This window comes from Bidens hawaiensis, unplaced genomic scaffold, assembly GCF_021521415.1.
Source record: "Bidens hawaiensis isolate Kalapana, Puna unplaced genomic scaffold, B.hawaiensis_p1.1 tig00028781_1, whole genome shotgun sequence".
Taxonomy (NCBI): Eukaryota; Viridiplantae; Streptophyta; class Magnoliopsida; order Asterales; family Asteraceae; genus Bidens; species Bidens hawaiensis.
In genome coordinates, this window is record NW_027505133.1 from 85,848 (window position 1) to 157,936 (window position 72,089).

Sequence of the window (72,089 nt, forward strand, 5' to 3'; positions counted from 1 at the left end):
TACCAAACGATCTTAAAAAAATCCCAAATTTCTCCTGGATGTCCCCTGCCATCCACATAGTCCCCTGTAATATTTCCAGAACCAAAATCTTCTTTTACATGCCATTTTCACTAAAACCGAGCTAGAAAACCCTAGAACTCGTTTAACCGTAAAGCCTACTTAGACTTCTCCAACTGACCTCAAATTTTGTGTGTGACTTATACATGATATAAAAAGCTTATCTGCAATTTTCCAGAATTTTTCATGATATTTCACTATTTTTCACCATTTTTGGTCAAAACCGAGCATTAAATTCACCAAATATTCATCCTTTATCCAAAAATTACCAAAAATTCACGGAACTCATATTTTCATGTGTAGAACATCCCTGTGACCCAACTCTAAACCATCAACAATCTGTCCCAAAACACATACACCGAACATAACCGAATATACCTTTCGTTTTCCGCCACTACAAGCTACAAACTCGTCTTTCCGCCTTATCTACCACTAAATACAGAACCTACAAACAACATACCACAATACCAAGAAAGTTACACTCACGATCAAGCCATTTCTTTCATGGTTTCGGTTATGATTCCAAAAACAAAGATTTAACCGTAAAAATTCGTTTTTGATTCGTTTAACTCCTTTCTTGGACCAAGATCCCTTGTATAACCCGTATACATCACTTGATCATGCAAGAATCGGTTTTCATCTTTGAAACCTCATTTTCTTACAAACCAACTCAAGAAAAGAAGATGGAAACGTGATTAACTCGATTCTTTACCTTGTTTTCTTGCTAAAAACTCTCGGTTTTGGATCATGATCTTGAGAGGATTCATGGATTGTTGAATGCTTGTTTGGAAAAAAGAAAATAAAGGATAAGGGGTTCCCCCCCCCCCATCCGATCGGAATTATGTGGGGGTGGGGTGGGACCCACCTCTTCATTCTTGGCCACTCATTTGGATATCGGATATCCGGATAATGTTTTGGATAATCTGGTTCAGTTCGTTTTACGGTTAAATGTTTAATTCGGCTTAAAACGAGGCTAAAACGGTTGTTTTTCGGCTTAAAAATGAAATTTATATAAAACCGATTTAAAAACTTTAAAAACTTAAACCATGACTTTTATTAACTTAAAACATTATATCATTAATTATCGCCCATCTTTTTCGGCTTGATCGATCATCTCTTGCTCGGTTTGGTATTAAAGGTTTCGTTTAACACACCGGCGTACTATTAAATCGAAATCCTTTTTCTGTGCTTTAATCCACTTATCCCGAAGCTTTAATACTTCGTAACATCACTAAATATCATATATCTCGTCTATAATTGAACCATCGATTCGTTTGGGTTTCAATAACTATCGATCGATTAATCGCATATTCAATACGATGAATTATATATTCACGTACAATCAGTACAGTGAACCATGTATTCTCGTATAATTACCATGGTAACTCATGTACCCGACATAAAATATGACGTAACTATCGTCTACCGGTTAGGGTATCCCTGGTTTCGTCGGAATCGTTACAATGTCCTCGCCCTCCTCCACGTCTACGGCCTCCACGAGTGGACTCACGATCTCTCTACCGACTACTTAAGGATTCAGACCTATGAAACATAAGCTTACCTTGGGTTTCAGTATGTATGTCTTCTTCCCGAATCCGCTCCTCTTATGCTTTAAAACGTCCAACCACGTCTTCAAACCCAACAGTTTTGAGATCCAAAGTTTGTTCAAGGGATGCAACAATTTGAATAAACTTACTTCGGGATAAACTTGAAAGGAACTTCTTGACCATCTTAGTTTCCTCGATCATCTCTCCTAAACTCGCTGCCTCCGACGCCATACACGAGAGTTTCGCCACAAACTCATCAATGGTCTCCGTCTCTTTCATCCTCATACCATCAAACTCATTCATGAGAGTTTGCAATCTTGCCTCCTTAACCCGATCAACCCCCAGATTACGCGTCTTAATCGCGTTCCAAATCTCCTTGACCAACTCAAGATTACCCACTTGCATGATTGTTGTTTCCGGGATCGATTGATAAATCAACGCAATCGCGATCGATGTTGTTTTTATCATCATTGGTTGCACCCGGGTCAATGGTATCCCACACCTTATGCACGTTAAAAAGTACCTTCATTCGAGTAGCCCATACCGTGTAATTGGTAGAGATAAGCATGGGACTTTGGAACGTATTCGGGTTCCTACTCCCGCTTACACCGCTCGTCTTCACTGCTTCTTATCATCCATCGTTCTTCATCAAACTCTAACCGCAAAAACAATTAATTTGTTGAACCAAGAAAAAATATTAAAAACCAACCTATATGATTATACTTTTCTTCTTGAGGTCTACGAAAGCAGCAACAAAACAAACCTCTTTATAATTTTTTCTCCAAACACTTGGCTTCCAATGAAAATAATAATCACCTGTTGACTTTCTTTTTTCTCTTTTCTTTTTATTTCTTAGCAAACCGATCACAATCTTCTTAATAGGTCGTCTTCACCGATCCAACAGCGCTCCTTCACACGGTCACCGTCTACCGATCTCGATCTTCCGGCTCTGATGCCAATTCAAAAACGAATTAATGACGGAAACACAAACGAGCACCCGATATTTAGGTTAACCTCTCGTATTATTATAATCAAGAAACTAGCATAAAACTTAATTACAATAAGCTATCTCACTAATACAATAACCCTAACATGGCTATGTATTTATAGGGTGACCATAATTTGGCCAACAAGTAATTACCAAATATAAAGCTCAATTGCAACCTCATAAACCCATTACAACATTAATGAATTTCATAGGTACAACCCAGTGACCAGTACGTGACGGGCCTAGTAATATAGAAATTACCAACATAGAGCTCATTTAGCTTGACATGTTTTGAGATCTTAACAAATCGCTCTCAAATAGTTTACTAGCGACTCTGCTCGATTACATCACCGTATAAAAGTAATAAAATATTATTGAGAAATAGTTAAAAGTAATAAAATGTAAGCATTATCAAAATAAAATTTAATTAAAAACTTCTAAATTATCATTAAAGCCGTAAAGATTCTTTCTAGTATTTGGACTTAATACTGGGAATTTATCATCACATACATTTATAAACTTTATATGAACTGGTCAGCCACAAGTTAGTTCATTTATATTCTCAACTTGGTCAGCCACTAGTTAGTTCATTTATATTCTCAACTTGTTGTATTCAAAGTTCAAACCCATTCCCATGCATTAACATAGTAGACTTTGTCTGACTACAAGTTTTAGTTTATTTTTGTAATAATCAAGTTGTTTGTGGGACGAATCAAATCATCTTGTATATCGAGCTACGTGCATATATTTAAAGTTACACTGTTCAGTGTCTATTAAATATCAAAACCTTTCTCTTCGATCAGCAAGTTTTCATGCACGTACGGACCCGCTTACTGGGTCATCATCATGTTGATATTAAAGAATGTTTACTACGTAGGAGTGGTCTCCTAAGAATACTCAGGGCTTTGCATATATTATAAATACCTCACAAGCATGCTATTCAGATACACACATCTTTTCTGTACTCTCTTGTATTTGATCTAAACACCAATAATTGTAATCATTTTGAAATTCTTTGATATCAACAAAACAAAAATGGCTTTCCCAAACTCTTTCGAACACCTTAGAATTCGGCTCCAAGATATCGTATTGGCCACCAACAACTTTGATAAAAGTAATATCATCGGTAAAGGTGGATTCGGGAGTGTCTATAAGGGAGAACTCTACCACTCTGGTAGGCGGGTTATGGTTGCGATCAAGCGTTTTGATCCAAAATCTGGACAAGGCGCAGAGGAATTTTGGAAGGAGATCACAATGCTTTCTCACTACAAACATAAAAACATTCTCTCTTTGTTAGGCTTTTATTATAAGGCTGGTGGTGAGAGTATCCTTGTCTACGAGTATCAACCTAACAAAAGCCTCGACAAGCATCTTAGTAAATCTTCTCTCTCATGGATCAACCGCCTTAACATATGCATTGGAGCGGCTCGTGGTCTTAAGCATCTTCACAAACCTAGTTTGGCCACACAACATCGCGATATTAAGAGCTCCAACATTTTGTTAGATATGGAATGGAATGCCAAAATATCAGATTTTGGTCTTTCAACATATTTACCTACTGCCACTCTTTTTATTCCGCCATGTGGCACGAGTGGGTATATTGATCCTGGTTATATGGAAACTGGATTCTTGACAAATGATGCTGATGTCTACTCATTTGGGGTGGTGTTGTTTGAGGTGTTGTGTGGAAGGCTGGTTGAGAATGACCATTGTCCACTTCTATTAGAAAATGCTAAAAGATGCTACAATGAAAGACAGATGCATACAATTGTTCTTGATTGTTTACGATAGCAAATATCACATGATTCTTTGGACAAGTTCGTTGCGGTCGCATATAAATGCCTACAAGAAGATCACACTAAACGTCCTTCTGCAGCTGAGATTGTTATAGAACTTAGAAAAGCACTCGTATGTCAAGTAAGTTTTACATAATTGTTAATACAGATCATATTTTATCTTTGTTTCTTATATTTTTAGGGCATGTTTGGCTAAATTTATGGAGAGCTCCTTATAACTTATGGAGGGGTAAAAAGACAAAAATGCCCCTCCATAACTCACTATAAGTTACATATAAGTTACTTATATGTAACTTATAGTGAGTTATGGAGGGGCATTTTTGTCTTTTTACCCCTCCATAAGTCATAAGGAGCTCTCCATAAGCTTAGCCAAACATGCCCTTAGTTGCTGACAATTGGTATATCTACTTAGGCAGCTGATAATAGTCTGAAGGAGTGGCGGTTAAATTCTGAAGCATTATCCCCTCTAGTAAAAAACACTAGGATTTACGACTGGTTTAGCGTGTTTAACGACGAAGTCGAGCATAGTTATTGCATGTGGAATATGATTCATTGATCACAAAGCCCCATCTCAGTTGCACAAGGAAGCTTAGTGAAGCTGTTTTCTTAACTATAATGTTTGGATGGGTGTTACCGTTTACACCAATTAGTGTTAATAGGGTGGCTTTATTACCCTCCTTTTTTTACTTCTTTTGTTTAACTTTTCTTTTTATCTGTATATTATTTTATTAATGCATGGCTTGTAACATTTGAAATCTAATATCGATCTAAGGTAAAATATTTTGTTGAATTTCTATATCGCTTTTGTTTTTCGCTCTCAAAGTTTACTTCAAATTTGTATTATCGTAGGTGAGAATTTTATATGCATTGACATGCAATATACAAGATATGAAGAACTTGGTATTTATTAACCATACAATAAGTTCTCACTTATAAGTTTGAATAACAAGTCAAATCATAATTTTTAGATAATATTTCATAGTTATTAGTTTCCTTTTATTGTGTATATTCATTCCCTAAATTATGGGATTACATCTTGTATAAATGTATGACTGTAATATGTGAAAAGTAATTCGGTTGATTATCCTTTTAATATAGTATCAGCCAAGAAACAAAAATAACCCTAATATTCCACTACCACAATACCGTCGTCGCCGCCCATGTCATCCTTTTCATCTCCGGCATTGCTTAACCATCTTCTTTCACCATAACAATGGCTACTGAAGGTTCAGTACAGTCATCTCAAATTTGTGCAATACCTCTTACCAACCCATCATCTCTTACTCTTGTTTCATTCCCACCATCCTTGAAGCTTACTGAAACAAACTACCTGAGTTGGAAAACTCAGGTTGAAGCCTTTTTACATGGGTTGGATTTATTTAAATACATCGATGGTAGTCTCACTGCCCCGCAACCATCCACCGACAAAGGCGGACAACCGACTCCCAATCCTGACTATCAAGTATGGTTTAGACAAGATCGCCTCTTGTTCGGTGCTCTAGTCGGGAGTTTATCTCCGAGTATTGTCTCGCTTATTACCAATGCCAAAACCTTCCTCGACGCATGGAAAATTCTTTCCGATACATATGCCTCCACCTCTCGTGGCCATATCAAACAACTCAAATACCATCTCAAACAAACTTCAAAGGGCCCGAACCAAACCGTCTCTGATTTTATGCAATCCGTAAAGGTCACTGTAGATGAACTATCTGCTCTCGGAAAACCACCCAACCCCGAAGATATAACCGATGTTGTCTTACACGGCCTTGACCCCATCGCCTACAAATCTGTTATCGATTCCGTTCATGCTAGAGACACCCTTATTTCCTTTCATGAACTTCACGAGAAGCTTATTAACCATGAATTAGCACATGCCCAACAATCATCTCCCACCTCCAACCTTCACCAACCCACCACCACCTTTGTTGCAAATACTCGCCCCACACATAAACATTGGAAAAATCGCCAACCATCTCCAAATGCCGATCTCCTGCCTACTCCTCAAACACCTTTGGCCTCCCCCCGATCCACCACTAACAATCGCCCATTCTTGGGAAAATGCCAACTTTGCTTCACTAAAGGTCATTCCCTTACATCATGCTTTGCCTTCAAGAAGATGTATCCACAAATTGGGCTACCTTCTTTACCAAAAGGGCCACATCACACATCCCCGCAGGCACATTTGATGCAAGTTCCAAGCATCAATACAAATGACAATTGTCCATGGCTTTGTGATAGTGGTGCTTCTCATCACATTACAAATGATCTCAATGCTTTGTCGCTCCATGCTCCATATGATGGTACCCAAGAACTCGCCATTGGTGATGGTTCGTCTCTTAATATTACTCATGTTGGCTCTTTAACACTTCATTTTGATACCGTTTCGTTAGTTTTACATAATGTCTTATGTGTTACATCTATATCTCGCAACATCATATCCATTTCTCATTTATGTCTTGACAACAATATACTAATCCAATTTTTTTTCTCTTGATTTTGTCATCAAGGATTGCCACTCCCAACTTCCTCTCCTCCAAGGAAAAGCTAAACATTGGATATACGAGCTCCGCCCGAAATCACCACCTCACGTTTTTTATGTTAAGAAAATAAGTCTTCTTTGTGGCATCGCCGGCATGGACACCCGCACTCTCAAACAACGTCTATCTTCAATTATTTCATCTATTTCTTATTTTGATGACTCGTGTAATTCTTGTTGCATTAACAAAAGTCATAAACTCTCGTTTCATATTTCATCAATTATTTCCAATGCACCATTACAAATTTTATTTTCGGATGTGTGGTCTTCTCCCGTTATTTCTTATGATGGTTACAATATTATATTATCTTTGTTGATCACTACACCAAATACACTTGGATTTATCCTATTTAAAAAAAATATGATTCGCTTAATGTATTCATTAGCTTCCAATGTCTTGTCAAAAATTATTTTCAATGTAAAATAAAACAATTATTTTCTGATAATGAAGGTGAATACATCAAACTTGCTTCTCATCTTGCATCTTGTGGCATCTCTCATCTTACCTCTCCTCCACACACTCCTGAACATAATGGCTCTGCCGAACGACGACATCGTCACATAGTCGAAACGAGCCTCACTCTTTTATCCCATGCCAAAGTGCCTCTCAAATTTTGGCCTTTTGCGGTCACTACCGCCACATACCTAATAAATCGTCTCCCTACCTCAACTCTCAAAAATTATTCTCTTTATTTTCGCTTATTTCATAAATTACCAAACTATGATAAACTTCGTAGTTTCGGTTGCCTTTCCTACCCTTGGCTCCGTCCATATTCCTCCAACAAACTTCAACCTAAATCTAAACCATGTATCTTTGTTGGATATTCATCGACCCAAAGTGCTTACTATCTCCTAGATCCTCAAACAAATAAAATTTATACTTCTCGCCATGTTCACTTTGTGGAAACTCATTTTCCTTATGAAGTTCTATCTCAATCCTCAACTCCTCCACCACCTAATCCGTACGAATGGCTTCCACTCTCTGTTCACATGCATCCAATTACACCATCTCACACACCTTCTATACATTCCCCACAAAACCAAACTTCTCTTACACCTTTAAACACCCATATTGATCCACAAACTGATTCCCATATTGAGGGCTCCACCCCCACCACAACAAACCAATCAGGGGTCAACCTATTAAATCCCAATTCACCAAACAACAATTCTTATGGCTTAAACCTACAAAATTCACCAACTAACACTCCTTCTGGAAAAATAAGTCAACCTGCCCAAAAATCCAAACCTCACCAGTCCAGCCGAGTCCCACTCATCATCTGATCCTAACACACCCATTGAACATCTCGTCTCCCCTACCCACACTCGCATTCGCAAACCGAACCCTAAATATCACACGAAAATTTTTCTTCTTTATAATGCATCTTCTTCTCACCCTATTGAACCTACAACAGTTACTCAAGCCCTCAAAATCCCGCTTTGGCGCAAGGCTATGCAAGATGAGTTTGACGCCCTACAACGTAATGGCACTTGGTCTCTTGTTCCACCAGAATCTGCACCCAACCTTGTTGGTTGCAAATGGGTTTTTCGAACCAAATTCAAACCCAGTGGTGAAGTTGACCGTCTAAAGGTTCGTTTAGTAGCAAAAGTCTTTCACCAACGTCCCGGTCTCGATTATCTTGAGACCTTTAGCCCGGTTATTAAACCCGCAACCCTTCGTCTCATTCTTTCTCTATCCATTTCCCAAAATTGGTGTCTCCGTCAACTTGACATCAATAACGCTTTCCTTCAAGGCACATTAACCGAAGATGTTTTCATGTCTCAACCACCTGGTTTTGCTGATCCCTCTTTTCCTCATCATGTTTGTAAATTAAACAGGGCTATATATGGCCTTCGTCAAGCATCTCGCGCATGGTATGATGAACTAAAATCATATCTTCTTTCGGTTGACTTTTAACCAACTATTTATGATCCTTCTCTTTTATTAATCACCATACTAAATCTCTTATCTATCTTCTTGTCTATGTTGATGACATAACTGTCACCAGCCCGAACACCTCTTTTATCAATTGTTTCATCAATTCCTTTGCTGCTCGTTTTACTCTAAAAGACCTTGGAACTCTCTTATACTTTATAGGTGTTGAAGTCCTTGCCCACAAAAACGGTATTTTCTATCCCAAACTAAATACATCCTTGATTTGTTGAATCGAGCTAACATGAGTGATTGTAAGCCGGCTACCACCCCAATGTCGTTCTTGGACCATCTTTCCCCCACCGATGGATCACCTCTTCCATCGCCCACCCAATATCGTGCCTTTGTTGGAGCTCTCCAATACCTATCCCTCACTAGACCCCACGTGGCATTTACGGTCAACAAGCTTTCTCAATTTATGCATTCTCCCACCAACATCCACTGGGCCGCCCTCAAGTGTTTGCTTCGGTACCTTCACGGTACTATTTATCATGATCTAATGTTTAAAAACAATTCTCCTCTACATCTTCATGCCTTTGCTGATGCTGACATGGCAAGTGACAGGTCTACCTACCGAAGTACCACTGGCTATATTTTTTATTTAGGTTCCAATCCGGTTTCTTGGAGCTCAAAACGCCAACCAACCTTGGCAAGGTCCTCAACCGAAGCAGAATTTCGGGCTGTTGCATCCACCACAACATAAATACAATGGCTAATATCTTTATTATCAGAACTTGGCTACAAGTCCATAGTTACACCGACCATATACTGTGATAATTTGAGTGTCACAGACTATTCGGCTAACCCGGTATTTCATTCACGCATGAAGCACCTTGCTCTTGATTTTCACTTTGTACGAGAAAAGGTTCAACAAAAGACGATACGAGTCACTCACATATCTAGTGATGAACAACTTGCTGATGCTCTTACTAAGCCATTGCTAAAACCACGGTTCCAATATCTTCTATCCAAGATTGGACTAGTCTCTCGATTGTCCATCTTGCGGGGAAATATTAACAATACAATAAGTTCCCGCTCAGAAGTTTGAATAACAAGTCAAATCATTATTTTTAGATAATATTTCATAGTTATTAGTTTCCTTTATTGTGTATATTCATTCCCCAAATTATGGGATTACATCTTGTATAAATGTATGATTGTAATATGTGAAAAGTAATTCGGTTGATTATCCTATTAATAGTATTGCCATCAATAGCTTGCTAGTTGCTAATGGAAACAAAGTTGAATAAAGAGCTAGTATACTCTTACTCGGACAAGCTAGACAAAGCAAAACATAAACTGATTTGATACGTTTATGTGTGGCCGAATATGGATTTTCACATTATACTTTGAACATCATCATCATCATTACATATGAAAGGCAAGTGGTCAACAAGCTACGCCACTAATCCTTTTTAAATTACAAAACTGAGTATTTTAAAACTAGTAGAAAACACCCAGAATTAATGCATGGCTAAATATGGATTTAACCAGAATTACAAAACCAAGTATTTTAAAAGAGATGTGATCCTCATAGACCACCCCCACATGTCTATACGGCTCGTATAGGCCTATACGGCCTTATAGGGTACGAATGACTGACAAGGGGACAAAAAAACAGCTTTTACAGCCTATACGACCGTATATACCTATACGAGTCGTATAGGCATTAAATGGCTCGTATTGCTCCCTGACAAACCATAAAACCTATACGGTCATATAGGACTATACGACCGTATAGAAAACATTTGCAGAAAAATTCAGGTTGCCTTTTGACCACTATTAATTGCTTCCGGGAAACGACTATACGAGCCGTATATTGAAATACAACCTGTATAGACAGATTTTCGGTGGTGCTATACAGCACATGAAAGGGTCAAAAAGAAGAATGTTTAAAATTGCTAAAAAAATATAATGCAAGTCAGATAATATATTAAAAAACATTCAAAAAAATGTCTATACGGCCGTATAGGCCTATACGAGGCACTATAAATGATGGCCGACAACATCTGACGTAAACTGACATGATTCAGGTGCTATACGACCGTATAGCCCTATAAGAGCCGTATAGGGAAAAAATGGTGTGTGAGGATCATAGGTTGTGTGGGAGGATCCTAAGGTGGTGGTGTTTTTTCACAAAAGAGCTTTCTGGCCTCTTTTGTCTGCGCCGCACAGACCACGCGCATACATTGAGGTTTGCAGACTGTTTGTTTTCTGGAAGACAATTCATTAAAAAAATTTTGAGCGCCTTTGTCCTCAAGCAGATATGAACCATTCACTTCTCACCTTTTCTACACATCTTCACCAACATCAGGTCACAATATTATCTCCACATCTTTCACCTCCAAACCCTAGCCTCCTTCTCTCCAACCTTCTTCCCGTCACCCCCCTTTCCCCACCTCCGGCCGTCGCACCCCACTCCACCTTCGGCTGCCGCATCCCACTCCCAACTGTGACCACCGCCATATGCGGATCCAAGCCCTTTCAAACAAAGGCGGAACTACAGGGGAGTCAGGAGGATCCGTTGACTCTCCGGCGACTCTCCAGCTACCGGATTTTCATTACTTTTTTTTAATATATACCTCCTAAGTAGCAGTATTCTTTTATGTGTGACCCCTCATAATCACCAGCTGCTGATGTGAAGAGAAAATGATCAGAATTTTTCCGGCGGCTTCCATGGCGTTATGGAGCGGTCGATGGCAGCTTTTTGTGAGAATAAAGAACAAATGAAGAAGAAGAAGAAGAAACAGTATTTAAAAGTTTAAAACTAAGCTCAATTCTCGATTAATAAAAAAGTCAAATACATATATAAAACTGTACTAATATTATCAAATTAATTAGTGAGAAGTCACATCTCAAATAAAGATGTGTTAATTTAGGTTTTGGTTTTACTGTTGATTAATCTTTAGGTTTAGTATGGTTTAGAAATTCGTGTTATATTTTAGCAGTCTGCAGACGTTATAAAACAAACAGTCTTTTTCTTGCAGACTGTAGAGGTTTGGTCTATCTCTTCTGCTACAGATGTCTACAGATGTGGTCTGCAGACAGCAGACATTTTACCTTTTAAAAAACAAACAGCACCTAAGCCTTTTAAAAACTAGTAGAAAACACCCATAGTTAAATGAACACACCTGCAAAGCAAAACATAAATCGCATATGATACATCTTAATGTGTGGCTAAATATGGATTTTCAAAGTTTACTTGATCATCATCACATATTAATGAAAGGCATGGTTAGATTATAATAGGAAGTTTGATTTTTGTAATAATGTTAAGAAATAATCCAGTGCATTGATTTTTGACAAGGATGGTTGAGATTAGTTTGGGAAAGAAATCTGTAAAATAAGGAGAATGACATAAAGGGAATAACACAATTTTTAACTTTTTATCTTCACATGCGAGTCACATGTTAATTTTCCCCATCAATTTAAAACGCTCATAACCTATTTATACATTAGAAAACAATCATCATAATAACGAGAGTTTGTTTATCTTTAATATAAGAACTATATTATTATAAAAGATTAGGCTATAATAAGAAGTATGGTTTTTGTAGAAACGATAAGAAATAATCTATTCTATTTATTTTCAACATGGATGGTTGAGATTAGGTTATGGTTGAAGTCAAGTGTCACATAAGGGGAATAACATAATACGGATAACACATTTGTTGATTTTCTCTCCCACACGCAAAAAAATATGTCAATTTCTCAATCATTTTAAAACATTCATATTTATACGACATTTTCAAAAATCACCATAATACCGGTGTTTATTATATAGAAAAATAAAAATGAATTTGTAGGTTTTTTTACAAATTGTGTTTTACAATAATTGTATTTTACAAAATTGTGTTTTTCATTGTACGTGTTTTTTACATTGTGTATTTTCATAGTGTTTTCCATTGTTCTTTTTTTTTGGAAACTATATTCCGGCGAAAGTTTTCAACAAAATTCCCGATTACTTTCCGACCAAAAACTTCCGATGACTTTTCTGGCAAAAATTCTGACGACTTTCCGGCAAAAATGTCCGGCGACTTTTCTGGTGAAATTTCCAGCGGAATTTTCCGGCAACTTTAGGGCGAGGTGGCGGCGGTGGAGTGGTCGTGGTTGTGGAAGATGAGTGAAGATGTAAGTGAGTTTTTGAGATTAAGTTAAGTGGGTTTTTGAGATTAAAATAGAGGACCAAAATGCCCTATTTTCTAAGAAAAATAAAACTTTTTATTTGAACTCAATCCTTGTTATAAAATACTTAAATGAAAATAGTGTGTTTTTTTTAACACAATGTGTTATTGGTCATGATCATTGTGTTTATAAATTGTGTTTAACATAGTATTTTTTTTTAATCATTGTGTTTTAACAAAAAAAGTGTTTTTTCATTACTAAAATTGTGTTTTTATGTGAAAAAATATAAATTGTGTATTAGCGAAATATGTTTCGGTAGTGTTTTCTTTTTAGATAAGAAAAGGCAACTGTATTTTTGGGTTTTCATTTTTTAACTAGGGTCGGCTAAATCATTCGTCGCTCGAACTCGCTCGCCGCTCGCTCAGAAATTGCTCGGAAAATGCTCGCTCTTTTTTTCACTCGATTGAAACGAGCCACTCTGCTCGGTTCGATTTGCAAACGAGCCAAGCAACGAGCAAAGGTCTGCTCGGTTCGGTTCGACTCGAATATTTTTAATTCATTTTATATATAATTATATATGAACAAATATATAAATATATAGATAAAACACATAAATATAAGCTTACAATTATTTTTACCCCTTAAAATTTTCATATTACATCAATTTTATATTTTTAATTATTCGCTTCAAGTTTTTACAATACTAGAAGTTTTGATTACATGATCATTATATCTCACTTCAAACTGATTTATAACAAAAATTTACAATCTATTACACGTTTGTCTAAAAAACTATTAATTTATTTATAATATATATTAGAGTTCATTAAAGTGTCATTTTCGTCTTTGTGGTTTGGCAAATAATGCGAATTTAGTCCAAAAAGTTTATTATTTGCATATGGACCCTCCATGTTTCCCATCTTGCCAATTACATCCAAATCACTAACCTCGTTATATTTAATAGTTAAGCCAGGGGTATAAATGTCTTTTCACTCTTTCTTTATTATAATATTTATCAGTGAACTGCGATTTTCGTCTCTATGGTTTGTCCAAATATGCGACTTGAGTCCAGAAGTTTCAAATTTGCAATTTTTGTCTCTATGATTTTATTACATTTGCAATTAAACCCGAATTCACTAATCTCGTTAAGACTGGTCGTTAAACCTATTAGTGTGCTCTTCACGTGAGGGGTAATTTTGTGCTTTTTTTCTTTTTTTACAAATACACCCAGCCCCTCACATGAGGGGGCTTGCGAATTAGGACTGTGGTTTATTTTGAGAGAAAAACAACATAATTGGTCATCATGTGAAGGGCACGCGGATGGATTAACGAACAAACTTAATGAGGTTGATAAATTCGGGTTTAATTGCAAGTAAAATGAAACTACTAGGACGAAAACTGCAAACTTGAAATTATTGAACTAAAACCGTAAATTTAGACAAACCACAGGGACGAAAACCGCAATTCACTGAAATAAGTACTATAATAAATATAATAAAGAAAGAGTGAAAAGACATGTCCACCCCCAACTTAACGATTAAATTTAACGGGGTTAGTGATTTGGATGTAATTGGCAAGAATTGGGAAACGCGGAGGGTCTATATGCAAAGAATAAACTTTTTGGACTAAATTCGCATTATTTGTCAAGCCACAAGGACGAAAATGACATTTACTCAATATATTATTTACAACCCTCAAATTTGTTTCTTATTGAAAGTTTTAAAGTGAAAAGAAATAAATAATGCTCGAAATCGTTCGATGTTCGATCGAAAAATGCTCGATTCGAATTTGGCTTGTTTCGGTTTTCGCTAGGTTTGAATTTCACCGTTCGGTTCGGTTCGGTTCGGTTCGGTTCGGTTGTAAACGAGCCAAGCAACGGGCAAGCATTCGATCGGTTCGGCTCGGCTCGGCTCGTGAACAACCCTAGTTTTAACCACTATTGTATTATAACTAGAATTGGGTTTTAACTTATAACTCCTATCAGGGCCGGCCTTTAGGGAGGGCGGGGTGGTCTACAGCCCCCGGCCCGACACCCCGTTAGGCCCAAATATATATATATTTTTTTAATTATATGTATTTTTATGAAAACCAATATGTATATTTAATGTTTAAACTCAATTACAGAATAACTAGTTTTGCTTAGTGGAAAAGAGGTTTGACTACCAACCAAAAAGTTGTGGGTTTTGGTCTCATTTAAGACATGTTTAAGTCTATTTTTATACAAATTTTTTTATACAACCCAAATCATAACCAATTATACCTATTTAAAAGTTAAATTGTTTAAAGCCAACAAAATACTTATTTTACTTTTGGCCCAAAATATTTTTTGCCTTCTCGAAGCCGGGCCTAACTCCTATTCATTTCGGTGTCTCCGCGTTAATGCGTACCAAGCATCTTTATGTACATAACAAGTATTATGTAAAAAAAGGAATAAAGAAAAGAAAACGAAGCATAAATTCATAATTTGAGATCTAGCTCCCACCTAGAAAAAATAGGAACTCGCAATATGCAAAAGTACAAAAATCGAACAGGTATGCAAAGCTCCCCATATTCCGGAGAAGCTCCGTCGTAATCGACACAAAGCTCCCCATATTTCGTACACAGACGTAGTCGATGACGACTGATAGTAGAGACATCGCGTATCCGATTCGAATGTGAAATCGAAAGTTTCAGATCTGAAATCGGTAACCGAGCTGGTGTCGACTAGAACAAATGATAACTGGAACAAGTTTTATATTTGAACAAAATGCCCTCTTTCTTAGCTTTATTACAAAATCTAATCTTCTTATTTGAACCTAGCCCATGAGAGGCAAGTGGACAACAATCTACACCGCTAACTATTTTTTAAATTACAAACCAGGTATTTTAAAAACTAGTAGAAAATACCCGAAAATTAATAAAATCAGAACACGGGCTACAAGTGCAGATTCATGAGTCATGGCCCATATGCAACAAACATAATGGTGTCGATGAGTATAAATGTATAATTAAATTCCACATTAGTGCTCTGACTTCGTATTTGTTTTTTTCTTTTTAGCTTAAAACGCCTGAATCACTAATCGCCTTAATCGTGATTTTTGTGCCCTGTTTTTGAGTTTTTTTAAAGGAGAAAAAAGAAAGGAAAACTAATGATAGTTAAAAAATGGGTGTTCTTGAGTTTTTTTTAGGATGGAATGATAGGAGTAGGAGGAGTTAGAAAGAATTAAATTAATATATTTTCCCAATAAGTTATCCTCCCAAAAATGGGATGATTACTAAGGATAACTATTTTTTAACATGGTTATCATTTCCTTTCCTTTCCTTTCCTCTAATTTCTTTTCAACTCAAGAACACACATAATTAAAAAAAATTCTTTCTCTTTCCTTCCCTCTCTTATCATTTCCTCTCCTTTCCTTTTCTTTACTTGATTAAAAAACTCAAGAACAAGTATTTATTTAATAGGTCGTAAACTCAAAAAGTTGCCAATACCTTCCAGATTTATATGCCCATAAACAGGTCTTTCAACTTTATATCACATTTAGAATTCTTTGTTACTTTTGGTGCTTCCGATTTGTGTCACTAGTTGATAAAATACATTTGTTTAATATCTTCGTACTATAACTACCATTGCCCAGAATGACCATTTTTCCTTTTGAATGATCTATCCCGTCATGATTAGTTGTTTCTTTCGCAGGTTGCTTATTATCCATAAACATGGGACAAATTTGACATTAATTTGTTCCCATCAAACTTTATTACGAATCCATGCATTCTTAAATGCAAGACGTTCTACTCAAAGTCCGGCGTATAGAATACACTTGAGATTCTTAGTATTTTTCCCATCTATACTCAATATCACTTGCCCGGCTCTACAAATAAACATAATTTTCGACCATTCAGATCATATTAATTAAATTGCATGCAAGCATTGACGAAGCTTAGTGAGGGCCTGGAATGGCCCAGCCCCCCCCCCCCCCCCCTTGTTTTTTTACACAGTGGTGTAGATTTACTCTTTTTCGCCCCAAAAAATTATATACGTGTGAATTTACCTGTTTTCGACCGGAAATCTGAGCCCGCACCCCCTAGTTTATGATTATTAAATACATTTTGAGTTCGGTCCCCCCGACGAACTCGTCCAAGCTTCGCCACTGCGTGCAAGATGATTACGATAATGAGTATTAACATACTAGGTTTCAGACCATCGTCGTTGATCACCACTGACGATGTATTCCTCCGCAAAATCGCCACCCTCACTTTAATTTTGAATGCCCATGTTGATTGCTTCGCGAATCAATTGAGAGGACGTATTCGTCTTGTTCCTTTGGTATGCACTTTTGAATTAAGCGTCTAGGTTCTCTGTAGTTATAGCACAGCCCGCCAATCATAATTTTGATGGTTCGTTCAACCCCTGTTTCTTTTGTTTCCCTCCATTTTCTTCTTTGGAAAGATGAGTATTCGAAAGATCTAATAACGAGTGTGTATGGCTTGTAAAACTTGGTGCAATACCAACTTGAACTTTTGAAGCACCGAATGGTTAATACGAAAAGTATTAGAGGGTGGCATGGAAGATCTCAAAGGCGGTTACGGTGGAGAACTAAAGTTCAGCGAGTAACTTCAATAACTTGGTGTATAAGTTATTTATTTATGGAACTTACTATAGTTAGAAAAAGAAGTTGCTTATGTTTCCAAATTAGTGTGTATCATGTTTTCTAAGTTCATGTAACTTTTATCTCATGCTCAAATGTAGTTACTTTTATTCGATATTATATTTTACCTTTATTTCCCACATGTTTAAAGTGTGTTTCAGTATACAACGTAATGTTTGTATACTGAAAATATACTTTTTAATGGAATTTAAATACGACATATACTTAGAATCCATTTTTTATAGTGCATTCCTAATCAAGATTAAAGTATCCTTCATTCCATGGGGATGAGTACAATCTGATAAATGCCCCGACAACTGTCCGGACAACTGCTCATGCTCGTGCTCGCACACATGCTACATTCAGAGCCCACTCGTTTAGACCTTAAACAAAAGAAGCTTTGGAGTACTATGATATTGATGAGAAACAACATTATGTCGTAGAGAAAACAAATGGCAGCTGCTGTACTCATACAACATGTTTTTCATGATGGAAAACAAGAAAGGTTTATAATAAAACAACGTTATTAAGTAATCAGCATTCATGTAAGATCTCCTATATTATATATACTTGCACCTTCATTTATTTAATGCACATTGCCAGTTGTATAGAATGGAACAAGAAGTGATTTTGTGAATGCTACAAATGTATAGTTTTAAAGTTAATAAAAACATGAGACTCACTCTTGGTTCTCAATCATTACCTGTTCGTGATATCAAAGAGTTTGCAGATTGGTAATTGAATATTAGTGAAGGCAATCTTGGTGGCCCAATTAATGACAGTGAAACAATTATACAAATTCAGGATGATCTTTTAATTCAACAATCAATGGATCCAATATCTGATTTAATAAATTTTGCTTATCCATCGATTTTAGAAAGGTTCAATGAGGTGAATTACTTTCAAGAACGTGCGGTATTGGCTCCTTTAAACGAGGTCGTTCAAGAAATTAACTGATGCAGTTCCGGAAACAATCAATGGCACGAGAGACTCATGATTAATCAAATACATAAAACCGAACCAAAGGTTCAAAAACAATGTTCTTTTAGTATAAAACTTAATCAAAAACTAATGAAAAGGTTTACAATCAATCCTATTTATACTAGACTAGAAAAGATAAACATGGAAACTAGATAAACATAGAATAATAAAAGATAATAAAAATAAGAATTTAAATTAGGAGATGCTCCTACATCATACTCCCCATCTTCGAAAAAACTCGTCCTCGAGTTTTGTCTTAAAACCAAAGCCACCTGGATCGAAAGGAACATCAACTCGATTTTCATTTGGTATCATCACGACCCACCTAAACATTTTAAATGCATGGGCCATCTTTCCTGGCTCGCGACCTGCACCACCAGGGTCGAATGGTGAATTGAACTGTCTCATGTTCACAGTCAACAATGTATTAATGTGACATGGGAATGTAAATGTTGATCCACTTATTTTCTCATGCATGTCACTAGACTTATCCATAGGATTAGTTAGCCCGTGTGTAAAACATACATCATTATCACAAACTTGATCGCTATCATTTGACCCTGATATTTGTTTTTCAATTTTAAAATCCATTCCTTTTTGAACTTCCACCAAACTAGGAGATTTTATTAAATCACCATCTTTATCAAATATGGTAATGATTGGGTCAACATCTGATTCCATCTTTATTCCCGGCATGAAAGATGGGGTTACCATGGAAGCCACGGAACCCTTGATCACCATCGTATGGCCAACAACTTCAACACTAGAGATCTTGGAAGGCAATTTATCACCATACTTCTCATTCAATTCCACCATTTCAGTTGACACACATGTAGAACTCCGCCAATACCCGTTGAGTGTCATGTTCGTTGGGTCATCCAAGGAAAGGGTTGGACCACCCGTAGCCACCATATCACCACCCATAGCTACCGTATGTTCTTCCTCATCCTGGTAGATATCAAACACGGGTGGCGAATAATAACTAAAATCGCCATCGGAAGAATTCACAAATAAACACTCATCTTCATTAAAATCAATCCCATCTTCATCGAATCTTGGTTCGTCTTCCAACAAACGCTCGTGATCAGATTCATCTTCATATATCGGTTCATAGAACCGGGGTGGGTGACGGCTGAACGGCTGCTGCTCTCCGTGGCCACCTTCGTCCCAGACGACGGTGCTCGACTCGGTTTCCTTCTTGCGCATCTCCCGTTGTAATTCGAGATCGCGGACTCATTTTTGAGCCGTTCGATCTCTTCAAGATCGCGGACTCTTTGTCGGAGTCGTTGGATCTTCATAAGATCCCATGGGTCGGAACAGACTCCACCGTTGCCTCGGCCGGCGACTCTGCGAGTAGGACATCGATCTTCTCCACAAGCACGTGAATAGAAAATACTTCGATCGTTGCCTCGGTCGGCGACTCTACGATCAAGCAAGTATTCAACACCACGTCGAGCCATTTGAGAACCAAAAGCTCTGATACCAACTGATGCAGTTTCGGAAGCAATCAATGGCTCGAGAGACTCATGATTAATCAAAGACAATAAAACAGAACCAAAGGTTCAAGAACAATGTTCTTTTAATATAAAACTACCAAAAATAATGAAAACGTTTACAATCAATCCTATTTATACTAGACTAGAAAAGATAAACATGGAAACTAGATAAACAGAAAATAATAAAAGATAATAAAAATAAGAATTTAAATTAGGGGATGCTCCTGCATCATTAACGACCATATGTTAGGATTTTTCCCGGGTGAAAAGATGGAATTCTAAGTTCGGGCAGTGTAGATGAGGTTGAAAGTGTATTCGAAGACTTTAATCCAACGTTGTACTCTCCTGATTTTCTAAATTGTATAAAGATGTATGGTTTGCTTAACCATAGATTGGTACTTAGTTTGCAATGACTATAAATAAAATTCAAGGACAGTCGTTAGCAAGAGTTGGGTTGTATTTAAAAGAGCCAGTTCTGACACACGACCAGCTTTATGTTGTTTTGTCAAGAGTAAAGACTAGAGACAACATTAAAATAGTCATATTAGATAAACAAGGTAGTCTTACGAATAAAACAACAAATGTAGTATATAACGAAGTTTTTGAAAGCTTATTATGATTAACTTTACTGGTATGCTGTTTATGTGTTTTCATGTTATAATATTAATTAAATACATTTTTTTAATGTATTTGGGAATGTTAGTTATATTTTTCAGGCTAATTTATAAAGAAAATTGAACTTGTATTGTATTATATATAAATATAAATATATATATATAAATATTTATATTTTTTATTATATTTAACACGGGCTATAACCTAGTTTTGTGTTAGTTTGAACACAAAAGTTCAAAAGAAAACATGTGAAATAACATAGAGATTATGAGTAATTTTAGAAGATTTGGTTTAAAAATCGAACGTTACCAAAATGGTGGATCCGATTTAACCCTTTATGCTTATAAAATTACCATATATTGTTTTAAAATATAGACCAATGGTTATGACTTTCTAATAATTTCTTAAGAACTTTTTATTATTATTATTATTATTATTATTATTATAGTAAAACCTTTTTGATTTCCTAATGTTGTTATTATCTAATTAGTATAATTAAGAACTTTGGTGTCACAAAGTATGTTATTTTTGTTTTGATATATGTAATAATAGTTTGGGTCTTTAAACAAGTGTATTGGTGTTGGTTAGATGGTTGTATTGGTAATGGTAGTTGCTTCTAATGGCTTGTGTCGAAGCATGAAATGAATCTGACCTGATCCATGACGATGTTTCCACGGATTTTCGAGATGAACGAACCACGTCTTGATCTTCTTCTTCTTCAGCTGCTTGAGACCTGCAATGGTTTTTGGGGGTGTGGAGGTGACTGCTAAGATATCCTGAGGATTTCTTGTTCACAGACACAAAAAGGTGGTGGTGGCTCTTATTAAGCATCACCCTAACAAGGAGGTGGAGACCTCCTTATATAGAGAGCCTCATGGCCACCATCATGATACCCTAATGGGCCTAGCCCAGTTAGGGTTACCTCCACAAAACCCCCTCAGCCCAATAACATTGTATTAGTCCATGTAATAAAATAAGCCAAACATAATAGATTTAGGGTCGTAGAACCGGGTTTTAGTACCATATCTGACCTGATCCATGACGATGTTTCCACGGATTTTCGAGATGAACGAACCACGTCTTGATCTTCTTCTTCAGCTGCTTGAGACCTGCAATGGTTTTTGGGGGTGTGGAGGTGACTGCTAAGATATCCTGAGGATTTCTTGTTCACAGACACAAAAAGGTGGTGGTGGCTCTTATTGAGCATCACCCTAACAAGGAGGTGGAGACCTCCTTATATAGAGAGCCTCATGGCCACCATCATGATACCCTAATGGGCCTAGCCCAGTTAGGGTTACCTCCACAAAACCCCCTCAGCCTAATAACATTGTATTAGTCCATGTAATAAAATAAGCCAAACATAATAGATTTAGGGTCGTAGAACCGGGTTTTAGTACCATACCCCTACAAGCCCCCCAAGTCCAGCGTTGCTCCTGGGCGCGCAAGCGTCTAGGTGGAGCGCTGGACTTTATAAGGTGTGAGGCGGTTTTTTCCCTTTTCTTTGGCCTTGTCTTTATTGTCTTTTGAGTTTTGAGTGGTTTTCTTCATGATGGTGACATGTTGTAATAAAAGCCTGCGCGCGAGGCGACTTACGAGCTGTAATAATAACGAAGCTTGCGCGCATTGCGACTTATGAGCTGTAATAATAATGAAGCTGGCGCGAGAAGCGACTTACGAGCTATAATAATAATGAAGCCTGCGCGCATGGCGACTTATGAGCTGTAATAATAATGAAGCTGGCGCGAGAAGCGACTTACGAGCTAAAATAATAATGAAACTGGCGCGAGAAGCGACTTACGAGCCAAAATAATAATGAAGCTGGCGCGAGAAGCGACTTACGAGCTAAAGTAATAATGAAGCTGGCGCGAGAAGCGACTTACGAGCTATAATAATAATGAAGTCTGCGCGCATGGCGACTTATGAGCTGTAATAATAATGAAGCCTGCGCGCATGGCGACTTATGAGCTGTAATAATAATGAAGCTGGCGCGTGAAGCGACTTACGAGCTAAAATAATAATGAAGCTGGCGCGAGAAGCGACTTACGAGCTAAAATAATAATGAAGCTGGCGCGAGAAGCGACTTACGAGCTAAAATAATAATGAAGCTGGCGCGAGAAGCGACTTACGAGCTATAATAATAATGAAGCCTGCGCGCATGGCGACTTATGAGCTGTAATAATAATGAAGCTGGCGCGAGAAGCGACTTACGAGCTGTAATAATAACGAAGCTTGCGCGCATGGCGACTTATGAGCTGTAATAATAATGAAGCTGGCGCGAGAAACGACTTACGAGCTATAATAATAATGAGGCTTGCGCGTGAGGCGACTTACGAGTTGTAATAATAACGAAGCTTGCGCGCATGGCGACTTATGAGCTGTAATAATAATGAAGCTGGCGCGAGAAGCGACTTACGAGCTATAATAATAATGAGGCTTGCGCGTGAGGCGACTTACGAGCTGAAAGAATAATGACAGCTTACGCGCGAGGCGTCTTATGAGCTGTATGAATAATAAAGCCTGCGCGTAAGGCGACTTACGGGCTGTAAGAATAATGAAGCTTGCGCGCAAGGCGACTTATGAGCTATAATAATAGAGCTTGCGCGCGAGGCGTCTTACGAGCTAAAAGAATAATGACAGCTTACGCGCGAGGCGTCTTATGAGCTGTATGAATAATAAAGCCTGCGCGTAAGGCGACTTACGGGCTGTAAGAATAATGAAGCTTGCGCGCAAGGCGACTTATGAGCTCTAATAATAGAGCTTGCGCGCGAGGCGTCTTACGAGCTAAAAGAATAGTAACAGCTTGCGCGCGAGGCGTCTTATGAGCTGTAATAATAGTGGAGCTTGCGCGTGAGGCGGCTTACGAGCTACTTTATGTCCCGCGCTACGTGCAGATGTTGCATGCGCGTGCGCGTGGACTTTGGTTTTGTGTTATGCGCCACGCGCAGATGTTGCATGCGCGTGCGTGTAGACTGTGATTTGTGTGAGCATGTGTAATATGCGTGAGCATATGTGATGCGTGAGCATATGGTATGAGGATTCCCAATCCTTAAGTTTGGCGCGTAGCCATATGGGATATTATGAGGATTCCCAACCTTGAAGTTTGGCGCGTAGCCATATGGGATATTATGAGGATTCCCATCCTTGGCGCGTAGCCATATGGGATATTATGAGGATTCCCAACCTTGGCGCGTAGCCATATGGGATATTATGAGGATTCCCGACCTTGAAGTTTGGCGCGTAGCCATATGGAATATTATGAGGATTCCCATCCTTGGCGTGTAGCCATATGGGATATTATGAGGATTCCCAACCTTGAAGTTTGGCGCGTAGCCATATGGGATATTATGAGGATTCCCATCCTTGGCGCGTAGCCATATGGGATATTATGAGGATTCCCAACCTTGAAGTTTGGCGCGTAGCCATATGGAATATTATGAGGATTCCCAACCTTGAAGTTTGGCGCGTAGCCATATGGGATATTGTGAGGATTCCCATCCTTGGCGCGTAGCCATATGGGATATTATGAGGATTCCCATCCTTGGCGCGTAGCGATATGGAATATTATGAGGATTCCCATCCTTGGCGTGTAGCCATATGGGATATTATGAGGATTCCCAACCTTGGCGCGTAGCCATATGGGATATTATGAGGATTCCCAACCTTGAAGTTTGGCGCGAGGCCTGATGCGCACATGCACGGCGATGGAGTGGTGACTCGTGTGTGCGCGTGCATGGCGGAGGTCTCTTGCGCAAAGCCCAGATGATGGTTTCCGCGGCGGCACATGCACGGCTGTGGAGTGAGAATCCGCGGGCGCGCGTACATGGCGGCGGAAGTCTGGTACTTTCTGGATCTGCAATTTTAGAGTTAGATCTGCAACTTTAAACCTAAAATCCAGGTCCGTAATCTAGACCTAGATCTGTAAATCGGATCTGGACAGATCTGAAGCCCGGAGCAGATTTAAAACCATCACAGATGCGGAGACCTGATCATTTGAATCAGGCCGTTTCTTCTTGCCCAGATCTGGAAGCCTCTCTTTAGATCTATGGATCTTTTTGAGCTTTAATAGAACAAGCCTTGAAGCCTTTTTCTGTAAACCTCCAGATCTGGGTTTTTCCTGAGAGAGATCCGACAGCCGAGATGAAGATCGAAGGGCAGTTCGTTGCCGTCCCACGGATGGCGCCAATGTCGAAGCATGAAATGAATCTGACCTGATCCATGACGATGTTTCCACGGATTTTCGAGATGAACGAACCACGTCTTGATCTTCTTCTTCAGCTGCTTGAGACCTGCAATGGTTTTTGGGGGTGTGGAGGTGACTGCTAAGATATCCTGAGGATTTCTTGTTCACAGACACAAAAAGGTGGTGGTGGCTCTTATTGAGCATCACCCTAACAAGGAGGTGGAGACCTCCTTATATAGAGAGCCTCATGGCCACCATCATGATACCCTAATGGGCCTAGCCCAGTTAGGGTTACCTCCACAAAACCCCCTCAGCCCAATAACATTGTATTAGTCCATGTAATAAAATAAGCCAAACATAATAGATTTAGGGTCGTAGAACCGGGTTTTAGTACCATACCCCTACAGCTTGGAACCCAGGATTAAATCTTTGATGATGTTACTCTATCGGTTATTTTTTATCAGCTTATTATTCATTTTTGATGGTGCAAACTTTTTTCTGGTTATTTACTATCATCAAAACATAAAACATAAACTTTTTTTTCTGGTTATTTTCTATCAAGTTTTGGTGCAAATTTTTTTCAAGTGTACATGTTATAAATTTTTATTTGGGTGTGGTCTGGTTGGTTGTGTTGTTAAGTGAAACCGATAGAATTCGTCTATAACCATCGCTCTTTGTTTTCGTTTCAGAGCCGTAACGAACTTAACTAAAGCTGACAGAATGCCAATTTTGTTTTTGTTTTAGCTCCGGTACCGTAACAACGTGATGGAGACCGACCAATTTTGCGTAGACTTATCACCTTAATGCCCAATATCGACAAGGTTTGGGTTTTATCAACACCTGAGTTTTACCGACCGAAGTCACCCGATTTGTCAGCCTCACTTTTTATATTGTTTTGTTTTATTTTTTGTGTTATTTCTGATACCATAATGCACGTAACCAAAACTAACAAATACACGTCGACTTACCACCTGGTTTTACCACCGTCTGGGTTTTACCAACCTGTCTCGGCGCAATGCGCCATAAAAAGTTACGAGTCCACAATTCGTTCATGACTAACAATCCGAACATAAACAGAAAACAGAAAAAAAAAAAAAAAAAAAAAACCTCTTGTTACAAATAAGTGAATAACTGGGCTGAAGTTATAAAACATATTCTTGAAGGACTAAACTGTCAAGTGAGAAAGTTTAAACCATTTTTTTATAGTTCCCTCGCATATAAAACTAAAAGTCAACGACTTAACGTTTTCCCAGGCCACTTCAGATCTACATTAGACGAAAGAACCGTCTTTTGAGGAAACGATAGGACAATCTTGAATACTCAATCTTCCTTCCTTCATAGTTCATACTGCCAAGAGCAAGGTACAGTGCCTATAGTTTACAATTCGTTATATTCATTATAATTTGGGAAGTTTTTCATTTCCTTATATAATTTTTTCTGATTTGTATGTTTGTTTGTCTCAAAGTAATCGCTTTCTGCTTTTGAAAAACTTCTTCAAGGTGTACTGTCTATATTTTTAGTTGGTTAACTCATGAAAATGAGTTTGTAACTGACAAATAAAAAAAATCAATAGGATGTGTAGAAAACGTGTTGATAATGTTGATAGTTGTGTTTTTTCTTCTTAGTTCCAAGATTTTTATGATTATGATTCTAATGTTTTGAAACTCGGACCGGACCGGCCGGTCCGACCGGGACCCGGAGCTTTAAACGGTCCGGTTCATGCTATAGACCCGTTTTCTAAATTACCGGCCGGTTCTCTGAGTTTGCGGTCGAACCGGAACCGGTGACCTGGCGGTCTAACCGGAAATTTCCAATATTACTAGTTGCTGTGGTGTTTTTCTTTGTAAAATAACCCTAAAATCGACGTTGCCATCTTTAGATCTAGTATTCTATGTAGCAGGCACAATAAACCATCCTTAAATATATCCAATCTTCATGTTTCGACTTGAAAGTTTACTAATGGATGAGTATTTTGATATTAAAGATGAAGAAGAAGGAGGTGTACGTGACGGCTTTAAATTAAAAAGGAAAAGTAACTGTATTAGTTTTAAAACCCTAATAAAATAAATAGGTGAAGTATAAATTTGTTAGGCTGTAGTGGGCTTTTCAGAAAATGTAATCTGTTTACAACATTGATGATTTTCATATATTCTCAAATAAAAGATAATAAGGTATAAATGAACTTATATTATTTGAAAATAGCAATAGTAGCATCGTATTTTTTTTCTATTCGATATGACACATGAATTTTTTGATTATGTTTTGTCTTAGAATTGGATATTAGTATAAGACTTTTAAGGTAATAATGTTTTGAGATTAAGATTTTGATGTATGTTTTGTATTTTTGGATTATTATGTATTATATATATATATATATATATATATATATAATTATGACGTCATCCGGGTCAATGTCCGGTCCGACCTCCCGGGCCAGTCCGACCTGGGACCCGGTAAGACGTTCGGGTCAATGTCCGGTCTGGGTCTGAAAACATTGATTATGAAGACACAAAGTCTATGACAACTAGTGCTCTTAATTTTCTCTGTTAGTGAAAGCACCTCCACATAAACAAACGTTTGACCGGATAATATTATTTATGATTGTTTATATATTAATAATTTGTTAATAATATAGCCGGAGAATTGTTTGATGATATCCAAAATCTGGCTAGAGAAATGTCTGTCGGATTACCGACGGATTACATATGAATTTAAATTTTAGCTGGAGAAGATGCGTTGGTAATCCTTCAGAAAAAGTGTATGTTGGTGAACCACTGGAAATATCCGCCGGTGATCTATTGGAAAGAGCGTTACCCGCGACCAATATACTGACAAAGTTTCACCTACGGAATTATCCATCCGTGAAGCTCGCGTTTTCTAGTATAGAAGAAAAAATAATTGGTTTTGAATGGTGGTTGGAAATCTGTAATGATGTTTGAAATGTCTAGTTTTATGATTTTTTAAGGACATATTACAAATCCTGACACTGCTTTCACATACATAATACATGTCTGATGCCAGTGACATTTTATTCTTGCATATTCCCTTCTTTTCTCAAAGTCTTGGTCATTGCATAATAGAAACAAGATGTCTGCTCCCTTACAAATCCCATTAAAAGAGGTAGAAGCGGTCACCAATAACTTTGATGATGAAAGTTTTATTGGAGAAGGGTTTCTCGGAAAGATTTATAAAGGACAACTCTCATTATCCGGAGAGTTAATCGATGTTGCTGTACGGAGGTTAGATAATAGTTTTCGGCTGCAAGAGATGGCATTTGATAAAGAAATTTCAATTCTTTCATGTCTTAAGCATGAAAATATGGTCTCAATTGTCGGGTTTTGCTATGAGAACGATGAGATGCTTATTATAAACAAGCGCGTTGCTCGTGGAAGTCTAAGGAGGCATCTAAGAGACCCTAGACTTACATGGACGAGAAGATTGCAGATAAGCGTTGGGGTTGTGCGTGCTTTGAGTTATTTGCATAATTTTGGCATCATACATCATAACATCAACAGCAATTCAATCCTGTTAGATGAAAACTGGGAAGCCAAAATATCGGGCTTCGAGTATTCAATGACAATACCAGCAGGAAATCTGGACTTGGCATATGAGAAGCTTGGGATGGGAACCTATAAGTCGGACGTGTCCTCCATGGGGATCGTATTGTTTGAACTCATGTGCGGTGAGGAAACATTCCTTTCAAAAGAAGATAACAGCTTTCAAGCTTCATTAGCCATATTCCATTATGAAAACAGAGAATTGCATAAATTTGTTGACCCGAATCTATTTAGCCAAATGGATCAACTATCATTCAACATCTTTTCGAGAACAGCATATAATTGCCTGATTAAACATAGTGCACCACCAACTATGGATGAGATCCTCAAAAGACTTGAGAGAGCGTTGCAAGTTCAACTAATGTATGAAAATAATGTAAGACTATACTTTAATTTATTGTTTCATCATTTGTCATTTGACATAACAAGTTCATTAATTTGTTCTTCTTCATTAAGTTTGAGAGATACTTTGTCATAACAAGTTCATTTTTTGATATTACAGGATCACTCATCAGTTGTTGCAAGTCACGGTACAATGCCGGATCACTTGAAGTTGAAGGTACTGACTTTTTTTGTTTAAGTAAGAGATTTCTAATTACTTTAACTCATATTCTCGTAACCAGACTAAAACTCTAAAAGTATTACCTCCGACCCGTTATATATAGGAAGGTCGTTGAATTACTAAGTGAATATCTCAACCCGAAAACACGATGAACTTGAATAAACTTGTTTGATTCTTTCTTGATTAACTAAAACAAAAATTGAATACAATGAAAAATTAATCTTAAGCCCATGGTCGTCTATGAAAGTTGTTCAAATTTTGGGCCTTAAGTAAAAAAGTTTTTTTTGTTAGGTTTAAACAATTAAATTTTTAAATGAGCTTACTTAGTTATGATTTAGGTTGTATACAAAAAAAAAAAAGCTTAAATGACTTGAGTAGCGTTGATAGCCAAAAGACAAGGGTACATGCACCAATCGACCGGGTTCACGATGGTTGATTGTTATGTTCCCTCACATGTCTCCAGCAAAAGAAACGTGTCCACCATCAAACGATTGAACATCGAACAACAATGACTCGTCTCCAGTCATGTGCCGGGTGTAGCCACTGTCTAAGTACCAATTACTATTGACAAACCTTTTTGACTGACCCTGAACACATTAACAATTAATTAGACACGGGTTCCCGAGACTCAGTTATCTCGGGAAGATCAACCATGAAATCACCAAATTTTATCTTGTTTTCTCTAAAACTAAAGAGATGTGGTGTATCTGAATTGAAAGAACAGTCCTTAGGAATCCATGTAGAATCATGTTTCCTATTTTTCAGAAGATCTTTTGAACCGTCTTCTTCTTGTTTTCAAAACAAAATCCTCAGATCTCTCGATCTTTGGATTCCTCTCTTCACTTGTTTTTTGTGGGTTCTTGGATTTTTCAACCCCTAAACCCCTTTTAGATCTTTCCTTTTCGGTTATCCAAAAAAGTTTTCTTGCTTTCTTACAATTGTTGGATTTCACGTTCATTTCACTGGCAAAACTTTCAGATCAAATGAGTTCTAGTTCTTGTATTGGGTGTAGCTTTAGAACGAGACTGATTAAACTGATTGTTCATTTCTTTTTGCTGTTTGTGCCAGTTCTTGCAATGTCTTGCAAGGTGAGAAGGGTTACCGCAAACAAAACAACATTTTCTTCTAAAGAACCTATAGAACTCATCATAACTATCATACGATTGAAGTGGTGGGAAATGTGATGCTTGGAAAGAAACATGACTATAAAACCCATCCGATCTGTAACCTCTATTATCAAAAGTATTTGTATAAAATTAATCAACATAATTTTGATGAAGACCATAGTAGTTGTTATCAAAATAATTGTACGAATGAGGATTCTTCAAAAGATTAGTTTGAGAAAATGAGTTTTTCTGTGATGAAATATATTTACTTGAAGCACTTCCCTCTCATTTTCAAAAAAAAAAAATTATTTTGTTTATGATATCCTCAACTTTATGACTTGTTGATGAACAACTATTTCTTTTATTTATGTTTACAAAATTGTCATCATAAATGGCTTTACAGTCACTATCTGAAACAAAAACATCATTTTCATTTAAAACATTGGGAGAAGTGCCAACATCAACAATGTTACAAATTACATTACAATTGGAAGATAATGCCAATGTATTTTTCATGGATTCAAATATATTATTATTACAGACATAGTTGACAAATGATTGTTTTAGATTCATATTGGAATCAAAAAGTAAATTAAAAATGCTTTTCTTTCCACAACTTATGTTCTTTTCCATATACCCACTTTCTTTTACATAACTTACTGAACAAGATAAATCACCATTAGAACTAATTGATAAAGGGATAGGATCATCATTTTTGGAGACAGGAAGAACATGCATCTTTGGCTTTGGTACATGACCAACTTTATAGACCATTTCATCTTCAGTTGGTGTATTGAAACTAAAGTGGGGTAGGCTAGTGTAGTTCTCATTGAACAGTGGCAGAATTGTAGTATGATCATAGCCTAATCCCGTCTTTTGTTTTACCCCCATCTGTGCTCCAATAATTACCAGACGCCATTTCAAACCTATTTACAACTATTTTTTCTTTGGGCAAGATCTAATTCTAGTTCTTTAATTTCAGCTGTTAAATCAACTATTATTCTTTCGTGAAATTCAACTAGCTTATTAGACTGAAATAGTTTTTCATGCAATTTTTCCATGTCATTTCTATGAGTTTTAACTCTAGCGGTGAATATCTTTTCAGCCTTTTTGTATTCATTGTTATGACGTTTAATTCCTAAGTTTTCATTAAATAATGCGGCATTATGAGTTCTATAACTGTTAACTTTATCTATATAAGCTTGAGAACAGAGTTTTGTTTACTTCAGGAATGTTAAAGGTGGCTTGGCTTCTCTCTGAAGAAGAAATTGAAGACGCTTGATCTTCAATTACAAACACCATCCCAGCAAAAGTCAGTGGGTTTAGCAGCTCACAGAATTGATCGTCCTCCCAGTTTGGCTCAGTTGTTGCAGTAGACTGGTGATCAAAGCCCTTAAATTTGAGCTTGAGCCAGAGTTTCCTTTTGTTGAGTTGTTTTGACTGATTAAGGAACTTGTAGACTCGAAGAGCTATTTTGATCCATAGGCCTTTTGTCACTCCTTTTACCGTCTTCACTGTCAGAAACTTCAGTTATCTTGATATCATTAGTTGGTTTTGTTGGGTAGGTGCACTCTCTTGCAAAGTGCCATGCTTCATGCTTCATTGCAGTTATAGTATCGAAGCTTGTGTTTTTCAAACCCAATCCCTTTCCCATCAGAGTCTCTGAGGCTGTTTTTCCCATATTTTCTCGTGAAGTTTAATACACGATGAACTGCCATGAACATATGGTACTTTATGTCCATCTTCCTGAGATCTTTCTTGTTAATTTCAGGAATGTGTCCTTGTTGGAATGAAGGAGTTAAGAGTTTTCCTTGCAATAATTCCTCATGACCTGCCATAAAAGCATGAAACAGTGCATTATTTGATTCATCATTTTGAGGAGTGGAGTTGGATGAGCTATCAGCAAGATTGTTAATCGCATGAGCTTTAGGAGCATGTTCAACTGCTTTGTTTATAGCTTCTTGAAATGCATTTGAACTAATGGTGGTTATTGACCGGTAGTGGACTTGAAAGCGTTATTCTGTGGAGATTGAGCAGACTATACTTTTACCTCATAGACCGGATAAAATGTAGGATGAGCTTGAGTGAGGAAAGCAGTGTTGATTCCTGCATGACTGACTGAACTGATATGATTACCCAGTCTGAGCTTGTCGTCCATTTTGAATGATCTTATGGTGGAAGTTAAGTCATACAATGATGTCCTGTCCAAATTGCCAGTTCTTATTATGGTGATGACATTGTTGTTCCAAGTGTAGGGCAAAGAATTCAACAACTTGTCATTGATTTCTGAATGATCATAAACAATCCCAACAAATCTCATCATGGTGACCAATGTCTCAAATCTACTGATGAGAGTTACAACAGTCTCTCATTGGATATGATTGAATGTGTTGAATTCACCTTTCAACATTGCCTTTTTTACTATTTCTCATTTCCTAGTTCCCTTCAAACTTATCAATCAAAAGCATCCAAAAGTCCTTTGGCAGTAATGTGCTCTCTTAATGTTTGAGGGATTTCAAGTGAGAGGCACACACTTAAAGTACCATAGGCATTTTGGTAATCAATTATCATCTTCTTGTCATCATCATCATAGGCTGAGACGGGCTTATCAACTAAGTGAGAGGCTTACCAGTAACAATTTTAGTGGTAGATTGACGCGATCGTTTTCAGTTGATCCAAGAAGAGCAAAGTCATTAATTCTTTAATAGTTTTTGAACCTCCACGTGAATTCTTCAAAGTTACTATTCTAGTTCAGCAGCTTTAGGGGCTTGTTGGTGGTACCAGATTCATTTTTAAAATTCAGCTATGTCTTTAACATCTTAGGATCAGTCGTCATCTTGTTGCTTAGAATATAACTTAAACAGTCTAGTAACGTCTTTTGTTTAAAAATTCCAAGTACAAAGGAACCAAATCGAGTTTAAGGGAATATAATTGAGTGTAAAAGGAATCGAATCGATTCTAAGGGAATCGAATCGAGTTGAGACAAATCGAATCGAATTATAAAGGATCGAATCGAATGGAAAATCGATTCTATTAGTTTTAAATTTTGATTCGATTTGTTTGAATCTCGATTCCATTGGTTTGAAACTCGATTCGATTAGATTGAATCTCAATTCGATCAGTGTTTTTCAGAAAGTACAGTTTTCACTTTTTCACGAATCTTCATGCAAGTACACTTTTTACCACTTTAAGAAACTCGATTCAACACACTTAGAACTCGATATACGCTTTATCAACTTCAAATAAAAACTTCAAGTTAAGACAAACACACTTTTCGAACCCGAACACTTTTATTAACACTTGAACACACTTATTTCACCGATTTCAAGCTTGTAAACACACTAGTAAGCTCGAAACACACTTCTAACACTTGTAGTTTGGGATTTTTTTTGTATCCGTTGAATCGTGCAACCCTGATTGAAATGTAGATGGCGTGAGAATTGTTTTAGTTGGTGGTGAGGACGACATCGCAGATTGCAGGGTGTGAGGATGCCAAAGATAGGATGTAGAATGGTAAAAGCTAGATCCATTATTTAAGGAAAAATATTAAATCCAACAATAATCCCTTTTAATTAAATTAAATCTAATATACATGTTAAATTCTGATTGTTTCTTACACTTCTTAGAAAACAGAAGCCTACTATTGTAACATATCTTTTTGTATACTAGGTACATGTAGTAAGGCTAAAGACTGTATACACACACGGAGATAAATGAATATTGTGACCCATTTAAGAGAGGTGGCTATAATAACTGGTTATCTAAAAATTAACTAGCCTAACTAGCTTAATTTACTTGGGGATTATTTAGTAGCCTCCTAACTATTTCATTGAGAGACTACGTAATCATTGAATGAATGACTTACCCTAACTACTTAAACTAAAGATCATTTACTATTTTTCTCTCATTTTAATTGATAATATGATTAGGTTTAAGTAGATTAAAACAGTTACTTTTTTTTTTACCATTTCTTAAATTAAATAGCAAATGGTATATGGATTTTAAATTTTAAAAAACTACATTAATAACTATGCTTTTTTTCAAATCTCAAATTTCACACTTAGTATTTAATTTTTCTAAGTAATCAAAATAACTTAAATATAGTAGTGATGTAATAATATTATCCTTTTGTGATTATTCATAAAAGCAAAATGTTTTAAGTGGTCTACACGTTTTTTTCTTTTTTTTTTTTTTTACCTTTAAAACATAATTTGTACCTATCACACCTTTTAAAAGATTGAAAAAATAAGATACAGTAATCACGTAATATATTAATATTTTTTTTGAAAAATTGATATAAAACAATTGACAGTATCAAACTTAATTTAAAGAGAGTAAATAATAGAGTAGAACATTAGTAACAAATCATGTAGCATGTAAATTACTTTTTAAATCATAAAAAAGATTAGTAATATTATACATAATTTAAAGAGAATTAAATGAACGTATTTAATGGTCGTTTAAAAATAGTAGATAAATTGATTTAAAAAGGATTATAGACCATATATTTTAACATTGTAATTACTTTTTTGTTCACCTAATTTATATTTTATATTATACTATATTTTTCTCTAAACAACACACTCTTTTTCTCTAAACACATTTTATGGCAGTTGGAAAGTTTGCAACATATGAGATTCAACTTGACGATATATTGACCGCCACTCGGAATTTTTCAAAAGATAACATCTTGACATCTGGTGGATTTGGTTCTGTCTACATATCAGAACTTGAACATGTAGATAAAGAATATTGTTTGGCAATTGAAACAAAAAGTAAACGCCGAGTACCAAAAAAGCGCAGCACAGTTGCTATTAAAAACATTGAAGATGTAGAAGATGAGATAGCAGAACAAGGATTTTATGCAGAAATTGAAATGCTTACAAGTTGTAAGCATTCCAACATAATCACTCTACTTGGTTTTTGTGATGAACGTGGTACAATGATTCTTATTTACAAGTATGCTTCCAATGGGAGTCTGAACTACTATTTACAAAACATGAAGCATAATCATAATGACAGATGGGCACAACTCTTGAAAATATGCATTGATGCTGCAAAGGGATTAAGTTTCCTTCATACTATTGATGGAGATCGACAAGAGGTAGTGCACCGTGACATCAAGAGTGCCAACATTCTGTTAGACGGGAATTTGGAAGCAAAGATTGGTGACTTTGGGCTCTCCATATTCCCTTTTTCCCGTGAAAAGCATTACAACACTCAGTATTCGAGAAATGTTGTAGGCACACATGTGTACATGGATCCACAATATAAAAAGGATGCTACTTTGAAAAAAGAATCCGACGTTTACAGTTTCGGAGTAGTCCTATTTGAGATTTTATGTGGGACAGTAGCCTACCACAAAAAATACAATAACAAGGGGCTTGCACTCGTAGGAAGGGAACACTTTGTCAATGGAACGATAATGGAAATATTAGATCCTAAGATAAAAGAAGAGATTACTAAAACCATGTTTACTTCGGTTAAAGGACCCGTTCAAGAGTCATTGGACACGTTTACCAAAATTGCCTATGAATGTTTGGCAAAAGCACAAGACGATCGTCCAATAATGACTAACGTAGTCAAGGAACTTCAGAAAGCCCTATTATTTCAAGTAAGTTAAAACTAAAAATATAGAACTTTGTGGATGTCTTAAAGTTAATAAAAAAGAACACATTTCTTGATGAATAATGAGTTCATTCGGAAACCCCAAATATGGACCCAACAACCATCAATCAAAGTATCAAACAAACTCTAATTGAACTTATTCCAGCGGCATTGAAACCGGCTCATCAAACCTTACATAGAAATCTTATACTCTAAAGCTAAATCCTAAACCCTACATTAAAACCCTTAAATCTAAACCTAAATCGAAACTTAAATTCTTAACCACAAAAACTAAACCCTAAATATATAGCAATATTATACACATATGCCCCTTAATTCAAAACCAACTACCCCACGATTTTTTAACGACAAAGTTATTATTTTTTCAAAAAAATTACATCATAAAAACGAGCATTTTGTTCTCTTTAATTTTGGTATAATATTGCTATAGTTTCTAGTTTTAAAAATTTAGCATGTTACGCGCTTACCATTTAGAACCGGGTGATGGGTCAAGTCAGGTGAGTTCGGGTCATTTGTAAGTACAATAGGGTCGGAATGAGTCGATACAAAAAAATGGTTATGGTTCGGGATCGAGTAGAAATGGGCCATGTTAGAATGTTGTCGAGTCGGAATGGTTTTGGGGCCAAATGGGTTGGTTTAAAAAATTGATTTATTTTAAATTACTGGCTATATTTCAAATTATTGTATATTGGTTGGGCATGTTTTAATGTCGGTAACGTGCATTCCCGTCTAGTTACGCGTGTTCAATCTTCGATTACACGCAACTGGCTTTGCATGAGTTATGCGTCCAATTTTAGGCTACGTGCGCATTGTCATCTGGTGACGTATGTACCGACACAGATTATACGTTTAGTTGAGTTGCGTGCACGCCCCGCTGCATTGCGCGGGTACCCTGCTATTATATATTACAATGGGCAGAGGCTGTATATCTACACCAATTTAAACCATCTTGATACTATTGTGTTCTATACAATTGTTGTATTCAAAATAAGCGTGTGTGAGAGATAAGGGAGGAGACCTGCGCGAGTGCTACCAGTGCCGACGATGGTGGAGGCGGTTATCTGGTTTGAGATGAAAGTTAGGGTGTGAGAAATTGGGGGAGTATCTACGAAAAACCGAAAATAAAAATTATTTTATTTATTATTTTTTCTGTTATTTTTGTAACTTAAACGGAGGCAACGTTTGCCACAGCTTTGTGACTGTATGCTTTATTTTCCTCATACCCTTTTTATAATTTCATTTTATTTGTTTAATTAGTTTTAATGATTGTTTGTGATCGAAAAAAAATAGTCTCAGAGTTTGTGACCATTTTCCGACTTAATATGGGTTCGTCACTAAATTTGCGACCATGATGATTTCAGTCACAAAGCGGTCGCAAGTTTTACACCTTTTTTTGAATAAAAAATTTTGGTCCCAGTTGCTTAATTAGTTTTCTAGTAGTGATAATCATTTTCCTTGTTCAATTAGTTTTTAAAATTAATTATCCTGATTCACAGGAAACCCGTGATGATATATTACGATTTTCACCAAAAGATATAATGTTAGCCCCAGATGATGGCAAAGATCACAAATTTGGAAAGAAATATATAGAAAAATTTTCGCGTGCGTATGGAAATATGGAAATACCGTTGAGGTGAAGGACGTACCTCGAAGTTACGCATTTATGTATGAAGTGAAGCTGAAAGTTGGAAGGAAGTACAGACATGAGAATATCATTCGTCTCTTAGGCTATTGTGAGGAAGAAGAAAATATATTAATTGTTTATGAGCATGCATTGAGTGGAAGTCTTGACATGCATTTGAATAACCCTCAACTTACATGGGGTAAACGTCTTAAGATATGTATTGGCATTGCAACTGGTTTGGATATTCTACATGAAGGACGTTCCGTAACAGGAGAGGCGGTGATTCTTAGTAACATCCGATGTAGCACCATTCTACTTGATGCTGACATGAATGCCAAAATTAGTTTGTGGCATACAGGTATAACTTTAGTAGATGAAAAAGAATGCCAGAGCCCCACCCTGAATGGCTGTATTGTAGTACCCTCACCTTACAATGAATTAACGAATCAAAAGATAGAGGTTTTGTCAAGTAAAGAATGGGATATATACTTCTTTGGTATAGTTTTATTTGAGGTCATGTTACAGGGATTGGCGTCTTCACTTGAACCAGAGAGCAAAGGTTATGCTTTCGGCACTTTAGTTAAAAGACCTCTATAAGAAAGGAAAACTCGATGAGCTGATGTTTGAGAGTAAAAATGAAGAAATTGTGCCACAATCTCTGCAAATATATCGAAGGATTGCCATTCAATGTTTAAATGACGAGATTGAAGAAAGGCCAACGGCACGAGAAGTGGTAATCCAACTTAAGCAGGCACTAGAAATCCAAGTAAGTTTTCTTTAATTATTTTACAACTCAATAATTTATCTGGAAAAAAATATATTTCTCACAAATTTATAGATTTAACGTTAGACAATTTTAAGTAATTTGTTTTATTTGAAAACATCCTTTCGTTTTCAACAATTTAACAATGCATCAGGAGATAACACATATATTCAACCCTTTCATAGGCATTTGGTTTCTTGGCTTCCAACTTTCACTATGAGATGGGCTGCCACCCAAATTTACTTTAATATGCTTCCAACACTTTTTATAAAATAATATATATATATATATATATATATACACACCAACACATGTAACAAAACCAAAGAGTTTGTAGTCAAGCATAGTCGCAGATTTTGAAGAAAATTTCATATTATTGTAATTTTTGCTTTTAGGGAGATTCGAATACATAAAACATAGAAGAAAAAAAACTCTATACTAATTTTGTACTTCGGCAAAAAAGTTGAGAGGTATACCCGGATACCTCTCATTGTAATGTAGAACCACCTATGTCCGGCTGTATCTAAGGTTGTTTAACGAATCGAAGTTCAAAAACTCAAAATAATAGAATTGATTTATTCATATTTTGTTTTTTTTAAACCTTGATTCGAATTAGACACGATTCATTTGATTCGAATTAAATCAATTAATTCGATTTAATTCGCAAATTTTTATTTTTATTTTTTGCTAAATTAGATTTTATAACTTTCACATTTTTTAAGTTGGCCGATAATAATAACGTGATATTTCTGTCACCGGTTTCACTCTTCACACTGATCGATGATGAAAGGTAATCAAAAATATTTATTGAAATTACCTTTACTAGCAAATGCAAGTAAGATGTCACATATATAGGGAATCAGTGGAAATTGTTACTACAATTCATTGTTCACTACTTAATTACACTAAGACAAAAAAAACAATGTCAAACAGTTTTTAAATTGATTCGTTGAGAGAAACACGATTAACTTTTGATTGTAAAACGATTTTGGAAAAGGATGACAACACTTCAGGTTAGGTAATGCAATTAACTGAGCAATTGTAATTTCTATCAAATGGATGATCACATAGACATGACTCCACTGATAAATAATCACTAAGCACTGTAATTTGCTTGCGATGATTCATAGTACATAATTTGATGAATTGAAACAACTGGGCACGGTCTACCTAATTACCAAGTTGTTAATATAAAACCTTAATGCTTATTAATGATTAATGATAAACGGTTTAATGATGATAAGAACATAATAACAAATGTTGATGAATACAAAAAAAAATAATTATTAAAAAAAGAATATCCCAGAGAAATAATTGTTTAATTATTCAAAACAAAACAAAGTAAAGCTAGATTAACTGAATGATCAATCAACACTCAATCCAATAATATAGATACAATTCACATACAATAACCTACATTTGAAGTGGAGGAGTGGTTTAACCTTGCCACATGAAGACAAGTTAAAATATTGATTCACTTTAAGGAAACATGATTGGAGTGATTAGAATGCCCCCAAAATCACCCTTGGTTACCCTACCCCTTAAGCCGCTTGCCAAAAGATATTTCCAAAACCTAAAAATATATTATTTTTATCCAAAATTCGGTATTTCACGAACCATATCTTCCTGCATCGTACCGTAAGGTGGGCTCCACCGTACCGTACGGTGATTTTCACAAAACTGGGCAATTCTTTAATGACGTACGCTAACATGTACGTTGTTGTTGTATGCTACCACTATAATTAAATAATTACATAATTACTCTAATTGTATATATAATTATTGTATTTGATTTTCATAGAGTATTTAAATAATTACTCTATAATTAAATTACATAATTATTCTACTTGTATATATAATTAATCTATTTGATTTTCGCAATTAGCACGTTAATTTCATTTGTATTTGATCCAAACTCATATACATAATTGTAATCGTCTTAGTTAACTATTCGTAATCAATAATAAATGTTTTCTTTTATACTGATTCTTTTAGTGTTTTTATAACATATGTTGTTACAATTAATATATATATATTTTGATTTTTATATGTTTTTATAACTACATTGCTAAGAATCAAAGATCGAGACCAGAAAACCCATTTGTTTTATGTGAATTTTTAGAACAATGACCTTTGTGTGTTTAGGTTGTTGCACTATTTAATTTTGGAGAGATCCATTGCCCCGCTCTAGCTAAACTATGATGTTTTTACTGGTTATACGCTGACTTCAAAGTTTGGCTTGGGCGTTCTATCGGGAAACCATACGGTCGGCTGCCATTGATAGCCATTATGCTACCACAAGAGCAAAACTCTCTGGCGTAACACACGGTGGGACAAAAACCCGATTGGACTCGGGATTTGAACCGGCAATCTCGCAAGGCCTAAATCAAATCCTTCATTGTTATAATCCAGCAAAAGTAACATAGGAATATCAAAAGTAGTAACATATTACTACGTTGGGACTCAACAGCAAAAATTACTTCATTTGAACCGGCAATCTCGCAAGGCCTAAATCAAATCCTTCATCTCGATAGATGGTTGAACAAAAGTAGTCTTAATTGGAGGAAACGACTTAAGATATGCGTTGATGTTGCAAATGGGTTGGGATTTCTTCATGGAGATGTTCTAAGACGAGAGGGGGTGTTACATAGGAATATCAAAAGTAATAACATATTACTATGTTGGGACTCAACAGCAAAAATTACTTCATTTGGGCTTTAATTGATAAGGCCAAATAATAAGAAATTTTACGACATCGTCATCGGGGAGCCTATAGGAAACATTGACCCAAGATGCATGGAAACGGGTAAAATATGTACAATAAGCAAAGCAGATGATATATATTCATTTGGTGTGGTTTTATTTGAGATTTTGTGTGGCAGATTGGCACGCCCAAGCAGTGCCAATAACCATCAATACCTCATTCCTTTGGCTAAAAACTACTATGAGAAAAACGAACTTGATGAGTTGGTGTTTGAGAGTATAAAGGAGCAACATATAATGGCGGAATCGTTGTCTACATTTGCAAATATTGCCTATAAGTGCTTACACGATGATCCACATATGCGGCCAACAGCAAGTGACGTGCAAGAACAACTTCGAAAAGAGTTGGAACTCCAAGTAAGTAGCATTGTTTTATAAAAGTGGCTTTCTTTTTGGGAATGTGCATCAAACTAGAATAAAATTCTCACGTATCATTAAGAAAATTGAGAAATTAAATATGTTTTAATGTGTTTGATTAATATAAAAGGTGGATTGGGAAAATTGGGAGGCCAAACTACCCAGTGACTACAAAGAGATATTCCAACAGTCTAGAACCCCTGAGATTTGCGACACTGAAAAGAAAGAGCGTCTTTATAACATGTTTTCTGAAGGAATCTTCATTCAAAAAGACAAAGTGGTAAATAACTCGTTCTCTTATCTCATTTTTTTTGTTTATATTCTAGCAATTTAAATTTCTATCTCATCTAGTATGTCAAATTTGATGTTAATTAACTGATGGATTGTTGAAAAGACAACCTTTTAACTTCACAATACCCATATTAGAAAACTGTGCAATTTCCTAATAGAAATAAAATATGACACCTTATGGGTTGTCCAAGAAGTCTAGAACACCAACCCCTTCCATGGGTACTCCCATTAAGTTCAACTCTCGAGTAGTATTTCGTGGGTAGTACAACTTGCCCGTGGATGTTATAGTGAAATGTATTTTTTTTCTTTTTCTATTTAGATATATTTTTTGTTATTATTATTATTATTTAATTTTTTAACATCCAATCAATCAAAACGTTTAATTTCAACATATACCTAGGTTAAATGGCTTAACTTTATTTTTGTCATTTAATTTTGTTTTTTTTTGTCGGATCTTGTTATTAATTTTTATTGCTATCAATGGTGTCTTTGCCCAATGATATCTTGTAAAAGTTGCGGATCAAGAAAAACACGTTATAATACGATTATATCTTGTGGCACATATTGCTAGCCTATCAAACAGCATCTCTTAATTGTTTATTTTCACTAAATAAGAGGTTTCATTCATATATTGAAACAAAAAAGATCCAATTACAATATAGAGGTGTGTAAGCGGAAAATAAGTTGTGCCGCTATTCTCTTTTGAGACAAAAAGATCGAAAAGGCCTGTGCTTCCTTTGTTGAAATAAGGACAAATGGTTTGATTAGAAATTTTCTAAGAATTGACTTAGCGAAGTCACCTATTTCATATACAGGAAAAATGAACGATCTGCCGGGTTCATGATTGATTTCTGAGAATGGATCAGATCGCGCTAATTTCAATCCGTTTTCTTCCATTTATTCCTATAAAAAAGCAAGGATTCAAGAATCCCTTAATCCAAATCAAGGACCTATCTATACATTGTTGAATCGAAATAAGGAATCCCAATAACTAAAAAGTGTAACATGCCTGAATCTAACTGGGGTTTGCGGTGGTGGAAAGACTGGATCGAAAAAAAGAGCGCTTCTAGTTGTAAGATATCTAATGAAACCATCGCTGGAATAAGATATTATTCAAAGAGAAAGATCTCAAATATCTGGAGTTTTGTCTTTTATGACAAAACCGATCCTACTGAAAACAAAGTTATAAGTCTTTGATGTCGATAAGTTACTGTGCACGAGCCGCTGAAAGTTTTTCAGAAACGTAATAGCTTTGAGGGCAAGAGACCCAAATATGTCAAAAACAAAAGGAATGAAGATGTGTTGATTCTCGACACATGCTTTCTCATGTTTAGCAATTTTTAATGTTTTCACCTTCAACACTGCCTGCCTACAAACCCGGTATCTCTAAGCCCGACAAGGGGATACTCCAGTAAGGACTATATAATTGTTCTCCCCCATGCCTATCCAAACACAAGAGCATACGCTGGTTGTAGAGTAGACCTCCCTTGAAGTGGATCCGAAAGGAAATTCACAGAGTTTTTTCTTCCAAGATCGCAACTCGTTTTAACACATCACAAAGGACATCTCTTACCAAATCATGTCAACATATAAACCGTAGAAGCTCCTTGCAATGAACTACATGTTCACCACTTTAATTATTAGCTTGATCATAAGTACATTACGAGTTTCGCCGTATTAATATCGCAAGTCACAAATTATTGGTCTTACAATCACCCCCATTAACTCGTGATATAAAAACTTTGTCAACCCGTGTATCACATCTTCACAAATCACCCGATAAACTAAAGCCTCTTCGTTTCAATTCAACCCTCAAAGTATGACCTACCAAATTTCATTCATGAAGGAGTTCTCGCTTCTTTATCCATTCTCTCGGATATTAAGCAATATAGGTTGACATGAGCTCGGATATCCATGAATCGTTCTTGATATTTACCGGCTTCGATGGTCGAATGACGAAGCTTATTAATTCGTTTGAATTTCACCTTTCGGATCCAACTTTTCGAATGCCTTGAAAATAATATAGAAATAATAAGCTTTGAACATGGTCAAACAATTATGAAAATACGATCAATTTTGTTTTTCTTTGGTTAGATATGCAACCCAACATAAAAGCCTAGTGTGGGAATATAAAATAAGCACCAAGCCCAAGCCATATTAATCGAACCAAAAATTGTTGGAACAAGCCATGCATATTTAGATCCAAACACAGGCCCAATAAGCATTATCACAAGCTCAAAAGAAACAAATTAACTTGTTGGGCAAAGTTAACGATTTCCAGACAAGTGTAGTGCCAGATTTTTGTTTACCAAGGTGATGCAAACCTGAGCTATCTAATGTAAGACGTCAACATCATTTTCATCAACCTGCCATAAATTTGTTCTCCAGCTAACACCCATAATCGAACACCGCCACCACCCAAATTCAATAACAGCCTTCAGATACAGTCGTCAATCATCATCGTCATCAGTGGTGCAGGGCACTTCTAGCCGCAAAATTGTTATCCGACAGCACCAAACATCAACTAAGGTCACATGCACCTGTGACAACCGCCAAAAATTAGACTAATCTGGTAATTATCTTAACCGTAATCGTGTATTAATTAGTAAAATAAATACATAGGAATAATATTTTTAGCCAAAGTTTTTGATTTTAGTTGAATTTTAAAATATGGAAGCCGAAAAAGTTCAATTTTGTCGTGTAGCTGACACTGTGCAAATTGACACCGGGTAATATCTCAAAACGGATAAAATCATAAACGTGTCAAGATGACCTCGAAAAATTTAATTTTATATTAGAATATTAGAGATAGTGTATAAACTTAATTTTAGTAGGTTCGAATCGCAAAAATTAGAAAATAAGTAACCGAAAGCCAGTAGAGGACACCTTAAGAGCCCGACATTAAGTTTATCAGAAAATTATGTTTTTAGGCAGACATTGACTGTAATCTAATTTCGCTCAAAGTCTGATAAAAATTATTAGAAACGGAAGTCGTTTGGCTAGATAAATTACGAGATACGTTAAACTTTAACACCTAGATATTATCACATGTCATTATTTAAAACCACCTCTCCCTCTCCCTCACCTATCTCTCTCGGCCGTCACTTACACATAACCCAACCCACCTCCCAAACCCACCAATGATAAGCTTACATGTAGGTATGCAATGATTGAAGAATACTTGGAAGCTTCCCATTAATCCACCTACACACTCTACCCCATACAACACATCACCCTATACCTCTCTTTCTCTCTTCTTATAACCGGCCACCCCACCACCACCTTACAATCTCATCTTTTCAAATTATTAAACACACAACACTTGATTAGGAGATCTTTGGTGGAAGTTTAAGCTAATAACAAGAAGTAGGAAGCCAAAGAAAGGATTATAGCTAACACAAGGTCACATTATCACCTCCATAGGCACCAAATTCGAAATCCAAGGTAACCCACTTCAAAGATTTGTGTATATTAGTTGCTATTTGATGTTTAAAGCTTGATTTTAGTATGCTTGGTAGTGTACATGTAGGTATAATATGGATATATACATGCATATGTGTGAACCGTGAGTTTACATAGGAATGTATAAGATGGGTTTTGTTGATTATAGGACTTGTTATGGTTGCATTTTAGCTTGTATAGATTGTCCATATTGATGTTACTTGAGTTTGTTTAACAAATGGGTTTAGGTATTGTTTTAATATTGGAAGTAAATGTGTAAATGGCCAAAAGATCAAAGATGGATAATGAGTAAAAATACCCATGTTAGGCCGTGAGTTTTGATTTTGGTATTGGATTGAAGTTGTAAGCTTGTTAAATGGTAAAATGGTTAAAGAAAGAATGATAATTTTGAAAACCCACATACTTGATTACTTGAAAAAGTTGTAAGTAATAATAATAATGGTTTTGAAAGGATCTTGGAAAAGGGTTGACAAAAGTGTAGGGATTTGACTTTGTTGGAAAGTTACTTACACATGCAAGTAATACAAAAAATTGATTTTGATCATAAAGCTCATACTTGTCTTATATGGATTGAAAATGACAAACTAAGTGATTGAATGGGACATATGGAAAAGAATAAAATCTACTAGAAGTACTAGGATGCATGGAACATGATAACTTAGATAAACAAGAGTTTGTGTTAAACTTACTAATAAAAGAAACTTTGTAAATTGTACAAGATGTTTTGCAAGATGATAAGTGAACATAATCTTTTTGGATGATTAAAGACTTGTGGTTAGGATTACTTTAGTAAACTATATTGTAAACATTGTTAGTATGATAATAAGGTTATTAAAAATTGCCACTTACTAGTAATAGAAACTTTGTTGTTAAAGAATCAAGAATGTGTTTGTTTTAAAGATGATAATGGGATGAAATAAGAGGTTAATATGGGTTATTAAGATCTGGAAATTTTGGTACATAGACACCTTGTAGAAATATAGAAATAACATGTATATTGTATAGTTGAAAACTTAAGCTAAGGCTTGAGCATGTGTAGTTAAAAATTTGGTTTGTGTGCATACTTGGTGCTAGATGATCAAACATGTATATGATGATATATTATTTGTTATTATATGTATATTTGTTGTACCAAATGGTTTGGTTTTGACATTGTGACTTAAATAGCTTGTCGGTGACTTTAACGGTCGGAAAGTTCGACTTTTAAGGTGAACCGACATGAGTTTTTGGAACTGAATTAAAACAGCTCCTAAAGTCATAATATTCTTATATTTAACATAAGTTAAAGTATAAGAAAAGTCAAGAATAGCAAAACTTAAACCAACACGGTTCGTGTCGCGAAAACCGACACGAAAACGTTAAAAATTGGCATTTTTAAGAAATTGGCAACAAAATAAAAACCAAAACATTTTTATTGAAAAACCAATAAAACTTGACTAAAAACTATATAAAAAGTGTTCTAGATAATTTAAAACTAAAAGTTTCGTAAAAATGACAACCGGTTCGTTTTTAAGCTCAAAACCAACGAAACCGATTTCGAACCATAGCATAAAAGATGATGCTTTTATTATTAAATGTCTATTATTGTTGACTATCGGCATCTGTCATAACCCGAACGACTTAAAGTTAAGACTTCCGCTGTGTTAAGTTAAGATTTTCGGGGTGTGAAAGCACCCTTTGTTGGAAAACAGTGATCCGGTCATTCGCTCTCCAAACACCATCATCGTCATCTCTTAAAGCCAATTGAAAGGTTTGGTACCACTGGACCCTTATTGGTCCATGTGGCACCAATCAGGTGTGCCCACTTCATTTTTTTTGTTCTTTTAAGTTTTAGTTTGTAACAAAAGCAATAAAATTCAATCGAATGCCGTTTTATTGTTGTTTTTGTTCCGGTACCGTAATGAATGTGACAAAAACTAACCGAATATGTGAAGATTCACTGCCTCAATGTTCGGAATTGACAAAGGTTAGGTTTTACCGACCAACACTACTCCATTGGTCCACCTCAATTTTTATAATTTTTTTTGGTTTAGTTCCAGTACATTAATGCACGAAAACAAAACCGACCAAATTCTCTTTGACTTACTGCCTCAATGCTTAGGAACGACAACGCTTAGGTTTTACCCCTGCCCCGGCGCAACGCGCAGGTTAAAAGACTAGTTTTCACTAAATAAAATATTTCATTCATATAACGTAAAAAAAGAACTAAATTACAATAGAGAGGTGGGTAAACGGGCAATAAGTTGCGTCGTCACCTCCTTTTGAATGAAAAAACCGATCCTATTGAAAGCAAAGTTATAAGTCTTTGGTGTCGATGAGTTACTGTGAACGACCCGCTGAAATATTTTAGAAACGTAATAGCTTTGAGGGCAAGAGACCCAAATATGTCAAAAACAAAAGGAATGAAGATGTGTTGATTCTCGGCACATGCTTTCTCATGTTTAGCAATTTTTCATGTTTTCACCTTCAACACTGCCTGGCTACAAACCCGGTATCTCTAAGCCCGACAAGGGGATACTCCGGTAAGGTCTATACAACTGTTCTCCCCCATGCCCATCCAAACAGAAGAGCATCTACTGGTTATAGAGTAGATCTCCCTTGAAGTGGATCCGAAACGAAATTCACAGAGTTTTTTATTCCAAGATCGCAACTCATTTTAACACATCACAAAGGACATCTCTTACCAAATCATGTCTGTATATAAACAACAGAAGCTCCTTGCAATGAACGACATGTTCACCACTTTAAATATTAGCTTGATCATAAATAAATTACGAGTTTCGCCATATTAATATCGCAAGTCACAAATTATTGGTCTTACAATCACCCCTTAACTTGTGATATCAAAACTTTGTCAACCCGTGTCTCGCATCTTCACAAATCACCCGATAAACTGAAGCATAGTGTGGGAATATAAAATAAGCACCAAGCCCAAGCCATTTTAATCGAACCAAACATTGTTGGAACAGGCCATGCATATTTAGATCCAAACACAGGCCCAAGAAGCATTATCACAAGCCCCAACGAAACAAATTAACTTGTTGGGCAAAGTTAACGATTTCCAGAAAAGTGTAGTACCAGATTTTTGTTAACCAAGGTGATGCAAACCCAGGCTATCTAATGTAAGCCGTCAACATCATCATCATTAACCTGCGAGAAAATTGTTCTCGAGCCAAGACCCGTAATCGAACATCACCACCACCCAGATTAAATAACAACCCTCACATACAATCATCAATCATCACAGTAGGGTTGGGCAAATTCGGGACTGGTACCGGTACCGGTACCGAAATCGGTACTGATTTGGTACCGTCGGTACCGAATCGGTACCAACGTTTTGAGTTTCGGTACCGGTACCGGTATGGTACGGGACCGGTATTTCTCGAATTTTCCCGAAATTTTACCTTAAATATCGGTACCGTCCCAGTCCCGTACCGGTACCGGTACCGAATGAATTATTTCGGTTCGGTACCGGTACCAAGAATCCGCGATTTTCGGGACCGGGACCGGTCGGTACCGATACGGTCCCGATCTCATCCCTACATCACAGTCATCAATGGTGATCATATGGGCGCTTCTAGCCGCAAAATTTTAATCCGACAACACCAAACATCAACTGAGGTCACATGCATCCTTTGTCGGAAAACCGTGATCCGTTCAATCACTATCCAAACACCGTTACTGAGTGCCGCTGATAACCATTGTCACCGGCCTCTCATATATCGGACAATCATTAACCAATCATATCCGGTCTCCACCACAAACTCCACAGTCTCACTATATCAGTGGTGACCAGCTAACCATCATCGAAAACTTGTTTTAGGTCACAGCCACCACCATACTCTAACATTAGAATGGCAGCAACCACAGCCTCTCTCACCGGCACCATCAGGAGCCCCACTCACAACCACCAAACCATCCAGTCTCTTCAACAAATATCATCTCTCAACACCTCCATGGACATTACCTTGGTTCATCACATAAACCCTAGCCGCGATTTACGAATAAGTGTTATCAGATATGGTATTCATAGACTTGTTTTTCTCGCACACACAACTGTGTGTACGGAGGTCAAAGGAAAAAACACCCCAGATCTAAGAAAAACCTCATTCGGGTCTTCACTGTGACAATCTTTCATAGGAACACTACCATAAAAAGCCTTTTATTTTTTTCAACATACAACATTAAATAAGCCATATCTGATGATTTACAGCCCTCAGACAGCTGTGAATATGGATTCATGAACCTGAGACGAATCACAAATACTTTTATTTCCATCTTTAATTTCAAAATCTTCAAACTTTAATTGCTAAACTTCAGCAATCTTCAAAAACTTCATGTAAGGCCCCGTTACCGGTGCCTCACATTTGGACGTTGGATTTACTCATAAGGACAGTTCTTACAAATCAGAGTTAATTAAAAACCTTCCGCGGAACATAAACATCAATCATTTATTGCAAAGCATTCGATCTTTCATTTAAAACCATAACATAAAACATCATTTATTCTATCTTCAGATGCCATCCGTTCACTCCATGTCATGTGTCATCCTCATGCCATCTCGATAAACATATATACCTGTGTGCATACTAAAAGTCAGCTACGCTGAGTGAGTTCTGGTTAATCAAGCAACATACAATTCATTCTCGTACATTTCTACACGTATCCGAAACCAGGTATTATTACTGTAACCCTGTATAAATATCCATAATAGGAACGCCACATAATATCTATTAAAAGAACTATAACTATTATCCATACTATATGTATTCTCTATAGAGAGGACACTCTATATACTTTATCCATAGAAGGAACACTTCTATATATTATCTATAGAAGGAACGCAATGCTATCCAAAGAAGGAACACGATACTATCCATAGAAGGAACAGTATACTATCCATAGAAGGAACATGATACTATCCATAGAAGGAACCATATACTATCCATAGAAGGAACATTATATATACACTACTTATTTAATATCCATGTAAGGAGCATATACTTTACTATTAAATTTCCATATAAGGAACACTAATAAGATCCACGGATCTTATCTACACTATCACTTCCCGGGTCTATATCCAATAGAAATTAGAGGGATTTGCCATCCTAGCGTACTATATCAGACATAGGATTCGCATATTGTTCATACACTTGCTTCTCCATACCATACGTACAACTATAATCATCTTCTTTGGCGATACGTGCAATATCCGAAGATCGTTCGCGCGTCGACAAGTATTCATTCATAACCTCAATATAATATTTATCGCATAAATCATCTATGGCATACACTTACCACTCAAGGTAAGTGTATTAACATTTCACATTGAGTATGCACACAGCCCCGAAAACATAAAAAGGAAATGGGGCTAGAAACTCACCTGGATTCTGTTGCGTTCACCGTTAATCGTGATCTCCTTCTTTAATTGCGCACGGCTAACTGTTAAATATATATCTGTTAATTAACCGTATAATTAATCTAGTCGGTATCTAGTTAACTAACGTATTTTCTAAGGTGGGCTTAATTACTAAACTTAGGATAATGGGCTAGCTTGTTTAAATTTGATATGGGTTTGGCATGATGTGGGCTTAGTTGTTTCAGGCCCCACTGTTCACTATCTGGACCCAACTGTCCATCTGGTCCCAACTGGATCCAGCCCAAAGCCCAACAGGGAACTTGGCCGAGAATTCTTGACCGAGAACACCCTGGAAGAGAACCATTATGTTTGACCTAGAACTGGTCCTGGCCGAGAACCATTATGTTTGACCGAGAACTCTCGTGTTGACTGCTTGCTGACCGAAAACCATTTGGGTTGACCGAGAACTCTCAGATTTGGCCGAGAACCCCCAGGTCTGATGTTTTCAGTTCAACAAGTCCATTTTAGGCTCCAAAATAATGGTTAACGGTCCAAACTTGATCTTTTAGCCATCTATAACCCATTCTCCGTTTTACATCCGTTATCATTCTCTAATCAAAATCTAGTCCGTTTCTAGCATAAAGCTTGAACCATTAATCATAAAACGTTCTTTACTAGATCTAGGGTTCTCTTTAACTAGTCGTTTCCAACCATGACTCCATTAAGTCCATTTTAAGCATCAAGTTTGCTACTTTATGGTTCATCTAGACCCCGATCTACTCTATGGTTCCTTTTCAAGGCTAACCGTTCATAAAATCATAAACTTTAAAGATCAAGAACATACCTTTGAACGTTTTTTGGTTGCGGTTTAACTTGTTTATAGACTCTAATCTTGTATCTAGCTTGTATATCAAGGATCTATCAATATTTTGCTTGGTTTTGGTCTTGGATCTCTCTCTTCTACTTGCGGCCGAAAAGGGAGTGTTTGTATGTGTGTTTTGGGTGTGGGAGAATAAGATGGATGGAAAATGGATAAGATTAGGGTTTAAGAAGTATTTATACTCCCTTAAGCCCATGGACCTAAGACCCATCTTTCTTTTTGGTCCATAATTACTTCCATAAAAGGAACACTCTTTATATTATCCATAGAAGGAACACAATGTTATCCATAGAAGGAACAATATACTATCCATAGAAGGAACACGATACTGTCCATAGAAGGAACACGATACTGTCCATAGAAGGAACACGATACTATCCATAGAAGGAACATGATACTATCCATAGAAGGAACCGTATACTATCCATAGAAGGAACATTATATATACACTACTTATTTAATATCCATGTAAGGAGCATATACTTTACTATTAAATTTCCATATAAGGAACACTAATAAGATCCACGGATCTTATCTACACTATCACTTCCCGGGTCTATATCCAATAGAAGTTAGAGGGATTTGCCATCCAAACTTACTATATCAGACATAGGATTCGCATACTGTTCATACACTTGCTTCTCTATACCATACGTACAGCTATAATCATCTTCCTTGGCGATATGTGCAATATCCGAAGATCGTTCACGCGTCGACAAGTATTCATTCATAACCTCAATATAATATTCATCGCATAAATCATCTATGGCATACACTTACCACTCAAGGTAATTGTATTAACATTTCACATTGAGTATGCACACAACTCCAAAAACGTAACAAGGAAATGGGGCTAGAAACTCACCTGGATTCTGTTGCGTTCACCGTTAATCGTGATCTCCTTCTTTAATTGCGCACGGCTAACTGTTAAATATATATCTGTTAATTAACCGTATAATTAATCTAGTCGGTATCTAGTTAACTAACGTATTTTCTAAGTTGGGCTTAATTACTAAACTTAGGATAATGGGCTAGCTTGTTTAAATTTGATATGGGCTTGGCATGATGTGGGCTTAGTTGTTTCAGGCCCCAGTGTTCACTATCTGGGCCCAACTGCCCATCTGGGCCCAACTGGATCCAGCCCAAAGCCCAACAGGGAACTTGGCCGAGAATTCTTGACCGAGAACACCCTGGCAGAGAACCATTATGTTTGACCGAGAACTCGTCCTGGCTGAGAACCATTATGTTTGACCGAGAACTCTCGTGTTAGCCATCTATAACCCATTCTCCTTAACCGTTTTACATCCGTTATCATTCCCTCATCAAAATCTAGTCCGTTTCTAGCATAAAGCTCGAACCTTTAATCATAAAACGTTCTTTACTTCATTAAGTCCATTTTAAGCATCAAGTTTGCTACTTTATGGTTCATCTAGACCCGATGGTTCATTTTCAAGGCTAACCGTTCATAAAATCATAATCTTTAAAGATCAAGAACATACCTTTGAACGTTTTTAGGTTGTGGTTTAACTTGTTTATAGACTCTAATCTTGTATCTAGCTTGTATATCAAGGATCTATCAATATTTGGCTTGGTTTTGGTCTTGGATCTCTCTCTTCTACTTGTTGCCGAAAATGGAGTGTTTGTATGTGTGTTTTAGGTGTAGGGAGAATAAGATGGATGGAAAATGGAAAAGACTAGGGTTTAAGGTGTGACATTCGTGACAAAACGAGGTATATAATATTCACTATGTAGCAAGTAAACGATAAATCGGTTAATTCGTAGTGCTTAAAACGAGTAACCGACCGATACTAATTATGACCCGTATACATACTTAGGGGTCATATACGAGTTATATATATATTATAGAGGCTAACATATTGATATTTAGGCCCCAGTACGTTTAAAACTCTTTAAACGTAAAATGTTTCGTTTATCGATATGCTATAAGCTTAAATGCAATCGTTGATATCAAAACGAGCATTGTAGCATCCGTTAGGCCGAAAAAGATTTATAAAACACTTATATGACATGTTCTAAGCAATTCGTGAAAATATTTTAGAATTTTACAACGAGTCAGTACGTTTTTCTTATTTTACAAAAAGAAGCTGAAAAACACTCGTTTTCGCGCTGGTTTTCGCACCCGAATTAGTTTTCTTGCAAAAAAACCGAACCCGAATTAAATTTTGGACCGACGTTTACGTATGGCACGAATACCGAGGCACCATTGGGCCAAAAAGGAGGCCCAATGGGCTTAATATGCTTGCGGCCGCAACTAAGGGGGAAGGCCCACCCCTTTACAATATAATATATATGTAAATATTAAGAAGATATTTATAAAAAAAAATTCCTGAAATCAGCAGAACATACTCTTCTTCATCAAGCTTTATCAAAACCCTAAGGTAAATATTGATTTTTACATTGATTTTAACCATGATTAACATAGTTTAACCATGAAAAATTAATCCTTGATTAGTTTTAAACATGTTTTACCATCCAAAAACCATAAAAATCAAGTAAAATCATGTTTTGATGTTAAACATGTTTACAAACCAGGAACATATACATTTTTTGGTCAAAAACGCGGATTAGAACATGAATACAACGTTTTTACGGTTTGAAAGTTCGGTTTGAACCCAAGACATTTTGTCAAAAGAGTTAGGTTCTGGGGATTTTGCAGGGGCTATATAATAACATTGAGGCCATTTGTAAAAATTATCGGATTTTTCGGAGGTCGTTTGATATAAACGGGCCATTTATTACACGATTATAACCTATTAAATGAATTTTTATAAATAAATAATTAATCATAAAATTTCTGAAAATATTTTTATAAAATTCTCCATATTTTAATGTATTTCTACAAAAATTTACATAATTTATATATAAATACATATTTAGTTAAGATTAATCAAAGATTTAAATTATAATTGTTTTAACGAAACCGGCAGTTTTGTGTTTAACGGACTGACTGGTATGTCAAAATGTCAAAAGTGGTCAAATATCATATTTTTGAATGAAATTGATAAAAGCGAACTTTTTACGAGAATTCCGGACAATTCGGGTGGATTATACGCGTTTTGTATAATCAAACCCGTGTGAAAACGGAAACGAACCATGCGATCAAACCATATACCGAAACCTTAAAATTCTTTCATAAATCAAATCATTTTATCAATCAATATATTTACTTAAGTTTATGTGATCTTACCTAATCCCGAAACGCATAAACGATCAACTTGGCTAGGCTCGGGAAACGCTGAAACTGAGCCAAATCCAGTTTTAAACATTTCATAGTATACAACGTCACAATCTAAGACTATGGTCATGTTCTGGGCCTAACAACTATACCCAGATTAGTTATACAACCCGATTTAGCCTAAACACTGTACTAGTATTAACGATACGATACCGTTTATAGGAATCGGGCTATTAGCGAGGCACCTGACCTATTGATACATAATTTCTGTGCGAACTACGATAAGGTGAGTTTCACGACCCCCACTTTCTAAACTGTGTTATGAACTTTTTAGGGTGGAAAGCATGTTTACATATACTTATATACTTGAAAACGCGTGATGATGTGAATTATCTAAGTACTAACACTTGAAAGCCCCCACAAACAGAAGTGATTAACTTCGTACCGGTGACGTGTGGATAGTACTATCGGTTTGACAAACCCAACTGACCGAGCCGGTGGGGTATGCCGGAACATGTTAACCCAGTTGCACATTGTCATTTAAACTTGTTACATACTGCTATGTGATGTTAGACATAGTACATACTTAGGGCAAAGTGGCTGTTAAATGCCAACGGGAGTGCATGGGCAGCGGTGGCCATGTGTTTTAGCTCGTTTCGGTTTCACTTGTGGCTTAGTATAATACATCATATACATACATGTATACATACACACTGTAAACTTTACGAACTCGTATACTGATTTCGTTGATACTCGTGAAACTTGAAACTCACCAACTAGACGTAGTTGACCCCGTTTTAACATGTTTTTCAGGTAAAGCAAAGGTGGAATGATTTGCTTACGTTATTGGTGTTAGGAATGAAGTTGAATAGCTGTGAATAGACGCAGATATATATAATATTGAATAAGAAGCTCGTAAACCGGTTATGTGATTCTCATCTAGTTTGTAAACATAGTACCTACCAATGTAATATGATGTAAATTAGTTGTTGAATTTCTTTATAAACAATGTGGTTAATGCCAGTGTTATCTGTTACAATCCCGTATTACGCTTCCGCAAGTACCTAGTCGGGGTGTGACATAAGGGGTATTTATACTCTCTTAAGCCCATGGACCTAAGGCCCATCTTTCCTTTTTGGTCCATAATTACTTCCATCTAATTAATCTACTTATCTTTCCATCTTTATTATTTTACTATTTCTACTAACTTAAGTAAACTTTTTCATCATAATAAATGATATAATAATTATTATTCTTCGAAATTTCGGGATGTTACATTTCAAGAGATTAGCGGATCTCACAACTTACTCGGATCAATCTGTATTGCTAGTTAGCGAAAATCACTAACAACACTAAAATCTCGGACCTTAGTTTGCAAACACACAGAGAGAAAAAGATGAAGTTTTGTAAGAAGTTATGTGGAGAGATGGGTGAAAGTGACCTTTTATAGGTCCCCATTTCTCCAATGTTTTCAGTTCATGAGCCCAAGTGGGTTTGCCCAACGGGCTTTTACCGTACTAAAAACGTACTGAGTGCGTAATACAACGATTGTAAGCAAACAGAAAAACATACATAATCCTTACAGTAATATAGAATATTAGCCCTACAAACTTTTTATTCGTTTTAGGCTTCAAATTGGAGTAATATAGAATATTAGCCCTACACACTTTTTATTCGTTTTAGGCTTTAAATTGGTTGGGCCGCCACTAGGTAGGTTAATGTTATAGCAGAAGGTTAAATGATTCTTTCAATTTTAAACAAATTGATTAGTGATTTTAACCTTTAATTGTTTGATTGCAATGTGAAAAATATGATGAACTTGATAGGTAAGTAATTTAGGGCATTCCCAGCCCATTTCATATTTTCCCTGTAATTTAGCTAAAAACACCATTTCATAAATTTATCTATTATTTTTCAAAAGTCTTCACATTCTATTCCCTATTTATATCCATAAATTCTTTTTTTATTTTTTTTCTCTTTTGACTTGTTATATAGTACTAGCTTTTGAACCCGTGTATTACACATGATATGTCAAATGATAAATATAAATAAGATCCGTTATTTCAATTGTGATTCTCAAAATAATTATAAATTAATTTAATGTAGATTTAATGGAATAAACAAATGGGGTTAACGAAAAGTACTAAAATAGCTTGATTTCAATAGATAACCAGGTGTTGATTTTCAAGAAGTTTAAAAAAGGTACTAAAGTTGTGTAGTTGGGCAAAGCTCAAGTATGAAAATGATACTTAATTCAATAATGAATAAAATCCACCCTATGTTATAACGCACTTGACAAAATGATTTTAACTCATGACTCAGGGATAACTAGAAGGAATGAGATGAGAGATTAGAAATTATGAGAAACATATGCTTGACACTTAAGCTTCAACATTTTCTTTTATTAGTATAGTAAGATAAGATATGGTGATTGAGAGATAGTTGATATATTATATGGCATGGATCAAAATTGAGACCTTATATTTAGGTTTTTACTTTAGTTGTCATATAAGTCATCCATATAATAGCAAATGGATTGGAGAGTTGATTATGATGGTTTTCTAAAGATTTACCTTGCTTTATATGAGTTTGACAACTTTAAAAGAATGGGTTAGGAATGTTGTTACAAACTGCTCATCAATTGTATCAAGTTAAGTACTACAAAATGTTTCTTTAATGATAATATAAAACAATTATTTTTTTTGTTTTGAAGTTAGACAAGTAAATCAATCATCTTACTATACTATTAAAGCAATACAAGTTTTCCAAATGACATTCAACTAGCATGTCCACATAAGCTTCCAACTCATCAATTTTCTATTTATATAATTTCCACATGTTAATTTGAACATTAATTTTAAACATTAACTTCTAAGTTGAAGTTGAAGAAGATTTCAAAGTAAATTGTTATAATAATCATTTATCTACCTAAGCTAATAAAAGAAAATAATTATGGACACATGACATTCTAAGGTTAATTCTCACTATCAAATTCCCGCCAAAATAACTTCTCTTATATTGATGGAAAAGAAAAAAAACATTGGTTCTAAATATAATATTGATTATAAATTCAACATTCCGTATTAATTGGTCAATTTCTATTGATTGAATATTAATGCCATAAATTATATTCTAAACATACTTAGTATAAAAAAATATTAATATAATAATTACGTGTCATAAATATACTTTCTTTAAAATTGAAATGTGTGTGTGTGTATATATATATAAGAGTTTATGTTTAAAGAGTACATTAACATTCAATTTTTGAGACATCTTCATATTGAATAAAACTATAATAATTTTTTTATACAAATATTAAGTCTTAAAAATCATAGACAAATTTTTCATTTTTTATATTTATTATAAGACTATTGTGATAGTCGAACAATAATGTGTTTATAAGGACAACATGAAAGATGTTCAAAAATGAAAATCTGGTGTTTTTTTTGTCTATGGCCGGTATGGAATGGATAACATTTTTGTAAAAGACTTTATTTACATCTTTTTCATCGAAATGACTCATTGTTTTAAATGTTGCTTTCAGTGTCATTGCTTCATTATTGTATACCGATGGTAGAACAACATATTCTCGATTTAAATTTAAATATATTTGATGCTTCAAAACGATTATATTTGTAATACATTTTTTACATAATATAAAGAGACTTAATTATCTTTTTTTTGTATTAAATTATTCATTGTAATTTTTATATTAATTTATCCCGTGTAATACACGAGTTTGTAAAGGTAGTTGAGTAATAAAGACAATTGATTGTTTTCATTGTTATTTTTTAAAATTTTGAGACTTTGCTATTTGTTTTAGATTTTGAGAAATTATTTATGAACGTTTGGACTGGATGTATGGATGTTTCGATTGAAATGGTGGCTTAAGTCACGAGGTTTAGATTATATTTTTTGCTTTATTAAACGTGCAGTTTAATAAAAATTATAATTATATATCATTGTTTTATTCATATTTTCAACATTCTTTATGTTGTGTACTTAAATGTTTTTATAATTTTATTAAAAATTGTTTTTTTAGCACACAACTTATGTTACAACATCTACATGTTTACGCTTCATAATTTACAACATATGACTTTAGTAGATGATGAAGTTTTAATTAATATGTCTTTTTTGTTTCATGGTATAAGCTAGTTAGAAATATATGGCATAACTTAAAATTATGTTTTAAATTGTTATTTTTCTCTATCTTTCTTTGTATATTGAATATTTTAATTAAAACAATAATGTGATACCTTATAATAATTATAATGCTAGATTATCTAACGTGTACAGTTCATTAACATATATATATCACACACACACACACACACACACACACATATATATATATGAAGTTTTATATATTTTTCGTCGTTGTGTAACCTAGGATCTAACCTACTTAATCAATAAAAAGAAATAAAAAACAACAAAAAATAATTTTAATTTACAATTATAAAAAGCTAGCGAAGCAATAATATAATAAACAAATAAGTAGCTATGAAGACATAAAGATGTTAAAAACCAATTAAAATTCATAAATTTAGGTTGTCTTGATTTAATATCAATATTGTTTTGGTTTGTTAGGTTGGTGTCATTTCATTCAGTTATTTATGTCAAGTTATTTTTCGATTTGGAACTTAATCTGTGTTGTTTTTGTCTAATAGTGGCTTTGGTTGGATAGCAATAACAACAAAAATAAGATGATATCATCGACGCTCTTTACATATCATAACAAGAGTTCACAAAGGTGGAGACGTGTGCGAAGATCAAGGTATCTCTCACTCCCTTTATCCCTCCCTCACATACATGCATGCATAGAGGTGGATTTAGATATTATTATTATTACTTAAAATTCTCTCTCTCTCTCTCTCTCTCTCTCTCTGTATGACAGAGAGATTATTTTCTGGTACAAAGTTGAACTAGTTTGTTTTACCTTAAAAGCCTAGGAAACGATAAGAACGTGTAACATGTACGTTGTTGGTTCTACAAGCATAGGTTATATGCTCCTATCATTTTATGCGCTCGTAACACATTACAATTATGTGTTGTTATCGTGTAGTTAGAATGTTGCAATTGAATAGTTGTGATTATAAAACAACATAGTTATATATATTATATATAAAAAAAAAACAATAAACTGTAATTGTAAACAAAATAGTTATATGTTGCATTTTTATGATGCATTTTTTTTGTTGTTTTCTCCTTTGTAATTATCATTTTATAGAAAAATATTTATCTAAACTTTAATATTCTATTACTTGTTCAGGTTCGATAGAGTGTCGGTTATAACGGATATTTCAAATTTAAAGATCCAAATCCAGATAAATGCTCAGTTTTTAACACCACGTGTCCATTATGGGATTTTTCTGGTTTTCAAATTTGGTGAACCTAACAAAACTTCAAGTAAAGTATGTCAACTTGAAGTACAAAAAGGAGAATGATACTTTACATGCGTATTTCGCATCATGGAGAGACGATAACTGGATGATGATTGAACTGTACCGGTTCTTCAATAATGAGGATGATCATGATTTTGAGGTTTTACTAGAAGGTTTCTCACGATATTATTGCAGAAATGGTGACGTTTATGTTGAAGGCATTGAGTTTAGAGCCCTTGACAATGCAAGTTTTCGAATTTGGTTCTGATTTTAGATTCTTTTTGTTTATATTTTGTGTGTATTTTCTAACTTGGTCTTATTATTTTACCCAGGTGAGATCAAACTCTAACATGGGTCACATACAACAATTTCCACCTCATGATGCAAAGGTCCTTTCTTATAATCCATCGATCAAAGTTTATAAATTCATTAAACCCCGATTTGACAGAAATTGTTCAATTAAGTTTAATGACTTTATAAGTGTTCTCACGGTTTTGTTTATCTAGCCATAAATGCTTTTTATGGTGCAATTGGCCTTTTTTTTATTTTAGTTTTAACTAATTATCTCATCTGAGAAGTAAATTACTACACTACTAAAAAGTTGGCCTAAGACAACCTTTATTTTACAAAAAAAAAAGAGCAATATTTTGTTAGATAACGTAAATGTTTTTTTCAAATGCAATCTTTTTAAAACGTTGCATTTGAAAGAAACAGTTCCGTTATCTAACAAAAAGGTTGCATTAGGTCTAATGCAATTTCACCTAATGTAATTTTTTTGAAAAATAAAGGTTGCTTGAGGCTAATTTTTTTTGTGCAATTTTGGTTATAATTCGTTAAGCCCTTTGATGGACTGTTGTTCCAGCTAATTAATATGAACGGAAAGAAAACACATATGCTTTCTGCGAAGGAGGTTCTGCATGACTTTGTGAAGCCTTTTAAAGTGAACCTCTCAGAACATTCCAGGTTTGTTTTCTAAAGATATACCTCTTTTGTACATTTCACATTAAACCTCTTTATACAACGTATTTGGCTATGTTTAGTTAGATAGCAAGTATATACTCATGACTAACAATAGTTGAGCATATTAAATTTTATTCATAGCTGTTGTCATATAAAGTACCAAAGACATTAAGTTTCAACTCTTTAATCTGGTGATGTATGTACATTATCTCATGACTCTTTCTGCATGCAGATTTGAAGAAGTGATTGAGGTTTTGTCACGACAAGTACTTCGTTTCCAGGCATTGATCCCCGGAGACCGATTGTCACCAAATACAGATTATAGTTGTTACTTGATATTCAAGTTTTCGGAAAAATGTCGAGGCCTACACTGTCCTATAAAATTACGAGATATACAAGAGAACCGAAGCAACAAAGGGACTAAAGCTCTTTATTTTAGATCCCCAAATGCATGGAATAAACTTGATATCAACCATGTCCCAAAAGAAAGCGAAGACGGATGGATGGAGGTTTATTTGGGGATGTATAAAGCACAAGATGCGTATGACTATGGATTGATAGATGTGTATTGGAAGCTTATAAGTTATGAAGGAACGATGTCTGGCCTTCTTGTAGGTGGCCTTGAGTTTCGGCCAATGTAAGCATAAAAATCGCACGAAGATCCGATCACAATTTAGTGTTATTATTAGCACATATTTTTGTATCTTTCATTGAAGTCCTGAGGTTGTATGTAAAAGTGGTAATAAGGCTATGTGTAGTGGAGGGCCTATAAATTGGGCGAATTGAGACACGTGGCGCCCAGTCAATAAAAGGTAGAAATTTGTTTTTGGGATATATGGTGTTGTAGCCCCTTCAGTGCCATAACAAAAAAAATACATAACAAAAAAAACTAATATTCATAATATTAGTGCATTTTTTAAACTCGTCGTCGTTGCAATAGTGCGACCTCTTCGTGAAACCCGTTCGCTTTGAGGGATTCATTGTCTTCTTTCATTTGTCGTAGTTCAAACGTCTGGGCTAGCATTCTGTGGTATTTGTTGGATGCTTTCATGTCATTTCCCATTTCCACGACATGTGTTTCGAAACGACTGAACACCTCGTTTAGATGTTCGACTTCTTCACTGGCCGCCGTATTGAATCGTGACGACAACGAACCCTCCCCTTTATTTGTATTATTTTTTCTTGCTCTCCCGCGGGTTCGAGCCAACTCATGTACTTGGCCATCGTCGCCTAAATTAACTGCGTCGTTTCGTCAACGAGGTTAAAGTTACGAGCATCGAAGGGTGTGTTTGGTGTGCTCAGATTTGTCGACGACGATGCCCTCCACTTTTTGGAAGGCCGGGATGATGAGCCGTCTCGTCGAGCGACCGGAACGGTGGGTGATGTCACACCCTGACCAAATGCGGCGGAACATGCCAAGGTGCAACGTGATTGGACAAATACACAAGACACTATTTAAAGTGACAATATTTAATCAACTCATTTTATTTCATAAATCAATAAACAACGCATCTCGTTCATACAAACAAATTGAATACAAATAAACAAATATATTGTTCGTTTTACTAATATCCTAATAGTCTTGGGAACGTTTTTTGACAAGTCCTCGACAAAAGTCAAACCTGTAACATTTCATAAAATAAAGTTTATCGACACAAAGGTTGGTGAGCAATTCATAAGTTTGAGCATATAAGTAGATAGTAATAAAAAGCCACAAATCTTGTATACGAAATAATAAATAAAAGCAATAACTTGGATAAATAGATATCGCTAATAGAATTACGTTAGCGACACCTAGCTATAAGGGGATGCCAAATAGTCTAGGATTTTATAGTTATCGTTAAGTGCATTAAGTTAACGACACCTTGCTATAAGGGGTTGCCAAATAGACTAGGATTTATAGTTCCACCAACCAAAAGCGATAAACACATAGGCATAAAATCATAGAACACCAAATCGAGCAATTATTTAAATAAAGTATACAATAACGTTTGTGGTTTAAGTTTCAAGTATAAAGCATTTAGTTGAATAAATATGAAATGTCACCCCAAAACAAAAGATGAAAAACGAGGTATGAAAGTACTCACGTTCAAGCTATAAACTTGATTTGGTGATAATTTGGAGATTTGCCGGAACGACGAGTTTAACGTATGAAGCCCAAATAAAAGAAAGTCTTGGATTTAGAAAGGTTGTCTTGAAGATCTTTAAATAAAACAATTGTTGCGAAAAGTAAACAATTAAAGTTCAAGGTTTAAAATGTAACTATTTAAGAATTTATGATAATAACCCGTTTAAAATGTAAGTTTGCTCGAAACCGGGTTAAAGTATCTAACCTTAATATTTACTTAACCTATGTTAAGTAATAAGGTGAGAAAAATGCAAAGATGCAAGTTCCTTTGGGATAAAGATACTAAAACGGGTCTTTAACGAGTGTTTCGGGTTGTTGGTTCGGGTCGTGATAATTGGTCAAACCCAAAGTCAACTTTCCAAAATGATGAATGTTATGAGGTAACTCAATAAAACTTATTAAGACTTAACCAAATATGTAGTTCTGTTGTTTTAGAACTAACAACGCACGTTAAGCGAGTGTTCGGTTTTGTCGGTCAAAACTATGTTATGAGATCAAGTTGGATCCAACATTTCCAAGTACTTAAGAAAATAATTAAAATAGTTTGTAAACTATTTTTAAAAAAATATACAAGTCTTGATAGCTAAAAACACACTTGTGTGTCTTAAGCGAGTAAAAGTCGGATTGGTTCGGTTTCCATCTCACAATACGTTCCTTGATGGTTTCCACATGCCCAAATAACCAAGAACTTGTATAATAATGTACAAATGAAATACTTAAGTTTTACAACCAAAAAGTTAACAACAAAGTCTTTAAACAAAAGTTCGGTTTGTAGTCTAGAGCTATTTACGGTTAAATCGAAGCATAGACTCTTAGAACTCATAACCATGGAACTTGTAAATAAACTAAAATGAGCAGAAGTTAAGCATGAATAATATGTATAAACAAGTTATATAAGTATATATATATCAAGGACACGAAGTCCTCCATGCCTTACAAGGTCCGAAACCTGACCGACCGGAATCGGAGAAGTAACTACCAAAGGTAACAAGGGGTATTATATATTATATATATATTGTGCCACCATAAACAAGTATTAATAAGACTACATAAGCTAATTAAAATGAAAGATTAAACTCAGTTTGACTTTTGAAAGCCAAACCTTCAAGAACACATAAATAAACAACCATGGATCTTTGTTGTTTGAGAGAGTTTTTGGAGATGTAGCAAGTGTAAAAATGAAGGAGATGGGTGTATATATATAGGGTAAGGGTCAAGGTTTCTTTGCAATGTTCTCTTTTATGTTTGCATGAAAATAGATTGGTTAAACAAACAAGCAAAGCACAAAAAGCCAACAAAAAACGAATCTGCAGGTCTCAGGCCATGCCGCGCGACCAGTTTAGCCTCCGTGGCCGCGCAACGTGGCGTGCTAGGGGGGTTGGGTTGGTCAGCTCGTCTTGTGTGGTTCGTTTTGCGTCCCGGAAGTTCGTTTTCGATGTAATTTGAGCGTTTTAAAGGCGTTTTCGAATCCGAAAAGGGGCTTTTTAAATTAAACATGTGGGAATGATTTAGTAACATAAAAGTCAATATTTTATATATTTGAAATGTTTGGGATATAAATCGGGTCGGTTTGCGTGATAAACAAATATACAAACGAATTAAAAGAGAACCCGAAATTGACGAATGTCACAGGTGCCCCATTTCATTTCGCGCATTGCCTTCGTTTTTCCCAACATTTTAGATGCTTGAACGCTCAATCTGCCCTTCAGTGTGCCCTTGAGATTGAAAGTCGCTTAACACTTTGGATTGGATTTCGGCGTCGTTTTTCCCGCTACGCCAACCGGCCCCGCGCAAGCGGTTGTATATCCCAGAAAATTCTTGGCAATCGGAATTAAGTCCCTTTCAGTGGGCTTGAACCGCTTCTTTACCCCGATAATCTTCGTGTGACATCTGTCATTTTCGGTTTAATTTATATTGTTTTTGTACGGTAAACCAGGCCCGTATTATCTTTCGGATTTTTTGACATTAATAAAGACAGTGGTTTTTATGTTACAAATTCGTTTCACATTTGTCGGATCGCGAAACGTCCTTTCCGGTACCTTAAAACACCCTTTTATGGCTAAAAGCGACTCAAAACAAACTTTAGGGACCTAAATCGACAAATAATCAAGATAGAGACCAAATCCCACCCCTAGGGGGCGCCGCGCCACGCCGCGCGGCCCGGCCATCAAGGGGCAAGGAGGTCGCGCAGCGCCTAGACCAATTTCTCCGATCACCCAGCTCATTTTTTGTTTGTTTCGTGCATTGTTTGACCATTTTTAATCAATCAAATGCATGTATACCTCTTATGAGTAATGTAACATCCTACTTTTGGTTATAATAATAAAAGAGAATTTCTTTTATGCAATAATTTGTCGTGTATAAGTTTAGATAATTAATTTTAAGATGATGGGCTTGGACTTTAGAAGATGGAATGAGAAATGGAATGGACCTTAGGTCCATGGGCTTAAGGGAATATAAATACCCCTTAAACCCTAATCCTTTCCATTTTTATCCATCTCTACACCATAGCCTACACCATCAAAAACACACATAAACACCATCCTATATTTCGAGCGAGATTCAAAGGTGAAAACCTGAACCCGTTGGTGCTAGAACGTCGTGACGAACCAAAAAAACATCAAGACTAGACCGTGTTTGTAAACTGAATCGTTTAAGGTACGTTTATATCGAGAACGTGTTCGTTTAGGTTCGGATTTGTTTGGGAAATCTTAGATCTGTATGAGAATGATAAAAACGAATCCAACACAATAAATGTTACTGAAATTGGTTAACATTTGATCGGTTAATCGAGGGTAAATGAGCCGTAGGTATATATGTATAAATCGCACCATGTAAAACGTAATATTTGGATGATTGAAGGACTGGGGTTTGTTGGCGCTGGGAATACGAGTTTAATGGTACCAAATTTGTGTTGTTTCGTTAAGAATCAAAGGTTTAATCGCAGATTCGATGTAGTTTGACTGTTTGGGTGTTCTTGGCGATTTTGACTTTGATCTCTGAGTCAAAGTTTGGATAAGACTGATGCCCATTCGTTAAGATAACGAATCAGGTGACTCGTTACTCACCAATTCGTTATGATTAAGATAAAAAATCAGGTGATTCGTTACTCACCAGTTCTTTATGATTAAGATAACGAACTAGGTCATTCGTTACTCACCAATTCGTTATGATTAAGATAACGAATCAGGTGATTCGTTACTCACCAATTCGTTGTGATTAAGTTAACGAATCAGGTCATTCGTTACTCACCAATTCGCTAAGTTAAGATAAAGAATTAGGCCATGTTCTGATAACGAATTAGGCTTAATTCGTTATAGCGAATGAGTGGGCGAAGTAGATAATAATTTAAAAATCCTAATGGAAAATGTGTTAAGACAATTAATGAAAATAAAATTTTTCCAAGCTGACCTGACAGCTTGCCAGGGGCTCTACCCCTTGGACCCCTCTAGGGGCTGCCGCCCCTAGAACCTTGCTGCCAGGGGCGCTGCCCCCGGACCTTTGTTCGTTGAGGGTTATAATTAAACTAGAAATACGATATGGATAGTGATAGTAATTAATACGCGTAATTGTTATACAGTTAGCCGTGCACAACTAAAGAAAGGGATAACCATTAACGGTGAATGTAACCGAGCCCAGGTGAGTTTCTAGCCCCATTTCCTTGTTATGTTTTCGGGGCTGTGTGCATACTCGATGTGATAGTTAATACACTTACCTTAAATGGTAAGTGTATGCCATGTATGATTTAAGTGATAGATATTATATTATGAATGTGAATGAAAGCTTGTCGGTACGTGAATGATCTTCGGATATTGCACGTATTGACAAGAGAGATATGTATATGAAAGATGAATGTGTATGATATATATATATATATATGTATATGTACAACATATGAGTATGTATAAATGATTAAAGAAAGTATATGTATGTTACGAGTATGTAAAGACAGAATGTACGAAAATGAAGAAGTAAGGGATCAGACCCTAATAATATCTGAGATTGACAAGGAAAGAGGGATCAGACCCTAATAATATCTGAGATAGAAACGGACAGTAATTATATAGTATGAAAGTAATAAAGTATGAACGTATGTATAAAATTATGTAATGAAAGTAAATTAGTAAGTAATTATTATGTATCTTCGGATGCATAGTTGAAGGTAAGTATATGTATTATATGATGTGTGATTAACTAGAACACACTCAGCGTAGCTGACTTTTAGTATGCACGCAGGTGAGTAGGATGAGACAGCTGGCTTGAGCAGGGACACGTGGCAGAAGAATAAGAGTCTGGCATCTGAAGACGCATGGTGTTTTATATTTAATGTTTTAAGTTTGAAAGACAAGAGTGTTTTAAGACATGTTATGAATTATTATTGTAATGCTATGAAAGTTTTATATTCCGCGTAAAGTTTTAATTAACTCTGAAATTTAGAACTGCGTTTATGAGTAAATCCGATGTCCAAAGTGAGGCACCGGTAGCGGGGACTTACAAGTAACTTATACTTTTTCCACTATAAAAATCAAGTCCCATACACCCATTTTGGTTTGCTCATTCTTCTCCAAACTCTCTCAATATAAGATCTAAGTATCCATTCTTCAAACTCTTGATAATTTGACTTCTCAAGGTCAAACTCATGCTAATATTTCTTTCTAACTAGTTCTTGTTAATCAAAGCTTGTATTATATCTTGTTTAAAACATACTTCCCTTGTTTCCTTGATTTTCCCTTCTCCGGCCATGTCGGTTTAGATGTATTGCTAGGCAAGGCTACATGGAGGATTATTATAATCCTTGTTAAACACTTTAATTTTGTTTAAGCTAGTTAATATTTTTTAGTTCTTAATTATTTTAGTTTCCAAATTGTAGGTTCCCAGCCGGATCTACACGAGATATCGCGTTCTACATAGGTGCGGAATCCCTACGTAAGACGTTACGAGCGTAGAAGACGATACGATTAAACACGTTACAATAAACACAAACACGTTATATTGCAACCGTAAACACGTGATACAAAGATCACCAAATACAGACTCTCTCTAACTCGTTCTCTGAATAATGAACTGAATTCGTTGGTCTCTTTTGAATCCGTAACCTAAACAGCTTATATAGACACGACAACTTCGCCTGGCATGTTAAGGCGAAGTTGTCCCTAACTTCGCTTGTCTAACAAGTTCGCCCATATCAGCGAACTTGTTAGCAACTTCGCTTACATACAAAACATAAATCTAACTAACACGATTACAGACACTTGACACTGAACTACTGACATCTTGCACCAACAGACTCCCCCTTGGCAGTAGCTTCAACTCTTTATCTTTAAACACGTGTCTTGTAATCTTCAACGACCTTGCATCTTCATCTTCAAGCATGAACTCCTTCGCGTACACAAACTGATACAATTCTTTGATATTTCTTCGCTTCGTCTTTCCAAGCAGGAATATAAAAGATTTTCTTCTCATTCAGCACCTGCAGATCAGCTTGCGACAAGTTCACTAGATGCATCGGATCATAAACTCTTAGCAGCTCTTGTTCATCTTCGTCTTCCATCACTGCTTCAGCTGTTTCACAATCAACATACCACCACTTTAGATCTTTGAGCACATCCTTGGGCATCTGTTTCATCGGCACTTCTTTAAGGCACCGGATCGACTTATACTTCATAATTATCCAAGGTTTACCATCTGCTCTCAATCCACGATCTTTGTCTTCGATAAGTTTTCCCTTTTGTGGTTTTAACAGCTCAAACTTCTTCTCTTTTATACTTTCCTTCCAAACAATCTTCCCAATAACTCTAGCCATATTATCATCACTTCGGTTTATCAATCCCAATCTGGCTAAGTCTTTCACTTCACATTTTGGCAGTGTATTCAACGATCTTAAAAGTCTTTTGAAGTACTGAACACCATCATACCTCTTAATAACAAAGAGCCTCAACTGCTCATCGTATATCCAGCAAATAATCCCTTTTCTCGATTCAGCATAGCCTCTAATGTTGTAAGTCTTCTTAAACATAGTAGGGACCGCCGGTTTCTTCGTTTTGACGAACCACTGAGCGTAGCCTTCTTTCCATCTAGGCTGCTCTTCCCATTTCGTCTCATCACTTCCAATCTGTTGACTCATATCTGCCTTATCTACTTCTGGTATCTCATGCTCCACATTCTCCTCTACTATCTCTCCCTCTTCAATCTCATTATCAATAACTATCTCTTCACCAATCTTCTCTATCTCATCACTCGGTAGTACATCATCATCACCAACCAACTCATCATCCATCTCCTCTACGTCCACTACCACCACATCATCATCACCAGCTGTAGTTGTCGACTCCCCCTGAGTTGTGGAAGTTCCAAGAGCTTGATCAGTTCTTGGCAACTCACCACCTGCATCTTTCGACGCATTGGGATCATCGTCTCTATCATTTCATCTCTTGGTCCTCAACTCATCGCCTTTACAGCTCGTCTCCCCCTCCATGTTCTACCAGCAGGGACGACTGCATCTGATTCTCTGCCACTAGGCGTTGAATAGCCTGGGTCTGGATAAGATTTATCCTTGATTGTTCTGCCACGACCCGTTCAAGTGTTGCTATTCGTTCAAAGTCTGATAAGGTTGCATCGAAATCGAACCTCATATGTGATATATCTTGAGTGTACTGAGGAGGGATTTCCAATGTCACCGGGACCTCAGAAGTAGAAATAGACGTAACCGCAGGTGGTATTGTCACCGATAACCCTGCAGTGGCCACAACAGTCGACTCAATAAAGCGTGCCACGACCTCCGTTGGAGTAAGAGTTGGAGGCGGCAACGAGACAATCTCAGGAGCCGATAGTTGGAAAGTAGTGGGTGGGAGGCCAAATGTAGATGAGGTAGCCACCACGGGAACATCCGTAGCGCTTGGCCTTGTAACCTGTAATGTTGAGGGAACCATTGTCATACTGGATAGTGCGGGTGGGGTGAAACGTACCACCCTCGAGCTCTCACCAGCTCTAGAACCTGCACCTATCCGTTCCCTTCTTGATCTGCGTATTAACTGTTGTACCTCTTCCTCATAGTCTGACTCGCTGTCATCATCAGTTCTCTTTCTCTTCCCATGTAGTCTTTCTCTAGTTACCATAATCCTTCTAGCCTCAGCCACTTCATCATTAGAATCAGAACCAGCCACCGTAGCAGCTGTCCTAGTAACATTCACAGTCGACACCCTCTCAACCGAGACTTGCACATACTCTCCAGGGTCCACCCGTTCCATATCAAAGTAGCCTTGACCTCCAAACTCAGCATCAAGGTCCACGTTCTCCTCCGGTGACACAACAGGTGCAGCAGGTATAACTTGAGGTGCTCCTGCCTGTTGTGGTGCCGGGTCCCGAAACTCGTCCCCACGAGCAGGCACATACCCTGGGTTGATTAAGTACCCAAACAGTGGAGTATGGCGAGGACGGAGCTCAGGTTTGCTCCTCGCACTCGAAGATCTACATTGGGCGAAGATCCGTTTATTCACACTTTCAACGTATCTGATCGGACGGCGCTGAGGTAGCGTTGGAGCAACATGATTCAAGATCATTTGTAGGAATCTTGGATACATGATGAATCTCTCACGCGCCATCGCCCTTCTCTGACGATCAATCTCATAGAAGACCATCTGACTAAAGCTGTATCGCTTGTTGTAAGTCAGAGCAGTCATCGCCGACTGCATGGTCGTGCCCATGCCATCAGTGCCAGCCTTTCTCCCTGACATGCATACAATCATGACATGCATGAGAAAGCGCCACTGGTCAAGCAAAAACCCTTTCCTTCTCTGGGTATCCCCCAAGGGACCAGAGTATCCCATCCTCAAAAACGCTCCATCACGGAAAGGAGCTACAAACTTTGTCGGGTCATCCCTTGTCTCATTTCCAAACCGTAAAGCCGCCCGGATTTGTTCAGAAGAGAACTGAACAATCTGATTGTTGACTGTTGCACGCATCACCGGGGGCTCGACTCTACAGTCATATTCCACGGTCTGCCAAAAATCCTCAATGTTGGGCAAGGATATCGGCAGTGTTGTAGTGATCGCGTGGAATATACGCGAGCGTAACAGAAACGTGATGATTTCGCGGAAATCATCAACTCCGCTCGCCTCCGGGCCTAATGTTATATACATGTTGTGACCTGGGAAGAACTGTCTTTGGTTATCACCTCCGTCATCACCGCCTGCACCACCTGCTCCAGTTACAGCAGCCATATCTGCAACAAACAGGCTAAGTTATATAAACGTCAAAGCAAATCACAAGTTCGCCTGTTACCATGAGCGAAGTTGTGATCTATTCTGTACAGGCGAAGTTAAAGGTGGGGCGAAGTTGGGAAAAAACTTCGCTTCAACTTGAACTTCGTCTGTTAACTGTTAAGTAAAAAGGTCCAGGCGAAGTTAATGAGAACTTCGCCTAACCACAACATCGCCTCATAAACTGTTTCAAAAACTATTATCAGGCGAAGTTAAACCTCAGGCGAAGTTACGGATAACTTCGCCTAAACTGTAACTTCGTCGAATATGAAACGGCGACAGTTAAGGCTGTTCAATCGAATCGATTTGGACAATTTTGAAGATTTCGGCCAGTTAACACAAGATTTTGAGTCGATTTGGACGATTAATATGTTTACTATCACGTGAAAGTAAGTTTGAAAATCAGGTGTTAAGGTTCGAAAGACGAGGTCGATAATCGAGTCGAAACGACCGATGATTAACCTCAAAAACAATGATTATATGAAACTATAAACCCTACAGACCTTTAATCGACAATGAAATCGAGAAAGAATGAACACAGATTGAATCGAACGATAATATGATAAGTTCGCCGGTTGACAGGAAAGAATAAGTTCGCTGAGGTTTTTGAAATAATGAACAGGTTTGACCTAAAAACTTCTTTATATAGGATCACAGATGTACCGGCGAAGTTATGGATAACTTCGCCTATTGCAGGCGAAGTTATACACAACTTCGCTGATATTAAAATTTTTCAAAACAACCCCATACTTTGAACAATTTGCAATTAAGTTTTAAAAACATCCTTTAAAGAGATAAATGATACGATCAAGACCAAGTAACCAGGTATAAAATCAAACAACTACAAAAGTAACGAAAATTTGAAAAATTAAAGTACACGGGATCAAATTTCAGTCTCGACAGGGACTACCATGTTTTAGAAAAGA

At 36.2% G+C, this 72,089-nt stretch overlaps 3 protein-coding genes and 1 pseudogene across 3 annotated transcripts; all 4 read left to right on the top strand.

Annotated features, from left to right (window-relative positions):
- Nucleotides 1-3,627: 3,627 nt before the first annotated feature.
- Nucleotides 3,628-4,383, top strand: LOC143610965 (putative serine/threonine-protein kinase PBL22 pseudogene; annotated as a pseudogene).
- Nucleotides 4,384-25,920: 21,537 nt separating this feature from the next.
- Nucleotides 25,921-29,145, top strand: LOC143610968 (receptor-like protein kinase FERONIA). Its single transcript, XM_077085303.1, has 2 exons — nt 25,921-26,240; nt 27,960-29,145. Exon 2 carries the CDS (start codon nt 27,967-27,969, stop codon nt 28,912-28,914), a length of 948 nt encoding a protein of 315 aa, XP_076941418.1. The 5' UTR covers nt 25,921-26,240; nt 27,960-27,966; the 3' UTR covers nt 28,915-29,145.
- Nucleotides 29,146-34,710: 5,565 nt separating this feature from the next.
- LOC143610966 (putative receptor-like protein kinase At5g61350) lies at nt 34,711-37,369 on the top strand. The gene is made up of 2 exons (XM_077085301.1): nt 34,711-35,718; nt 37,229-37,369. The coding sequence occupies exons 1-2, from the start codon at nt 34,711-34,713 to the stop codon at nt 37,367-37,369; spliced, it is 1,149 nt and encodes a 382-aa protein (XP_076941416.1).
- A 26-nt stretch (nt 37,370-37,395) lies between these two features.
- Nucleotides 37,396-59,714, top strand: LOC143610967 (receptor-like protein kinase ANXUR1). The gene is made up of 5 exons (XM_077085302.1): nt 37,396-37,714; nt 38,816-38,909; nt 41,002-41,239; nt 41,370-41,519; nt 59,706-59,714. Exons 1-5 carry the CDS (start codon nt 37,396-37,398, stop codon nt 59,712-59,714), a joined length of 810 nt encoding a protein of 269 aa, XP_076941417.1.
- Nucleotides 59,715-72,089: the final 12,375 nt, after the last annotated feature.

Bases quoted from the DNA above. Each gene is read 5' to 3' on its own strand.
- LOC143610967 (XM_077085302.1), top strand. From the start codon at position 37,396: ATGTATGAAGTGAAGCTGAAAGTTGGAAGGAAGTACAGACATGAGAAT. The intron at 37,715-38,815 runs GTATAACTTTAG...TTGCTAAATTAG, and splicing joins AATTAGTTTGTGGCATACAG to ATTTTATAACTTTCACATTT. The intron at 41,240-41,369 runs GTAAGTAGCATT...TTAATATAAAAG, and splicing joins GAAAAGAGTTGGAACTCCAA to GTGGATTGGGAAAATTGGGA.
- LOC143610968 (XM_077085303.1), top strand. From the start codon at position 27,967: ATGTCTGCTCCCTTACAAATCCCATTAAAAGAGGTAGAAGCGGTCACC.
- LOC143610966 (XM_077085301.1), top strand. From the start codon at position 34,711: ATGGCAGTTGGAAAGTTTGCAACATATGAGATTCAACTTGACGATATA. The intron at 35,719-37,228 runs GTAAGTTAAAAC...CCTGATTCACAG, and splicing joins AGAAAGCCCTATTATTTCAA to GAAACCCGTGATGATATATT.